Source organism: Oryza brachyantha, chromosome 5, assembly GCF_000231095.2.
Source record: "Oryza brachyantha chromosome 5, ObraRS2, whole genome shotgun sequence".
Lineage (NCBI taxonomy): Eukaryota > Viridiplantae > Streptophyta > Magnoliopsida > Poales > Poaceae > Oryza > Oryza brachyantha.
This window is the reverse complement of record NC_023167.2, coordinates 10,095,047-10,166,725: the sequence shown is the minus strand read 5'-3', so window position 1 is coordinate 10,166,725 and position 71,679 is coordinate 10,095,047. Positions and strand designations below refer to the sequence as shown.

General features: G+C 41.5%; 6 protein-coding genes across 12 annotated transcripts; 2 read left to right on the top strand and 4 right to left on the bottom strand.

The window, feature by feature from the left end:
- Positions 1-3,811: 3,811 nt before the first annotated feature.
- LOC121054543 (transcription factor MYB77-like) lies at positions 3,812-5,087 on the bottom strand. The gene has a single exon (XM_040524578.1). It carries the CDS (start codon positions 4,983-4,985, stop codon positions 4,020-4,022), a length of 966 nt encoding a protein of 321 aa, XP_040380512.1. The 5' UTR covers positions 4,986-5,087; the 3' UTR covers positions 3,812-4,019.
- A 12,826-nt stretch (positions 5,088-17,913) lies between these two features.
- On the bottom strand, positions 17,914-27,825 carry LOC121054433 (ethylene-responsive transcription factor ABI4-like; the record flags this gene model as incomplete). The annotated part of the gene is made up of 2 exons (XM_040523952.1): positions 17,914-18,644; positions 27,780-27,825. Coding segments are annotated over 2 exons (777 nt in total), but the record flags the coding sequence as incomplete, so codon positions are not given.
- A 5,145-nt stretch (positions 27,826-32,970) lies between these two features.
- On the bottom strand, positions 32,971-36,891 carry LOC121054439 (SAGA-associated factor 11). Its single transcript, XM_040524041.1, has 3 exons — positions 36,639-36,891; positions 36,230-36,535; positions 32,971-33,608 (listed from the first exon to the last, which is right to left on the bottom strand). The coding sequence occupies exons 1-3, from the start codon at positions 36,678-36,680 to the stop codon at positions 33,408-33,410; spliced, it is 549 nt and encodes a 182-aa protein (XP_040379975.1). The 5' UTR covers positions 36,681-36,891; the 3' UTR covers positions 32,971-33,407.
- Positions 36,892-37,003: 112 nt separating this feature from the next.
- LOC102706198 (TATA box-binding protein-associated factor RNA polymerase I subunit B) lies at positions 37,004-45,003 on the top strand. 7 transcript variants are annotated; one of them, XR_005811849.1, is made up of 9 exons: positions 37,004-37,703; positions 37,776-38,368; positions 38,453-38,612; positions 40,460-40,584; positions 41,457-41,930; positions 42,971-43,089; positions 44,008-44,100; positions 44,188-44,260; positions 44,543-45,003. XR_005811849.1 is itself a non-coding variant. In XM_040524040.1 (5 exons), exons 1-5 carry the CDS (start codon positions 37,082-37,084, stop codon positions 41,889-41,891), a joined length of 1,935 nt encoding a protein of 644 aa, XP_040379974.1. In that variant the 5' UTR covers positions 37,004-37,081; the 3' UTR covers positions 41,892-41,937. The 7 variants fall into 7 exon arrangements, 1 of the variants encoding a protein (XP_040379974.1); XR_005811848.1 differs by having other exon boundaries at positions 44,460-45,003; XR_005811847.1 differs by having other exon boundaries at positions 44,188-44,364.
- A 2,906-nt stretch (positions 45,004-47,909) lies between these two features.
- On the top strand, positions 47,910-50,293 carry LOC102705915. Its single transcript, XM_015837516.2, has 3 exons — positions 47,910-47,941; positions 48,354-49,748; positions 49,873-50,293. The coding sequence occupies exons 2-3, from the start codon at positions 48,356-48,358 to the stop codon at positions 49,875-49,877; spliced, it is 1,398 nt and encodes a 465-aa protein (XP_015693002.1). The 5' UTR covers positions 47,910-47,941; positions 48,354-48,355; the 3' UTR covers positions 49,878-50,293.
- A 679-nt stretch (positions 50,294-50,972) lies between these two features.
- On the bottom strand, positions 50,973-55,894 carry LOC102716967. Its single transcript, XM_006654219.3, has 4 exons — positions 55,501-55,894; positions 53,423-53,487; positions 52,591-52,704; positions 50,973-51,436 (listed from the first exon to the last, which is right to left on the bottom strand). The coding sequence occupies exons 2-4, from the start codon at positions 53,465-53,467 to the stop codon at positions 51,338-51,340; spliced, it is 258 nt and encodes an 85-aa protein (XP_006654282.1). The 5' UTR covers positions 53,468-53,487; positions 55,501-55,894; the 3' UTR covers positions 50,973-51,337.
- Positions 55,895-71,679: the final 15,785 nt, after the last annotated feature.

The following is a 71,679-nucleotide window of genomic DNA, read 5'->3' as shown; positions in this document are numbered from 1 at the left end:
CACACATATATATATATATATATATATATATATATATATATACAAGTACACTAGAATATATGAATAAAACATTTTAAAACATATAAAATTAGTAGTTAAGTAAAATTTTGATTAAAAAAACATATATGGCTTTCCCACAATAAAATAGAAGCTTAAATGCCTAGAAAAATTTAAAGAATATTACCGTACTATATTTCTTCTTATCAAGTCTATGCCTTCTAAATTCTAATGGCTATAAAAGTATTCATTATATCTTCTGCATCCATTTTAAAAAACATCCCGCTCAATAAAGATAATCATGTTACGTCATTTGCGAGAATACCAATCGATAAAAATTATCATTTTTTGGGTATTAAGGGCTGATTAGCATTTTTTTGGGTGGTCATACATAATGCATTATTTAAATAATTTTCTGTGATTACATGGAAGATATGGATGCATGCACCACAACACATAACCTGTTCAACGTACGTTTCTCAATTCTAGTCCATTGGCTTTGCACAAAATCTTACGATGTACGTAATCCTACATGCACTGATCATTAAGGCTCACTTCCACAACTTCAAACAAGGCCAACAAACTCAACGGGTATGATTGCTAAGTATGGCTAGCCACGCTTTTTTCAGTTCTGGAAGACATGTTAACGAAATATTGGTTTGAAGGAGACAAGCCAGAACGGAGCACACCCACCTAACCTAACTTCCCCTTCCATCTTCAAGTTGTAACGAAAATGGTGGTGAAGTGTGAACTGCCACTGCCACTAACTCAGAATTGACAAAAGGAAATATGATATATATTCCTATATAAACTAGAATAAAATAATTGATCGAGGGAAAAAATTCAGAGGAATGTAACCAGGTCTGTTATGATGAAACTAAAATAGGAGCCAAAAAACTTTGTATTGTACACGTTGGAAAAAAAATATAGCAATATAATATATTCATGAAAACTGATAACTTATTCTGAACACGATAGAGAAAAATAAAAGAAGAGAGAGTTTCATAATATGCCACTAAAGTTTGCTACTAAAGGTTGTGTTCTTTTGTTGATGAAGGATGTCAACCGGAATATTATTTGATTTTTTATAGTTATTTAATGGTGCAAACAATGGAGTTAATTTCTACCAAAGTTGAGAATCTATATTAGAAATGTGAGATAATTTTTATAATTTATTTTTCTAAAAACATATTATTTAGTATTTTGGTAAATGCACGTGTAAAAACCGGTGAAAAATCTGTACTTTTTTAATCCTTTGTAGTTGCATACTAACGCAGCCGAGTATCACCAAATAGGAACCCAACGTGGTTTCCAGTCATACATTTTTGGCTATGCTCTAACAGTTCCCTTGAAGCAAAATACCGACACCCTCCATCTTTTGGTTTTTATTAAGCTTATAACCCAAAATTTGAAATTTTATCCTTATTTAGTGTTGATTTTGAGGTTTTTAATCATAGTTTATTTTCAGCATTAGATTTTAGATCACTATGACCACGTATATAAAAGTTTTATTTGTAAATTATTTTTTATTTATAAATATGTCGCAAAAATGACCCCCTCCCCAAAATCGCCTACTTTCTACCACAAATGGAGTGTGCTAAGTGCGTGTGAGGGGACGAATGGATATTAGAAAAAAAGTTTCGAAACTTATCAACCACTGGGTTGGACTGATTTGCTTTAAAGACATGAAATAAGAAAAAAAAATCCAGAATTTCTTCTTTTCGAGGATAATGGTATTAAAAAAAATCTGAAGTTGGCTCATAATCATTGTTCTTTCTTTACCACCTTTTATTATTGGAACTTAACTTTTAGTTATGTATAAACGGGATATTTTTTTTATTTCTGTTTCTATTGGGATTTTAGGATGGCCCAACTTTTTATTATCGGAGGTAATTTTTAGATATATTTTGGAGGTAGAACGAGGTGAGGCCTATCGCCGTATCCAATATCTAAATTTCTGGTTGAAAACCTAACAAATTAACATGGATGAATGAATTTTATTTCAATTTTTGTTAGGATCGGGGAGAACCTACTTTTTATTATTGGAAGATAATTTTTAGTTACATGTAGGGGTTGTAATTTTTTTTTGAACGAACGACGACAGAAGATCTGTCGGAATTTGATAGAAGAAGATAATTGACCCTGTTTATAGAAAAACCGAACCCGAAAATCATACATAGCATGACTAATTGAGGAGAACTGGCACAACCTGAGCTGCACGGTCAAAAGAGCACCGGTAACACTTAGGACAAAGAGACGAGGAGGCGGAAACACAACTATAGAGAAACCACCACGCCTAAATCATCGTTGCCGAGCTTGACTACAAGTAGCTTCGACTTCCTAGGAGGAGAAAACAAAGATAAACTAGTCGCAAGGTAGGACCTTCAAAGAGAAGCCTTCAACAAGGAAACAACATCAAAGACGTGGACATAGCTCGTCCAAAAATACTGGACTAGGTTTTCACCCGAAGGATAAAGGGAAACCTAGAATACAACGCCTCCAAGAAGGAAAACGGTGCCCATAGGCGTCGTTGTTGTAAGCACTAGGTTAACTGGGCAAGGCTTTTGCCATATATTCCGGTTAACTACCACAAGCGAAAGTCACCAAGGTTTACAACAACATGAATGAGTGTTATCGTTGCCCAGCTAGCCAACTGGCAAGGGGTTGTAAATTTCAAAAAGATAATTTTAGAGATAGATGAACTGATTTTTATTAGGAGTGGCACGTGTAAATAATTTAAATGTATTACAAGTGTAACTAGTACATAACTAGCATGTCTCATATAGATAGAAAAATATACTTATTGGTAGTTACATACTGGTTATATTAGAATAATGTACTAGTTACATTGTAATTATATACTAGTTAAATTATAATTACACATGATTTATAAAAAAACCATTTTTGTTTCGGTTTGCATTGGGTTTTTTTGGTAGACCAACCTTCACTTAATTTTTAATTATTTCTTGGAAAGTTAATTTTTTATTTCTTTTTGCAAAATAACCTATCCCACATATAAGAAGTCCTATTAAATATCCAAAATAAAATTTTTGATATAAAATTGTAGGTTGGCCATGCTGTTAGGACGTACTAATAAACAAGGAACAATCTAACAAATATCATTGACAAATATCAAAATCCACAAAATACCATCAACGGGTACGAGTTAGATACTAATAAACAAAATACAATCTAAGAAATGACATTGAGAATTATCCAAGTCTAAAGAAATATGATTTTGCCTAAGAAATATCGTCACTGTTTGACTTCAGTTCATTTCACGATGTTAATTGCATGCTTCATTCCACGATACTTAAATGGAGGGATGCTAATGAAACCCTACCCGAATGATATTTCTGGAACAAAGAAAGTTTGTACAATGATATTTCATAAAACTTGTACTTGTTGAAACATTTTTTTTAATAAAATTATATGCTTGTTTAGTGATATTTCTTGGAATTTTCTCAATAAGGAGCCTCTACGGATGGTCAGGCGCAACGGCGACATTTTGCGTGGCCATTCAAATTTTGCTGAAAGGAGAATAAACTAGCGCGAGATGTAACGATGGCGGCGAGGCGGGCGAGCGACAGACAAGGTTCGGTTCGGTTGGGTAACGCCAACGCCGCTGCCCCCTTAATGCGTCCACGCACGCACAACGCCTTCTTCCTCAAGGCCGGGATGATACCCTCGCGTCCCCAACCCAACCACACCTAACCTCATTACCCACACCAATCCATCCATCCATCCATGCATGCATCAACCCGTCCTAACTAATTAATTACACGAGAAATTAATTAACAGTAATTAGCCCTTGATAAGTACTGTAATTAGATGAGATTATGCTGGCTAATTTAGTTGATATGAACTACAGATTGATTAACAGAACGGTATTTTGATTAACCAACAGTAGCAAAGTTTTTTGTGCTGGAAATGGAGAGGCTTTGCAATATGCAACTACAAAATCGAGATTATTGCGACTACATGATCAAGATTGGGCTAGATGCATCTATCGGTGGGGGTGATCAATCCTGACGGTTGGATGGGCCGCCGTCGGGGCCTTTCCGGCCGACGCCGCCGCCGGCGTTGCAGCCTGCGTGGGCCGCCACCGCCGCCGAGGATGCCACCAGCGAGTACACCATGCCCACCTGCCGGTGCACCTCCTCCGTGATCATCTGCCGCATCATCGCCATCAGCCACGGGTCCTGCTCCAGCCGCGCTTTCTCGCTCGCCACGGCGGCCGCCTCCGGCGAGCCGGTGGAGGCGGCGGGGGCTGGCGCCGCCGCGGCGCCCGGCGGGCTGAGGGACAGCGACGTGGGCGGGTCGGGCGGCGGAGTCGCTGCCGCGACGGGCACCATGGCGTGCTCGAGCGCTCCCACGACGGGCACCATGGCGCGCTCCATCGTGGCCACGGCGGGCGCCATGCCGGCGGGAGGTGCGGCCACGCACAGCCTCTTGGCCGGCGGCCGTGGCGCAGGGGCGGCAGCGACGACGGCCGCCGGCGCGGACGGCGCGCGGACCGCCACCGAGTCGTCGCTGGTGTCCTCCTCGTCATCGTCGTTGTCCTCCTCCGTGAGATCCATGGACTGGTACGACACGGACGCCACCGAGGCCGCGGCCGCCGCCGCCGCAGCCGCCGCCCTGCGGTTCCGGCGGAGCGAGGAGTTCCAGTGGTTCTTGACGGAGTTGTCGGTGCGGCCGTCGAGGAGGCGCGCGATGGTGGCCCACTTGTTGCCGTAGCGGCCGTGCGCGGCGACGATGAGCGCGTCCTCCTCCGGGGTGAAGGGGCGGCGGTGCACCCCGGGGTTGAGCTGGTTGCACCACCGCAGCCTGCACGACTTGCCGGACCTCCCGGGCACCTCCTCGCTGATCGCCGTCCAGTTCCGCGGCCCGTGCCTCGCCACCGCCGCGCGCAGCAGGTCGTCCTCCTCGGGGCTCCACGACCCCTTGATCTTGGCCCCCGACGCCGACCCCTCCCCCGCCACCACCATTCTCGATCTCCGCTCGCCGCCGGTCGGTCGCCGCTCGCGCGTGGGGATATTAAAAGGCCCGCGCCGCGCGCGTCCGTCGGTTCGGCGTTAGGTGGTGGGGGCTTTACAGTTTGTGGCGCGCGCGCGAGAGGCGTTTTCGAGAGAGGGGAGGGGGGGTCTTTTTCTTTTGGGCGTTTTCGGTGGTTTTCCGCCGTGCGTTGCGTGGCGTGGCGTTGCGTCGCGTGGCTTCGGACGAGGAGACGACGACGACGACGTCGTCGTGGTGGTGGGGGTGGTGGGACGCATGGGCAACGAACCGCCATGGCATGAGCTCCAACGCCTCTCTCTCTGCCCTGCCCTCGTCACGTCCGCTGTTGGCGCATGCGGTTCTCGCCGTTACATGGATGGATCACGCGCGCGCGCGTGCATGCGGTGATCGGTGCGGGGGGTTTGCTGCGCGCGGGCCGTGTCGTCGGGGGTGCGCGACGTGTCGCGGGAGGTGGAGCCGCCCGTGGAACTACTGGAGCGAGGCAGGCGGCTCGGCTGGCTGTTACGATGATTACGTCTTCTTACTCACTCTGTCCCAAAAAAAAACAATTCTTCGGTTTCTATGACTAGCGTTTGACTATTCGTTTTATTTGAAAATTTTTTAATAAATTAGAAAAAAATTAGTCACACGTAAAGTATTATTCATGATTTATCATCTAATAAAAAAATATCAATCGCAAAAAAATTTAAATCAGACGAAGAGTCAAAGATTATAGGTAAAAAGTGAAAGATTGGTTTATTTTGGGACGGAGGGAGTATGCCAAAGGGAGTGCGCCTGGTGTTAGGGGTGTGCCGTCGTTGTGTGCGTGGCTTAATTTTGTGGGGACCGATCTTTTTTTTGCTTGGACTTACTCCATTTCGTATTATATGAATTTCTACTTTTACCTTTATTTATCCATATATCAATAAATATGTGTTATATATATATATTTATATTCATTAACACACATATAAATAAATCAAGAAATTCTTATAAACAGAGGGAATATTTCATAAAGTTGATTTTAATTTCAAAAGGACTCCATGATGTCATCCCGTTCGGGACCGCATTTTGTTTGGAACCGATACCCCCGCATCAGCACATAAACTGACTATTGCCTTGCATCTCCATCTCACTCTCATCATCCCCCGTCCTTCCCCTAGCCTACATAGGCCAACTCCTAGTGGTGCTTCCCCGCGCGCCACCGCCGTTTATCTTTATTGCGCCCGCCGACACCAATCTTCACCCGTGACTTCGATCTCCGCTCACGATGCTGTCGACGCTGATCTCTGTCCACACTGCTCCCCTCTACACTTCTGTTGTGAAGCGAACAAAACTGGCACCGATCAACGGATAGCCATGCTGGATTTTAGGAATATACACTTAATGATATCTCCGGTGTACTTTCTTGGAGAGCGAGTCAAACCCAACACTGATGACATGTTAGCAATGCGGCTTAATTAATAAGAATAACATGCACTGATATGGAAAGATATCATCTCTACCGACTAGTTGTACAAACTGACATAACCACACTGTTATGCACTGATAGGTTGAAGAACCATTGCCATGCATGAATAACCACCATGAGGGTAATCACTCACATCTCTCTCGATAGACATCGATCCTTTTTGCTGTAGACAGACAGGCAGCTAGCTAGAGATATGGAGTCATGGAGATGGAGACATGCATGTATGTGACCTGTGAACTGTCAGGGTTAGTTTAGGGATGGGGGCGATGGATGGCCCAAAGAAAGCATGAGCTTCACTGTCACATCTGGTTCGGTTCGGTTCGGTAACGTACTGCCGGCCGGTAGTTCATGGAAAGCGCAGCATCAAACAAAAAGTTCACGTTGTAACAAACCTGCTGCTGGGTTACTTGGACAACTGGCAAACACTAGTGCTACTGTAGCTGCTGCCCATGCCATATTAATTGCCATGTCATTTTTTTTGGTCATATACCAATAAAGTGACTGTCAGTAGCATGCAGCTACTTGATCGGAAATTGGAACATGCGTTTTTCTTGTTTTAGCAGCCATGTAGTAACCTTTAATTACGTGTGTTTGATTGCAGGAACGTTGGTTGGATTCTTATTTAAGGTTGGGAAAAAATATAGAGAATGATTGTTTGGCTTTTTCATGTCATATTTGTAAAAAAAAATAATTTGTGAATAAAATTTTATATATGTATTCTTAGCGATTTAAAAGGCAAAGCTGGAAAATAAACTTCGGTGAAAATATATGCTTAGTTAAATATAGGAAATTTGATCGGACAACATAGGTATATATGATAAATTTCACAAGTTTGACATAATCTGAGTAAATAATTTATTGTCATGATAATATTTATTTATCACATATCAAAATAAAAGCTAACTATATACTACTTGCTGGAATTAATGGTTAGGCTAAGGACCATGTGTAGAATAATTCTTAGGAAAATCACAAAAATTCATCTCATAAAAGCATGCATGTGAATCTTTAGTACCATCTTGCTTGTTCTATAAGACTGACACCTCCTTGAATATGAGAGTGCTCTTTAGGCCTTTGAGCAAAAAAGAAAAAGAGAAACACACGCACGCTCGCTCGGGCACAGGCCAGGACGAGCCGGGTGGCGCGCGCATGAATGGTCCGTTAAAATTGGTTCCTCGTGCTTGCGCAGACGTGGTTTCCTTTTACAATTTTGTTTTGCTACATGAAATAGAAATTCCGGTGTTAGTTTTGAAAACTTATCAGATTCTTCCTTGCGTGAGATAGCGTAGAGTCCGGATAGGTTACACGCGGTCTATCCGGTTCGGTTACGATATGGTAGGCGTGCTGATCACACGTCCTATAAATACCGAACCGCTACCTCGTTGCAACATACATGAAAAATAATCTAGGGTTTGTCTTTTCCTCTGTGTTGCGCCACCACCGCCGTCTACTCCATCCCCTTCGCAGGCGTGCACTGGCGATCGGGAGAGCAGGTCTTCGGAAACATCGCCCTCGTCTTCCTCGTCGATCGGTTGCGGCTCGCCGTCATCAACATCCTATGTCGTGAGTCATCAGTGCTGCTCCCAATCCTTCAGAACAACCTTCTGTACAGGTTAATTATGTTTAATCTAGTTCTGCATCTGTTTAATCTATTCATGTGTACCTCTTTCGTATACATGTTTAGATTAAATATATCCATGCATGTTGGTTGATCTATGTGTTGCCGTGCTTTTGTTTTACAATATCATGATTTATTTATGCGATAGGTTAAATCATTATGTGCTTATATGTTCAACACTACCTAGACTTCCTGCCAAATACTTCTATAACACCTATTCAAGTATCTAAAATGAAATCAAATGTGCTAAAATTGAAGACTAAACGTGTTGTGATCTAAGAGAGTAAGATCACGAAACAGAAAAATGGGACAAGTGGCGGAAAAGGATTCCCCTCGCTTATCCTGGTATCGTGAATTTGAGCATACGCAAACGATCTATTACTGTTGCGAATGTGGGCATTATGCCACATGATTGTGGGATTTCCGCCAAATAGGAGGAATGGTGGACTGTCCTGCACCAACAAAACAAACTATATATATGATGAGGACGGTTAAGGTCACGCAGATAGGGAGAGGGAAATAACGGCCAAAATAAATAGAAACCTTAATTCAAGCCAAAAGATGAGCTAGCATTTTGAATTATAAGCCTATTTACAATGTTATTATAAATGACACATTTAAGAAATGTTTTGTAAATTATTTGTTCTTATAATAACACTCTAAATTACAGATCAAGATAAATCTCATAGCTACATTCGCAACAAAACATATTGTACGAGCCTTAAAGGTTATATCTGTGTGAATGAGGACTTAACAAACTACTCCTATGTCCATCCCATGTCGTAAGATTCTCCGGTAGTGACTAGATTCACACAAGATCTAATTTTCCTATATGTATATATATAATGAGTAAAAAAATAATTATTTTCTAATAGATGACCTAAAATTGATCTCTAAAAATAAAAGCTGGCCACCTTTAAATTGCTAATAGATAATTTTCTCACATCCGATCTTTCTGTCCCTCACGCGCGCGTCTAATGCATCACTTGATCTCTACCGCACGCGTGAAGATTGTGAGCTAGCACACTTCTCCCTACCAGTAGAGAACAATTTTCAAGGAAAAGTATACTCCAAGACTTAAGTTGATCAGATGGATAGAGCATCTATTGGAGATATATTTTCATCTAATAAATCATGATTCTAGGACTGGGAAGATAGTAGGAGCACAGTTGTTCATGCTCTAAAAATAATCCGGTATATTGGGGCGTAACCAAATTAACGCACCATCTGTTTGCACTGAAGCAACTTTTTCATAGAGAAAAAAAACCTACACTCCATCTATTTCATAATATAAGATGTTTAACTCTTTGTTTGTAATGTTTGATCATTTATTTTATTTAAAAAAATATAAAAGTATCATTTATTTTGCTTGTAACTTACTTTATTATCATAAGAACTTTAAGAACGACTTGTCATTTTTATATTTATACTAAATTTTTGTAAAACAAATTATCAAACGTTGTAACTAAAAAAATCAATCATCTTATATTATGAAACGGATGTAGCAGTACACAAAAGCAAAACACATAAACATACGATGAAACCAAACGAAAAAAAGAAGTGTTTCGCTTTTGTTTTCTTCTCTGGCCCTGGAATGAATCGTGTGCAGCAGCTACTCCGTAGCTAGGTAGCTAGCCCAGTTATTAGCTACTACTACTAGTAGCCAGGAGGACACGTAGGACGCACGCGCGCAGGCCGGCGAGACATCAGCCGGCGGCGCGCCGTCGCAGGCGTGGGAGAATGGAGGACAGGAGACGGGCCGATGCGACGGCTGAGCCGCGCGGCGGTTAGGCCTGCCTGGGACGGACGGGGCACCAAACAACCCGCTCTCCTCTCCTCGCGCTCGTGTGTTCGCCCTGGTGGTTGCCTGGAGTACGTACGGACGGGTTGGTTACGTCGTACGTACGTCCCGTTTGCAGCAGCAGCAGCCGCCCGGTGACGTGCGTCGTGCCGTTGCGGCAGAGAAACGGGCAGGCAGCTGCTAGGTGGGGATCAGTTACTTGGGACGAGGTGGTGGAAGGAGTCGGATCGGAAATGGAACTGATGGATCGCTTGGCCCACCGACGACGACTCTGGTTGGATTTCGTGGGCGGCCCGGTTCCGTCTCCCTCATGTCAGGCGCGGCGCCTGCACCTGCATCACACACACGCTGCTGCACTCGCAACTGGTCAGGAAGATGTCCTACCGTCGTACTGTGCATAACTAATTTAGTGTTGGGTTAAAAGAAAAGATGGAAAATAGATTAACATCATTTGTAAATCAAACATCTTATATAATTTTTTTACGAAAAAGAAATGTTGTTTAGCAGTTGAGGAAACACCATTAATGTTAGTCCTAGCTACTCGTGCACCTTAACACACTCGTATTTTTACTTATTGTTTATAACCCAAAATTTAAATTTCAACTTTAAATTAGAGTTGATTTTAGGATTTTTCATCATAGTTTATTGTTTAATTTCAACTTTACTTATTGTACATTAAAGTATTTAACAAATTGTTTTTTTACAAATATATTGTTTCACATATTCCTATAATAAACCAAAAGATGAGCATGTCAATCACCCTCGAATGGTTTTAATAATAATGACTAGCTCTATCTATGATGTCACTATTCAAAATTCCACGAGTTTATATGTGCATGTATGCGTGTGTTCTCCATGGTCAATCCAGGGTGTTACGAAAATATCACGATATCATTGAAGTATCTCCTTTTTTGTCTCTTGAAATTTTGGCCTTCTTTTTTTGATCGAAAAAGAGAGGGAGGGGAAAAAGAGAGAAAGAGAGAGAACATTTAGGTTGCAGCCCAAATCTGAAAATAAAAAGAAAAAGGGAGAGGAAAAAAAGGAAAAGGGAAAAACGTCACCTTGCCAATTTTTAAATTAACTTTTGGAGCAAGTTTTATACTTTGCAATTCAACTTTAAATTTAGTTAATGATTTACTGTTCCTGAGATATTTTAGAATATTCCGGCAAACATCGATTTAATTTAATTAATTCTTTTTGGAGGAATTTTTTCTAAGTTAATTAAGCCAACTATTATTTAATAATTTTTTTATTGATTTAGGCTTGGGATAGAAACTTGGCTTGTGACAATTTAGTATCTAGTCTAACATTGCTAGGCGTGGCCTTGAAGTGTCTTGGTTTGGTTCGATCTTTTATTCCTAGTAAGCTAGGTTAGATATTTTATAGATCTTGTTTAATCATTAGTCATTGATAGCCGATGATCTTTTCTAACCTACATGCTTGTTATCAATAAAGTAGCTGATTGTTTTACTTTACTACTTATACACCAATCAACTTGATTTATTTAGATCAATAGTTATTTTGTTGTATCGGCTTATAAGTATTATATAGAGTAAAATACATGGGGGTCCTCAAACTTGTAAGCGAGTGTCACTTAGGTCCATGAACTTGAAAATTGCATATCTAGGTCCATGAACTTGGTTTAATGATTCACAGCGGGTCCAAACTGCATTTGACCCAGGCTAGCTGCCGATGTGGCAATCCACGTAGGCAGAATATTTGTAATGTACCCCTTGCTTCACGATGAAGAATGAAGACCCCAAAAAAAAATCTCCCGACCTCTCACCTCCCTCCCATCCTTCCCCACACCCCCCCAGCCGTATCAATCGAGGAAGGGAGAGCAGCGACTGGGCATCGCCGGAGTTCATCGACGGTGGCTGCGAGAAGGGAGTGCTGGGCAGCGGCTTAGTGCGTGGCTGCGACGAGGGAGCGGGCGAAGGCGGCGCGGCTGCGACGAGGTTACGAGCGAAGGCGGCGACGCTGCAGAGGCGGCGATGGACCTTAGCTTGAGGGGAAAAGCTGAGTTGGCACCGGTGTATCGTAAGTACCACCTGCTCTTTTCTCGTGCTGTAGCACTCATACGGATGATTTTGATACAATGCGAGATGATCTTAGTTAAAGTATTTAGGGCTAAACCTAGGGTTTTATTTGGTTGTTGATCGATTTGCTTTATTTGCCATCGATAGGCCCTGGTTCCAAGAATTTTTCAGTTGAGATTCATCATGGTGAATTTTTCTGTGGTATGGGAGTCAATCGTAGTTACATGGATGGCAAAGTTAGTTGGTTTGACAATGTTGATTCTCAGGAGTGGGGTCGTTCTCTGCACTTGCTAGATTTGGTTGCTATGTTGGGTTACAATACAGGTCCAACATTGAAAGTGTATTGGTTGCTGCCTGGGAAGAAATTGGTTGATGGTTTGAGAATTATTGACAGTCAAGTAGAGATCAATGTAATGAATTCAGTTTCCAACAAAGGTAAGAACTTTGTCCTCTATTTAGACCATACTAACCATGCTTTAGGTAGAAACCATGAAGATATCGTAATTAGCCCAGCTTGTCAGTTGCCTAAAGTAATCAGCCCTATTAGAGGTCGTCAGCACACAGAACATGAGAATCAGGGGGATAGTAATCTAGGACAACAACCTTGTGTTGAAGTACTTGATGAAGTTGAAGAAAATGAAGATCATGTTGATGAGAAGTTGACGATTCAGACTTTGTAGACAGTGACTAAGAATTGCAGGATGACGATGATGACCTATTTGAGGATAATGTGGATGGTAATGATGATGAACTCGTCGCAGCCGCGCCGCCTTCGCCCGCTCCCTCGTCGCAGCCGTGCACTAAGCCGCTGCCCAGCACTTCCTTCTCGCAGCCACCGCCGATGAACTCTGGCGATGCCCAGTCGCTGCTCTCCCTTCCTCGATTGCTACAGCTGGGAGGGGGGGGGGGGAGAATGGGAGGGAGGTGAGGGGTCGGGAGATTTTTTTGGGGGGTCTTCATTCTTCATCGTGAAGGAAGGAGTACATTGCAAATATTCTGCCTACGTGGATTGCCACGTCGGCAGCTAGCCTGGGTCAAATGCAGTTTGGACCTGCTGTGAATCATTAAACCAAGTTCATGGACTTAGATATGCAATTTTCAAGTTCATGGACCTAAGTGACACTCGCTCACAAGTTTAAAGACCGCCCATGTATTTTACTCTATTATATACAAGTTGGTCTTACTGTTTATTTAATTATTCAAGTTTATTTCTATCGAGTTTCTAGTCGATCCAAGTCTATTTCTATCAAGTTTCTAGTCGATCCAAAACTCCTACAGCGGTGGTAGGCAATCATGGAAGACCCAACAATCTTGCATCACTTGGACCATGCCTATATTGAGAAAGGTGCAGGCCCATGGGGCATAGGCACACCTCTTTAGTAGCAAGTAAATACGGTACATGATATATGGAGAGTGATTTGTCACACCACCGAAGGCCATGCGCCCAAATCCTTGCCAAGTGGTGGGTTTAGCATGATTTAAATTAGCCCCTTTGTATTTTTATCTAATGCCTGACTTTTGAATCAAAATTTGATCATTTATTTTATTCAAGAAATATATAATTAATAATTATTTTATTATAATTTAATTTATTGCTAAAGTAACTTTAAATATGACTTATAATTTTATATAGTTGCACCAAATATTTGTATAAGACGAATAGTCAAACATAAATACTAAAGTCGACGACATCAAATACAAAATGCCAGAGGGAGTAAGAAGCAATATGTTTTGGAAGAATTAATTTTCTAAATTATATTACACTAATTACTTAGTGCGTTTTATCCTCAGTACATTTTAGAAAGGTTAATAAATAAATGTAGACAAGCGATCTCGCTCTCCAAAAAAGTTCGATTAGTGGTGCAGTTCCACAGTTTCCTGACCCACATATGTGCTAACTTGTCCGTGGCAATGTAACACTAATCCTAGGCATCTGATTCCTCCTTCCTGTTAGTCTAAAGCCGTGCACTCTTTTGTCATATTTTTCACGTGTTTTTCTAAACTAGTGTGTATTTAAATTTATATAAAAGTTCATTATCTTAGCTTTCTACGTAAACTTCTAACTTTGATGTGATTATTATCGTATATATAATAGGTGTAAAACCTCTCATTCATCTCTCTCCTATTGCGGGATTGAGGTTACTTAATGTTTTTCAAAGTGAAACAATTAAAGCCATATTAGTTTCTTCTCCAATGACGTCTTTTGTTTTATTTTTCTTACGAAACATAGTATAAAATACATACATTCATAACAGAATTGGATCACCTACTATTGATATGCTAATGGCATCGGATGAACAGTGCAATATCATCGACATGATCTCGTCCATTCGTTTCTAGATGGACAGCCATAGATTTATCTGCTACACTCCAAAATAGTAGATTTATTATATTTTGTCTACAGTGATTTTACTACAGTATCATGTGTCATGTCATTTATAGTATTTTGCCATTTTTTCTCTCATTATTTCACTGTGTCATCCTGCCATTGCCATGGTAGTCCGAATCCGTTCATAACAAACTCTACAGGTCTACCACAATAAATACACACATGTATGTTCTGTCTCTCCGAGCACCTCTAAAAAGCTAAAAACTAGGTCGGTAATATCCTAAATGATGAGATCATAACTGGCGTGTCTGTATCGATGGGTACACCACTAAAAGAATAATTAGCTATAAAAACGAGTATTCATGTCAGATATAAAATTTGAACCCGAGCAGGCTGGTTCCACTACAAGAAACGTAATTGTTGAGTTAAGCCCGCTTCATGTCTTCTCTTTCTTCCTGATACACCGGTTTATAGCAAATCACCGGTTGGTATGATTGTTTGGTGGTATATTTGCAAATAAAAAATACACCGGTTTATAGTAAATCACTGGCTAGTAATTTATAAATAAGCTTTTATATATATGTTTTTTGCGATCTAAAGTTAATGCTAAAAAATAAAGTTTGATAAAATAACCCTAAAATCAACTCAAAATTTAAGTTTAAAAGTTTTAAATTATAAGCCTGCATAAGCAAAAAAGTTTGGCCTGCAGTTTGATATAAGATAATGACAACCCTTGGGACCCATGTATATAGGCAATAGGCTAGCCGATAAAGCCACATAAATCTCTTATCTCTTTCTTTTCCTTTCTCGTTTGGCAAAAATCGGTGTGGAATTTTATCTCCTTTTTTTTTTCTAATTTCTTATATATGGATTAAGAGGCGATCGATATGATTAAACCAACAGAGTTCAATAAAAATCCAAGCATTGACTCTTAACCGACGTAACCAAGGACGCCAACGGTGTTCTCATATTTGCATTTAAGAATTGGAACGTCCAACTCCTAGCCACCAGCACGTCAGATTATACCAGTCACGCACTTAATCAACTTTCGTTCCCGAGATTAAATGCCTAGTAAATACAAGTCAAAACCGTTCAGCACACTACACAAAAACTAGCACTCCATGATCCAAAACCCGTTCAATTTGCATGCATGACGATGCAAATTAGATCTAGCTATCTATGAAAAACTCAAGGTTGATCATCTATGAAAAACTATACTTGGCCTGGATTTGTGGCTCTCAGGAGACACAAATATTACGACACGATTTATTTCTATGCAGTGGCAGATGCAGGATTTAGATTTATGAGAAAATCTAAAAAATACCATTGATAAACGTCCAAGTCTAAGAAATGCCATTGACGAACACGAGTTCTAAGAAATGACATCGTACAAACAAATTTGTCTAAAAAATATCATCGTCGTTAGGGTTTCGTCCATTTCCGCCGTTAAAAACACTGTTCATACTATAGCACTTAACGGAAAAGTTAACGAAACACTAACGGCGATAACATTTCTTAGACAAATTCATTTGTACGATGATATTTCTTAGAGCTCACACTCGTCGATGGCATTTCTTAGAATTAACTGTTTGTCAATGATATTTGTTAGATTTTCTCTAGATTTATGGGAGCTCATCACCTTGCCCCCTTCTCCCCTCTTATTTTTCTCAATCTCCATAGGGATCCAACGTAGAGAGGCTACACAGCTCCATGCTGGATCTGTTCCTGTTTCTATGCAAACAGCAAAAAAAAAAAATGTATTCGACATGCACATATGCGTACATACGACATTGGCAAAATGCGCGTACACCCATTTAGGGAATTTTGAAAATGAAATATGAGGAATTGCAAGATCCACCGTCGATGTTTGAATCATGTGAAAAGGTACTAAAAAAACTGACGTCCTTTTATCATCTCATGGGAATGCAATTAATTATTTACAGATATCATGTTTGATTGATTATGATTTATGCAGAGGCAGAAAATTAATAAGAAGAAATCAAATAGGAATTAACCATGTTATTCTTTGAAATTCTGAAAGAATGACAATTATTAAATCACATGGAATCTTTACAATCCAAACACACTTCTATGATTTTACTTTACAGTAAATTCCTCAATGTTTATTTTTTTCTAAACCAGTAAGGTGGCTGTGCTTTGCAATGGGATATTATGTTAATAGTCTATTGGCTGTTTAATGTGCTTATTGGGAATGGATGAGGCTTGGGATCTTGAGTAGAAAGCATATGTTGATAGAATTATTCAATGAATTATGAATATAAATTGTCCCTTCATCTATATTAATTGAACACAACAACTTGGAATGTATAAAATTGTAAAAACATCCAATGAAATTCATATGTTCTAAACAGCTATAAGTCAATTTTTTTATCATATTGGGTCAGGAATGCACTGGAGAGATCAGGGAATGCAAGAAATGAATGATAAGAGAATTAGAATTTTCATGAATGAGATCATATGTCGCTGAAATCTAAATATCCATTGATCTTGAAAATAGCAAAAATTCAATACATCCATAATAGATACCACCTCCATCCCAAAATAAGATCATCTTTGGTTATTCTAGTTCATCCCAAAATAAATTTATTTCTAAGTAATCATTGCATTAGATTATATGAAAGCAAATGAATAAAACATGGAATAGATAAAAACAAGGGATACTTATATTGGAATTTGATAAAGCAGAGGATATTCTAGGTTTTTATCTTTTGTATTAGTATATATGTGTGGTGAGCGAAAAATAAATTTATTTTGGGATGGAGGAAGTAACTTTATAAGAGTAAGTTCAATAGTATAGCCACTACTAGTTTCAATTCATTTATAATCAATCTAATAACTAATTCATACAATGGCTATCAACAAAACATATACTTTATGTCCCACCTGTCATACACACATTATGTCTTGGAGTTTGTGCTACAGCTGGCTACAAATTAATCTGTAGCTCACTGCTCTTCTCTCTCCTCTATTATCTCCTTAAAATATGTTTATAGCTGGTTTATAATCTGTTGTACCTGCTCTAATACAAATACAATTAACAAAAAAATTAAAGTGGGGTGCAGCACTAGTTATATATTATTATTAATTAAATGCTGGATGTGCAAATTAGAACACAAAGTGCTGGCCTTCTCGACAAAGTTAAGGAAAATACTAGCCTATGCATAAATATAATATTGACTTCAACAAACAAAATGGTATTACAAAATTGTTCGGATTGTAGGTCCAGATTTAAAAAGTATACAGAAACAAGCTACTCATATATATACAAAGACGGATGAAACAAAAAAAAAATACATATCATATTCATGCCATAAGCATGCACCAATTGATCTTTCATGCAAATGGATTCTCAATAACTAAAATCGAATCTGAATTCTGAAATCAATTCTAAACCCTAAATCTTCACAATACCACCTGATTATCCCGAGCGAAAACCACCAAGAAAATAAGAAGAAGAAAGCGAAAACACGAAGAAGAAGAACAAAAAATCCAAATTAGTAGAATCAATTCGAAACCCTAGGTAGCTAGCCAGTGAAGTGATCAAGCTAGCTAGGTTGCAGGCAGATGCATTCGCCATGGACAACCTCTGAGATGGAACGGCTAGCCGGTCAAGCTCGCCAAGAACTTCCCATGCATGCATGGTCACTTGAGGAAGAGATCGAACCAGGGGTCCGGTTCGCTCCACAGTAGCGCCGCCGCGTAGTCCTCCTCGTCTCCGCCGTGGTACCCCCAACCGGCCTCCGCCGCGGCCGCCGCCGCCGATGCGTCCTCGTCAGGCGCCGGCACGGGTTGTGTTGTTTCAGCTGTAGAAGACACTGCGGCAGCACCAAGAACGGCCGGCGCGGCGGCTGCGTCGTGCTGTGGCTGCGGCGGCGGCGGCGGAGTTGTCGTGGTGGTGACCGTGGACGTAGAGGCCGTGCTGGCGTAGTACAGAGGCGGGTGGGGCGTTTGCTGCTGCTGCAGGAGGTGGTGGAAGTGGTGGTGATGGAAAGCGGCGAGGTGCGGCGGGCGCGGCAGGAGCGGACGGAGCGGCGGGGCCGTGGAGGAGGAGGAGGACGCGGCCGAGGAGGAGGCGGCGGCGTCGGAGGAGGACGATGGCCCGGCAGGCGCAGGCGGCAGGGGCGGCGGCGCGGTGAGGTTGAGGTGGGCGCGGGGCCCGTAGAGGAGGAGCGCGGCGCGGTCGTAGGCCCGGGCGGCGTCCTCGGCGGTGGCGAAGGTGCCGAGCCACTTGCGCGAGCGCTTCCGGGGCTCCCGGATCTCCGCCACCCACTTGCCCCAGCTCCGCTGCCGCACCCCGCGGTACCGGAACTTGGCGTTCTCCGGCCCGCCCTTCCCGGCGGCCTTGACCTTGCCGCTTGCTCCTCCACCCCCGGCTGCCTGCTGCTTCCTCTCTCCCCCTACTCCTCTGCCGCCGCTGCCCAGCGCAGCGTCGTCGTTGCTGCTGGGCTCCATGGAGCGGGAGGAGGCTGCAGCTATAAAAGAAGCTAGCGGAGCACCTCCCGGTGCTCGGTGGCCGGGGAGAGAGGGATGGGCAAGAGAGAGAGAGAGAGAGAGAGGCGGAAGAGGAATGGGTTTAGCGTTGGGAGAGAGAGAGGGGTGGAGGTCGAGGAGGATGTGCTTGGCGGAGAGGGGCGGTGGTCAAATATAAAGCTACAGGAAGAGTTCACCTAGGGTAGCGTTGAAGGGATTCACATCCAGTGCGATAGAGCACGGTCACTAGAAAAGCTAAACTACCCGTTATAAAACATTTTCACGTTATTATAAAAAGCTAAAAGCTTCCAACAGCTAATCTAAATTTAATCATTTATATCTTTATTTGGATGATCATCTAAAACACTTTTATTCTTCATATCCCTTTGTACTCCAGCAGATCATCTATATATGACATCCTCCATATCTATTTGAAGGTGTGGAGAGAGAACATCTAAATATAGAAGTTCTCTCCTAATATGGATGACACCAAAAAATAGATGATGAGATAGGTGTTCTGCGGGAGCTTAACTTTTACTCTTCATCCTCTATTTCTAGGATGGAGTATAGGATGGATGAGCCGGTGGGGATGCTCTAATATTGAGCTAAGAACAAGTTCAATAGTATAGCCAACTACTAGCTCTAATTCATCTATAGTCAATCTAATAGCCAATTCATACAATAGTTATCTATAAAACATAAGTACATGGTCTCACATGTCATACACATACTGTGTTTTGGAGTCCGTGTGCAACTGGCTACAAATTAATAGCTCATCTCTCTTCTCTCTTATCTCTTATCTATTTAAAATATACTTATAGCTGGCTTAGAGTAGGTACAATAGCAGACTATAAGCTAGCTATAAGCATATTTTAAAGAGATAAGAGAGGAGAGAGAAAAGATGTGGCTACTAATTTGTAGCCAGCCGCATACGGGCTCCAAGAAAAATGTGTGTATGACATGTAGGACCATGTATTGATATTTTATAGCTAACTATTGTATGAATTGACTATTAGATTGGTTATAGATAAATTGGAGTTATTAGTTGGCTATACTATTGAACTTGCTCTTATAGCTTACTGTTGTACCTGCTCTAACTGGTACAATAGTTAGAGCAAGTTTAATAGCATAGTTAACTGCTAGCTCTAATTTTTTATAGTCAATCTAATAGCCAATTCATACAATAGTTACCTACACAATATATATATATATATATGTCCTACCTGTCATACGCACATAGAGTCTTGAAGTCAGTGCTATAGCTGGCTATAAATATGTAACCCACTATTATTCTCTTTCCTCTTTTATCTTTTAAAATATTTTTATAGCTAGCTTATAATCTACTATTGTAAATGCTCTTACGGAAAACATTCTACATACAAAAGAAGTCATATCAGTCAGCGTTGTCGCGTTTTGCCATTGCGGTCCGATCGTTTAGCTGCTGCATGCGCTATTGTTAGTCATGAGTACAAGGTCAATAGTTACGCATAAATATATGTTATATCATCAATGTATGATTTATCTCACATATACACATGGTATTTTAGAGCTTATACTGTAGCTGGCTATAAAATCTATAGTCCGCTTTTCTTTTTTATCCTTTCATCTCTTTTCTATGTAAGCATAAACATGATGTTGTATTTTTAAGCCTGCTTATCGTACTCGCGCGCTCTTAGGCCAATCTCAATGAGGTTTCATGGATGTGCTATACACATTAATATGACACATCAGTATAAACGAGAATATTTATATGAAACTGTGAGAGGAGAGAGTAAATTCGTTTCATGGCTATAAAACGTTTGGGCACCATAATCAAGTCCTCGGTAATACAGTGAAACTCGCGTCGAGGGGCTCGGAGTGTTTCATGCTATCAAACAATGTCTCCCTGCTCACCTAGGTTAGTGCATATGATCCTAATTTCTAGTAGTAATTAAATGTTTTATTTAGCTTTAAAAATGGTACAATAAAACGTTACACTGTAAATAATTGTTTTATGTATCGTTTCAGTAAGTTAGTTATCTTAGAAACTATACAGTGAAACTAGACATTGAGACTGATCTTACCGTCACTAGTACACAGAACCGTAAGATTGATATGTCAGTGACTAATGATACTGACGTTGTGGTAAAGAATACAAGTCTGTGCTTCAGCAGAGTGAGAGCGAGAGAGTGGAGTACAGCAAGCTATGCAGGGAGCTGTTTGTTTTCAGCAAAGCAGAGAGAGAGAGTTGAGGTATGGCATGGAAGGTCACTTCAATCCTCTAATTGTGCGCGCATGCTCGACCGATGGACGGATGGATGGATGGATCGTGTTCCTTTGTGATGTGCCTGCGTTTTAAATCTGCAATGCGTGTTCATCGATCGTGTAGCATGAATAGATACTTCAATGGCAGAGTGGACTCAATAACCATTATCAAGCACCGGCCTGTCAATAAATTGAGGGAGACTGCAAAAAAAAATTTCAGAATATCACTTTTAGTTTGGAATTCTCGTTATATGTTGATTTATTTCAAATACACACCTCCTAATAATTAATTCACTCTTTTTTCTTACCGCTTACGCTTAGAAGTTGTGCCCGTAGTTTATGCTAGCTATGCATGATCGAAATCACTAGAGGGTGAAGTATAGTGTTTGTCTTAGAGCAATAGATACCGTCTATCCTATCATCCATCCTGAAAATAAATGATGAGAGAGAACAAAAGGATTCCAGCAGGTTATCTATCACATCATCTAAAAATAGAGCATCATCCATATTGAAAAGAGACACTCTAAATATAAATGTTGTCTCAACATCTATTCGGAAGAGGAGAGAGCAATAACAACATGAATTAAGTAGTTAATTACAAAATATTAATAAATATATAGAAAAGATGTAATATGTATGTTATGTTGAACTGATAATTGATATCAATAGATAATCTATCGGAGATTTGGGCCTAGGGTATCTCATGTAAGTGGTGCATGGTGCCAGGGGCCCATGCAATTGAACCCCTGAAACGGGGTCAGGCTCCAGGAGTCCATGCGCTTCTCAAGGATTGGATCTGAAAGCTCACTTGGAGACTTGAGTACTGGGTGGCCAGGCTGCCCCTGACCACCACAGCCTAGAACGGTGAATTCAGGCCCCACCACATGTGCGGACGCAACGCGTCAGTAGCGCCCAGCCACCACATTTATGGCGATGGGAGAGCGTTCGGCGCATGCCTCGTCACATTCAATGCCGCTGTAGGCACACGCCTCATGCCCACACGTCTACCAGGGAAAACTCAGGCCCTCGGTGACCGCGCGGTGACGGCGCTGTCACCATAGGGATGACCTATTGCTCTCGTGGTCTGTCGCATTTAATGCGTGGGGCAACTGCGTGAGAGGAGGAGTGGCCCTCATTCGGACCGTTAGGTCCAAGAGGTTGTCCTCTCCTCTACCCGTTGACTGGTAGGCCTGGGCGACGAAAGCATGGCAACGTGGAGTAGTATGTTGACTAATGCGACCTCTACAGCAGTTCCGAGGAGAATGAGCCCCTGCACGCCGTAGGTGGGAAACACCGTGACCCCTGTCGTGCCTCCTTACAGTATAAAATGAGGCCCTAACCAACGGAAAGGGATGACAGAAGACAAGTAGAACATTCACACATAAGCTTGTATTTACTCTCACAGTTCACAGGCGACAGGAGTAGCTTATTATGCCTCACGGCGGCCTAGACCTGTATAACTCGTTTGTGTCCACCGAGGGGCCCGACCCCCGTCAATCTCTCTTTGTCATCCGTTCTTCTTGACAGGCCTTCGGGCCCTAGCCCGCACCCCTGGGCCGAACAGACAAAGAGGGTCCCACGGTCCCCTGTTCGATGAGCTCACGCTCCGACATAATGTATTTTAGATGATCATCTAAATTGCAATACGAATGATGTAATTTGGATGAGCCATTGGGAATACTCTTATTGGGTTTTTCTAGCATGTTATACTCCCTTTATTTTCTATGTTGGACATATTTGACTTCTAGATATACGTTTGACCTTTCTTATTCAAAAAATATATAATCATCATTTATTTATAAATTGTTTTATTATTAAATGAACTCTAGACACTACTTATATCTTTGCATGTTTTAAATAATTATATAATATATATGACCAAATGTATGTCCAAGAACTAGTGGCGTCAAATTGGTAGAAACCAAGCGGAGTATATGATGAAAAAAAGGAAACTGGTAGATAAGTCGATCCGTCATGCAAAATTCTTTCAACTATTATGGTATTAATACCATAATATTCTTTTTGTGAATGTTATTATTTCCGTTTCATATTATAAGACTTTCTAGACTTGTCTAAATTTATCAATTATTAAATGTATATAATTTATATATATGTCTAAATTCATTAGCATATCCATATGAATTTGGACAAGATTAGAAAGTCTTGCACTATGAAACTACTAACGGAGGGAGTATATTATAAGATGTCCCAATGGATGTCAATGATAAAACGAGTAGAGAAGTCAGAGGGAGTCTAGCCTGCCAAACCGTGCATGCATATGCTCCACACGCCTATGGAGGATGGACTTGTACGGTGCGTAGCTGATGCTAGAAAACTCCGAAAGGCAGATAGATGCACATTATTAATATGGACCAAAACCGGTCACTTTGGCATCCCACTGACGCACGCCCATCGCGCGAAATACTCCCGGCCGACAAATAGCGCTATGACCACCCGAAATTCCACATATGTAGAAGCTAGCTAGACATGCATCCCACCTTGGAGACTATGGCTAAGAGCGTCCGTATCATCTGCAAATTGAATTGATACACATACGGAGTCTCTGAGGTAATCCCTCATGCATCCTAATCTACTTTTTCATCTCTTCTTGCATGAGAAGTGGCTCATCCTCCCTCTCTTAATTTCATTCCTTCCTCCACCTCATCATATAAGTTTAATTTACATGGTATCATGAGGCAAGCGTCTACAGCTGCAAGAGGACGTGTAGTTAGATCTAAATATCAGGTATAAACCTATATTAGAGCTAATATGTATAAAAGATTAGTTATAAGGTTGACTCTATTATTTTTATTTTTCTTGTATTTATTTCTCTCGCTTTCTATCTTCTCCACGTTTGCTTATAGTTAATTTATAGCTTACTATTGTACTTGACCTAATAGATTAACCCTATTATTTTTCTTCCATCTATTCCTCTCATTGATGCATTTAATGCATCCATCTTGGAACAAATGTAGTCCTATTTGCATCACAGCTAATCATCCTCATTTTCCATCTACTCTCCTCCACATTGCTTATAGATGACTTATAACCTAATATTATACTTGCTCTAGAGTATGTTTTAAAATAGAGGTGGATATTAACTCTAATTTTGTCCTTATAAGTAACCAATTAATTAAGAGGTGGCACAAACAACAGCTACAATCTCTCTAATACACTAATTTTAATTATTGCTTATCCAATCTACACTTTATCTTTTGTGCCGTGTGGTACGTGAATTGAAATCAGAAAATTATATTTCATTAGAAAACATGAATGAAGTAATCACCTGTTATGCTTTGTTGTACCTTACCTCGCACTGTAAAATAGCTTTTAGTTATATATTACATAGCTAGTACTCCATTTGTTTCCTACAATAAGTCATTTTTTATTTACCCTAAATGAAAACCCTCTAACTTTGACCGAGTTTATTTACAATAACAAACAAATAAACTATTAAGATATATCTGTCGAGGGAATTAATAAAACTATTTTGATTTTACAAATATTCATCGATTTTAATTAAACTTGCATAAATTTGAACTAAACATAATCCAGAACATATATATGGAGTATTTGCAATAATACATGCAGGGACTATTTCAATAAAATCGAAAGGGTACAAAATTAGACGTGAAACATCATGCTAAGGCCTTGTTTAGTTCCAATTTTTTTTCAAAAACATCACATCAAATTTTTGGACACCTAAATAAAGCATTAAATATAGATGAACCGAAAAACTAATTGTACAGTTATGGAAGAAATTTTGAGACGAATCTTTTGAGCCTAATTAGCACATGATTAGCCATAAGTGCTACAATAACCAACATGTGCTAATGACGGATTAATTAGGCTCAAAAGATTCGTCTCGCGGTTTCTAGGCTAGCCGTGAAATTCATTTTTTCATTCGTGTCCAAAAACCCTTTCCGACATTCAGTAAGCATTTGACGTGTCACTTCTTCCAAAAATTTTCTCAATTTAAACACCACCTAGACTCAAGCAAGAGTTCGTCTGATGTGACGACCGATGGATCTGTGTGCTAGCTTGCAGGCCAAAACGAACAGGCCCAAATGGTTTGTTTGCAAGGAATGAATGGACTGTTCGAGTTATGTGACTGGTGTTCATGGACATATCAAAAGGCTCGCAGAGACAAATGGACAACGAGACGCAAGAATCGGGAGAGCGAGCAAGAGTACTGTATCTAGGTGAAGATGAACCAGATGCCGGCCGGTCGACCGAGAAATTTCTTTATTAAATAAACCTTTTTAGTTATTAATTTTATTACTAAACCATCGGACAAAATTTTTCCAAAATCTTTTGGCCACGCCAGTGCTGGTGACGTCGCAAGACAACACAGCCACGTAGCCTGATCGGCGTGACATGGCACGTGACAGTCTTGCCACACCAATATTGGTGGCATGGACAATAGGTTCACGCGGTGTAAATATTTTTTCCGAAGGTTTAGTAATAAAATTATTCTTAAAAAGATTTTAAAAATAAAATAAAAAATCATCGACCGACTTGTTTTCCTTTTCCCCTGTGTAGAAACTCATGCACCCTTATTTTTCTCTTATGCTTATATTTATAAGCCAAATTTTGAATTTTTTTTCTTAATTTTAAATTTGAATTTTTCATAAAGTTTATTTTTTCTATCCTGGCTTTTAGTTCGCTAATAGTATGTATATAAAATTTATATTAAAAAATTACTTTTCGTTTGCAAATGAGTCGTTTGACTTTTTCCATAAAAAAATCAAACAATCTTCCCTTTGGCTATTAATCGAAAAATAATTTTGGTTCATATAATAGTGTCACTTGATTATTTTTTTTTCTTCCTATCTATCAATTATTACAGTTTCCAAGCTCTAGAGTAGAATTCAAAATATTACATACGCCCGTTTCTCTTCATGGGGTGAAACAATGCAATGCCCTTATTATATTTTGAAGTGCATATTTGGTACTTTAAAATAAGAAAATTATATTAGTGTCAAACATAGAGGCACACATCTAATTAAGTTCATCTTGAAAAAAGACAGTACAGTAAAAGTCCTAGTATTGATTCTTAACTAAACTCCGATCTTTTTTATATAAAAAAACGCTGGATATATATCGAAGGAGAACCTTTAACACATCGGTATACGTATTAACTGTCAAGGATAAATGGGAGTCTCGGCAACCCAACATTGGTTGTTTTGGCAATTGGGCAATTGGGCGCACGCCGTCTACCCTGCATTCTACTATATTGCATAGTTCTCATTTGCAGCTTCTATATTGCATAAATTAAAGTTCCATATACTTTTTGTGCAAGTCAAGGTATAAGAAAATATAAGGATAGTCGATGCATCTATATTGACGATGAAGTAGTGATATTATATATAAGTTATATTTAATAAAACTCCGACACTCATATCATGGTCATATAGAAATACGTATAGGCTATAATAGCATAAACCAAAATTTTCTACCACGTAAACCATAAACCATACAATTAAAAGTTCATAGATTGTTACCACACGACGGGCTATGCAACGGAAGAAGGTGCTAAAAAGCCGAAGGAATATCGTTCATCTTACGCGCGTCAGTGCAGAGACATGATCATCAATTAATACATGTGATGATCATCTAATCATATTTGTTCTATATATGATATATAATCAGTAATCTTTAAAGATAGTAACTTACAACATAAAGAGTCTCATAAACAAATCACTTATTTATTAATCAATAATAAGTTATTTATCTCAAAAAATAATGTATGATAAATATATAAACATAGTATGTGATATAATTATCTCTATAATTATATCTATGGCATATCACTGATATCTTTGATTGGAGATAGATTTGTCTTAGCTACTTGTAGGCCACTCTACTTCCATAATTTATTTTTCAGAATGCTCGAGTCTAATCCACTTTATTTTTTGGGGCAATTGCAAAGTTGACCCTACTTTAAAGACGAAATACGGATTTGACTCTACTTTTTCAGCTTTGCAGATTTGGCCCTCTTTTTCAAAAACAAAACAGCTGAGTGGCTCTGCTCCGTGAAGGTCATTAATTGTGTTAAATGGAGGACGACTTGACCGATTTGCACTTCATCTTTTGACCCTATTGTACATTAACTTTTAAGAAATAAATGTAAATATTTATTCACGAACATTGGAATAAAGATTGAAATATATTTGATAGGTTTGATGTTATTTGATATATATAATTTCAAATTTGAACTTAAATTAATGTAATTCGGAATTTTTTATTTATTTGATAGACTTGAGGTTAGTTTGATATATATAATTCTAATTTTGATAAATTTGAATGTAAATTAATATACTTCAAAATTTAAATTTTATAGCACGTAATCTTAGATTTTATTGATTTGTAATAGCTGAATGTAATAGGTACAAACATTATAGATCATTTTACAAAATTTTGACAGCATAAAAAAAATCCCAAGCCTCTATCTCCCTTCTCTCTTATTTTCTTTTCTTTTCATTTATTTTTTCCCTTTCTTTTTTCCTCTCCTCTCTTTCTCTTTCTTCTTTCTTTCTTCTCCCTCTCGTTCACGCAGGGGGCGCACGCCAGTGGCGGGAGAGGCCGAGTCCGGTCGTGGGGCGCTGGATCCATGGTCATGGGGTCCTGGCGGCCGGCCCCTTCCCGGCGAGCGGCGGCGGCTGGCGGGGCTGGCACCTGTTGTCAGAGTTGGGCGGCAGAGAGGGCCGCAACGGCGGCGCTCTGGCGACTCCTGGCGCTGGTGGGCGACCGGAGAGGTGGCCAGCGCCAACTCCTCCCCGACAGCCGGCCACCGCCTCCTTTCCCACTGCACGATGCCGCCGTCGACGCCGCCTCCTCCCTCACTGTCGGCCGCTGCCGGCGCCTCCCCAACTACCCAATGCCGCCTTCAGCGCCGCCACTCCCCACTGCCCAATGCCCCCATAGCCGGACGTCGCGGCCTCCTCGCCCACAATCTGACGACACCGCCGGCTCCCCCACAGCGCCACCTCCCCCACAACGTGCCCGTCGGTGCCACCTCCTCCCTTAGCTCGCTCGGCCGCCGCCTCCTCAGATCTGAGACAGTGAGTTGAGAAAGAGAGTGGAAGATATGACTTGGGGGCAGAATAGTCCATTCATAATTCAAATTTATGTTTTTCTTTCATTTACCCTAAACCCTAATGACATGCATCAACCAGGGTTGGACAGCTGGTTTGCTTTTGAAAAAGAGGGTCAAATTTATAAAGTTGAAAAATAAGGTTAGATCTATAATTTGGCTTTAAAGTAGGATCATGTATGCAATTGTCCCTTATTTTTTTTATGGATCTGAACCGTTTGGAAGCACTATAGCTCCATAGCTCCATAGAACCAGGATCTTAGAGAGTAGAAATCTACTAAACGAGACCAGACCACACATAGCTGTCCAACTTGCAACCTCAGCATAAACGGTTGCTGCCTACTGTTGCTCGTCTCACTCATGCATGGGGCTAAATGGCATGCAAGCACAACAAGTTGCATACACTAGATAGCTGTCAATTCCAGTACTATGGACTATGGTGGATTCCCCACGAAGGAAAGTATCCCAAGAAAACGAGCGAAAGGGCCGATTGTTTTGACATTTTTATGGACAAAGCCAAACGACATATTTAGAAACAAAAAATAATTTATGAATAAAACTTTTATAAACATATATTTTAGTGATCTAAAAGTCAAATATAAAAAATAAATTTTAGTGAGAAAAACATCAAAAATTAGCTTTAAATTCATGGTTAGAAATTTAGATTTTGGCCTGTAGTATAACCAGAAGCGATAGAGCTGGGAAAAGCTCACGCCTGAGTGTTGTAGCTTTAGCTAGCTCTCTCAGCTAGGCTCATGTCGGAATATTACACCAGCGATGACGACGACGACGAAGAAGATGATGCATGTAACGGAAGCATGTGGGACTGGTATACCACTGCCTGTTTCCTGGTTTGCAGACCGTAGAGTAGCTAGCTACCACTTTACGGCAGTGTATGTACGAAGGACCTTCTTCCTTTGAGGCCAAGGTATCTCTCGACGGATGATGCATGATGTCATTCTGAAACCGCTATCAAATAGTTTCATATTTGTCATGTCATATAGACACTATATTGGACCCTATTTAGATTCTTTAAAATGGTAAAAGTTTTGATATTTTAAAGTACTTTTTGGTAAAATGGACCTAAACACTAAGGTAAGAAATGACAATTTTGCATTTGGTATTTAGCAGTCTAGAGTAGCAAATTTTACCAAAAAGTACATAGGGACGCGAACCAGCTCTTACTTTTGCCAAAAAATGGCAACTTTTGCATGCCTCTAAACACCAACTTGCAAAAATGTAATGCCAAAACTTTTGACACCAAAACTTTTGCTATTTGCCATTTGTTATTCCAAATGCCTCTAAAGACGGTCTATGTATTTAATAGATGGTGTCTTCAAATTAAATTCTCATCCAACCAACTCTCTTCTATCTTCTTTTATCCACCTATCACCTTATTTTTGTTCTTGGTTTTCTTGCATGAGAAATAGTTTCTTCTTTTTTTTTTCTTCCCATTAACTCTCTTGCCATATAAGATTTTTGTTTATGTGCAATGTATTTAATGCTATAGAAACTAGATAGTATGGAGGGTAGAAGATGGCCTGAGCTGATGAAGCTAGCTAGCTATTGCAATAATTGCTCTAAAGATAATTAAAAACTGCTATTATCTTTTTTTTTCACACGATGCAACGTCTTTGATCCATCAGCCAAACAGCATCCTAACAAATACGAGCACTCCTATCAAGCAACCAAACACACAGTTTCGATCAACACACAGTTTCATACTCATGTCCTAGCCTAGTCTAGCCTGGATGTATTTGGTTAGCTTGGCTACCAGCATTATGTTAACCAAACACATTCTAAATAGTAGCCAACTACAAGCGAGGTTTAGAAAAAATAAAAGATACACCACTAATGCTTGTGATAGGTAATATATGTGAAGAGAGGGTAGGAAAATATAGTAATAATAAATATATTTCTTATCTATTATGTCAATAGCTAGCCAACTTCTATATGCTCTATCCACAAGAGTAAAGTTAGATGATGCGGCATATGCTTATTGCCAACAGTTGACTATACTATTAAACTTACTCTAAAAGAACGTACTATAGACCTCTTAACTCACGTTCTAAGATATCATATAGGATTAAGGCCTGTTCGTTTGTGAGGGTAAGTTATCTAACCATCCTCGTTTTCCGTGCGCACGCTTCCCAAACTGCTAAACGGTGTATTTTTTACAAAAACTTTCTATAGGAAAGTTGTTTTAAAAAATCATATTAATCTATTTTATATTTTTTAATAATTAATAATTAATTAATTATGTACTAATCTATTACCACATTTTTTACGCCAGATAACTTACCCTCCCCACGCCACTCCCGAACGCAGCCTAAATATCATATTAAATGGTTGTGCAGATGAAAGAAGAAAAGAGAAAGAGGAGAGGAGCTACCCAAATACAAAGGTTAACCTCTACACTGGCATGGTAAGACAACGCTGAGACAGGCTTGCCACGTCACCAACACCAACACTGGTGTGGCCAAAAGGTTCATCCGGTGAAAATATTTTCTTCTGAGGTTTAGTCATAAAAGTATTTATTAAAAAATTTTAAAAAATAAAAAAAAGTTTACGCTAAGATTACGTGATTGATAGGACGGAGATACAGAACTAAGGACAGCGTGCATGCCATTGGAACATTGCTACTTTTCAAACACATTCATCGTAATCCCTCTTCGTTAAAAGCTACTATCTTGATTTTTTAGTCTCGTCTAAATTTATCAATTAATATATATATATATATATATATATATATATATATATATATATATATATATATTAGCATCTAATAGGGCTAGAAGGTCCTGTATTATGAAATAGAGGGATATGCTCGTTGAATACTTTGCAGCCGGCAGGGAGCCATGGGCGTGACTTGCTCGTCCACATGCCTCACGTGAAGCTACAATCGCAAGGGTGGGTACCATATATATTACTATACCTCTGTTCCTAAATGTTTGAGGCCGTTGATTTTTTTATACACGTTTAACTATTCGTTTTATTTAATTTTTTTTATCAAATATGTAAATCTATATATGTGTATAAAAGTATATATAACAATAAATACAATGATATAAAAATAATTAATAATTATGTAAATTTTTTGAAAAAGACGAAGAGTCAAATGTGTATAGAAAAGTCAACGACGTCAAACATTTTAGGATGGAGTGGGATGGAGGGAGTATTAATTATTATACTTTACGTCATGCTGTGCTACCTAAGTTTTACGTTAGATTACTCTTAAATATATCTATTTTTCATTTTAGATTGGATAATTTGCTAATGTTGTGATTTGAATTACCTCGAACTAGTTTTTTTCCAGTACCCAAATAACATGACAACCTTAAACACATCGACTCTGATACACTCTCATCTACGTTTACCAAAATAGAGGTTAGAAATATCGAGAAAAGTTGGTTAGGATGGTCTAAGATATGACAATGGTAAATTTACTCGGTTAAAATAAAAGGATAGGTTTAAGGAGGATCCAAATTAAAACTTTTGTAAAAAAATGTGGTCTAAAATACAATTTAATATATATATAGGCGCGCACACACTCTTGTTCGTACAATAACCAGGTTGGGGAAGCAGCTATATTCCTGCATTAATTCTTCATACGTGTACAGTTATTATTAACCTATTAATAGAGGATTTAGTATGACAGAATGATATTGATAGACATATAATTAAAAGGTACTTTCGCATAAATATACTTCTAAAACATATTCTATATATATGATGAAAATAATGCGTACTAAAGACTGTATCACCATGTAAATTATACAAGTATGAGAAAAACTAAAAAATGTCATTGACAATCGTCTAAATCTAAAAAATACATTGACGAGTGTGATTTCTACGAAATGGGCATCATATTAATGATTTTGACTGAGAAATGTAATGGATATTAGGGTTCTGTCCATCTCTGCCGTCAAATACATGGTTCATGTTATAGCACTTAATGGAGAAATTTCTTAGACAAATTCGTTTGTACGATGACATTTTATAAAACTCACACTTGTTGATTATATTTTTTAGAATTAAGTGCTTATCAATAGCATTTGTTAGATTTTTTTCATTATATAATCAATTGAGTGAAAAGGAAGAGAGGTAGGAATTGTTTACTGTTACCTATTGATGATACTTTTCATACATCAGCTACCTGCCTCATAAAAAAAAAACAACCGTGCATCGGTGCATATACATAATATTTCTTTTTAGAACAAAACAAGAACACACATGACACATGCATCACATGGTATAGGAGAACTGTTCACTTTGAGTGATGCTGATGTCCGGCCACTGCCATTTTCTGTTGGAATTCTTTTATATTTCGGAGTATTACTCGGTTGGGGATTTGCAGACAACTCGAGAGGACAATGACAAATATGGCCACTTTAAAATAGCAAAAAGACGAAACTACTTCCTGTGCTTTTAAATTAAGACTGTCATTGATTTTTCATATTATGTTTGACCACCGGACTTATTTTAACAAATATGTGGTACCATCTATTTTGTTGTGACTTGTTTAACCATTGAAACATTAAACATGGCTTAAATTTTTTGCATGTTTCATCCCTTTTTTGAATATGACGCAAGGTCAAATTTGTTTCAAAATAAAAGGCTTCATCTTAATTAAAAAAAGTATGTAATATAGTTGTGCACCTATGACCTATCGTATCAAAATACAAAGCATATAATTTTTAATGTAGTTCTATGGTTGTCCATCAATTTTAAGAGTATAACCGTGCATACCTAGCGGATCGATATGGTTGGTTCATGAGTGAATCGCTTATATGATCTACTTCAAAGATATAGCAACATCGTATTTGATTATGATATGTTCCAATACTACAAATATAAGCAGAGAGGAAGTATATCAAAAGACTTGAAATTTAATCATACGAGAGTCACCGGTCTTGCTTAGCCGTAGTCCACATCGTGTCAAAATCTTGCCAAATTGCAACAATAACGTAGGTGCAATGCTGTTATTTTACCCGTTTAAAAAACAAGCATACATGAAAAAAAAAAGACGATACGGACTAAGTAAAACTGTGACAGAGAAGGCAGGCAATAGACCACAGGGACTAAGTAAAACTGTGTTGCCAATTTGCTCATGGTCATTGTTGCCAGTCACCGGAACGAGGAGTCTGCCGGCAGTGGTAGAAGCTGTACAAAATGGCCAAAACTCCATTGATCAAGAGAGAGAAAAACAGCAGGTTTTCTGACCCTGATTTACACAGGACTCTTGCTACAAAGGTGCTGCAGGTCGGCCATGGTGTTCAGCCACTTGTAGAGGTGGCTGAAACAGGGTACAACAGTCAGGGGCTCATCAGGGCTCCGGCAATATATGATTGCTGTGATCCTCTCCTGTGGCACTGCCACCACCATCAGCTACGCCGTTGGGAAGGCTCACCCTGTTAGCGCTTGCCGCATTGGCGTACGGGGAGTATGAAGAAGCTGCTGTGCCATTGTTGCTTCTACTTCTTCCAGCAGTACTGCTTCTTGTTGTTTTTGTACGAGCTTTGCGGCCCTGAAAGTGCAATGGTTAGAAAAAGCTAAAGGCAAATCGCTTGATCGCTGAAGACACATTGGGTAGAAAAGGTACTCCATATGTTTCACAAGGTAAAACTTTTCAAGGTTTGCCTAGATTCATTAGTTCAATATAGATGCTAATAAATATAGACCATATATATAAATTATGCATATTGATCAATGGATGAATCTAGACAATGCTAGAAAGTCATATAATATGAAACGGGGGAGTAGATATAAGTGGGGTGAACACACATGATAACCCATGAGTGTAACAAAAGATAACTATGCACATGGCTTCATGAATCTATTTTATAGAATACCAGATAGGGTGGAAACAGAATGAAGGCAATTTATGGTAAAGAGAGAGATGGAAAAGGAAGAGATCCCACTTCATTTGCATCCAATCAATGTAAAGAATTACACAAACACCACCTTTAGCACCTTTAGATCGGTTGGGACAGAAACCCATAATAAGATATGACTTCACAGCAAAGTGTTTCAATAGCTACTTCAGAAGCTGAAGAGAACTGCATCCTCACATTAACAGGTTAACATTTAGAATACATGAGAACTTTGTTGAGTGTTAATGGTATCATATTTGACCTGTTCTGTACAGGTGTCACTATGGACCTGTCTAGGCATATGTGTTCCTCTGAATTTGATTTAAGACAGCCATATCTCATAATCATACCAACTGCTTGCATATTTGAATTATTCCATAAACTCCAAAATCGTGGATGCAATTAATCTAACAAGATCATGGGTTCAGTTAGCTTGTCTGTTTAATCAAAACTTCAAGATGTGCACCGAACTTAAAACTCAAATGCCTCATCAAACAGCAAAAATAAAAAACAAACATCGGTAAACAATCAATTTTATATCAGGATAACATGATAAAACCCTTGAACATTGAAACAAATACCCAGACTTCAAATTGATGGAACAAGCTTCTCAGTACCCATGAAGAATTGGCTGGAGTGAAAAAAACTAAAGATAGCTTACGAATTTCCCAAAATGTGGTGCTGGATAAAACCTATCAGTTTTTAGTGACGCAAGTGTGTCTTTTGCATATCAATGGGGATGTTATGGGCATTGGGTCAGCAGGGCAAGACCACAATCTGGCCCAGAGGGAGGCACGCTGGAATTACTGTTCACACACATCAACTCCTTGAGCGCAAGTTAGGTTTCTACTTTGGTAGGATTAGATTTACTGCATTATCTATTTCCTCTATTTTAGAGAGAGGCTTCTTAAGGGTCAAGTCATCCCATGATCACATCCATATAAGTATGGGGTTGCATCTCTATTCAAGCAAACAATGAATCAGAATTAATCAAGTTCTCCTTCGACTCTATAGTCTCTTCTCACCCAAACTAAGCCGATGCCACCCAGCTATCTTCCCCAGCAGTGTTTATCCTCGATAGTTGAGAGTAACTCCTCTCATATCCAGCACTTATCCTCAATGAATCATGGACCATAACAGCAAACTTCCAGAAATATGCTAATAAAAACAAATGTAAATAGTTGCAAGAAGTCAACCCACAGTCATGCATTCTACATTTGGACACCTAATATTCTGATGTACAGCTGCAGGAATGTGAATGAGTTGAGATTAATGAATTTTCTGATATGGCAAATGGCTAGGCCTGTAAATTGTGTATGGATGCTCACAAAGAGTAATGATGCCAGGTTAAAACTACTTAGCGGTGCAATCAAATCATTTTAGTGTGACACATAGCTTTAAATTATAAATTAAATGGTTTGAGACACCATCATTAATGAGTGTCTTATTCTAGTGAAGTATCACTGAAGTTACTGAATTCATACAGAAGAAAGCTATTTAGAATTATGTTTCCACTGAGAAACGCCTAGGGGTCTTCTGGCTAGCACCGCAAGGTGGTGGGCTAGCCGGCTTGGTTTTTTGAAGCCTCACTCCTCTTAATAAATACTGATATGAGAGCCCTTCCTCTCATATCCAGTGTTAAAATTCGTTTCCACTTAGCAGTAAGTCTCCAACTAACACAAAATAGTTATATATATGGAAGTACTAGTTAATTATACTTGGCTGCATCAGCCATACCAACAGAGAATAGATGATTTAACTGAGAAATGGGCCTCAATCAACATTGTCATTTAAGGGTTCCACTGGAGACTATAGAGGTCACAAAGCTTATTTTTGTGAATAATTCAAAAGCCATGTTTAAACATGTCAATCTGCTTGTTTAGCAAATCCCTTTTTTTATGTGCATGCAAGCATTGTTAAGGCTATCCCATCTTTTTTCTGCACCTTTGTCTTGATTTCTCTAGGTAATCACCAATTCCAGTTAACAGATGCAGCAATCATTTTGATTAGTTGTCCTCTCAATCACAAAACTGTATGAATGAGTGGTTTGCTATGCACTTCAGTGAGGAAACAACACTGCCATCCCGAGTTCCTTTATTTTGGGAATTCAATCCCAGTTAATCAGGAAACCAACTAAAGAGGTGGCTTATCACAACAATCAGATTCGAACTAAACGACGGCACTGAGATCTAGCACACGGCATCAAGCGCGGCAGCTGCCCACAGAATGGCGGGCTGTTCGTCGGGGGGGGGGGGGGGGGGGGGGGGGAGTTTACCTTGCCCATGCACTTCTCGAGGTGCGGCGCGAAGCGGCCGGCGGCGACGGGGCGTCCGCAGTTCATGCAGTCGACAAGGTCGGCGGCGACGGCGGGGAGCGCCTGCCCGAAGACGTCGACGGCCCCCTTGTTCCCCCCACCCCCACCCTCCTCGGCCACGGGATGGTCGCGGGCGGCCCAGGCGCGGAGCTCCTCCTCCTCGGCGTCGACCCCGCGGTCGAGCCCCAGGCGCGCGATGCGGTGGCACTCGGAGGCCACGTCCGCCACCGCCGTCTCGAGAAGCTCCTCGAAGCAAGCCAGCGCGAGCTGCCACCACCGCGTCCCTCGGTCATATCGAAATGGGGGTGGGTTCGCCGAGCGGCAGCGGAGACGGAGAGAGAGAAGAAGACGGCAAAGGTCGGGGTGTTACCTGGGAGCGAGGGCTGACGGCCGCGTCCGCGGAAGACGACATGGTCTCCGGTCCCCGTCTCCCCGCGCCCGCCCGGCCGCCGCCCGGGGGGGGGGGTGTCAAAGCGCACGCAGGGCCCGCTGCAGCAGGCGAGGGTGGCTGCGGTGCGTGGCCGCCGTGGAGTCGACGCCGCCGGCGGTCGGAGGAGAGGGCGGTGGAGAAGGCCGGCGGCGAGGCCTGATTTTTTTTCTCTCTTGTATCCTATCGCGATCGGTCAGTTCTTGGATGGCTTGGATTACTTTGAGATTCGTGCACAGTCTGTACACGACCAAAGCTAGCTCTCTCCGCCTCCCGCACGATCGATCCATCCCCATCGCTAGCGCCGCCGCTCTGCTCTGCTCTCCCCCCACGCGCGCGCACCGGCGCCGCCGCCGCCGCTCCCTGCCGGGCCTGCGCCTCACCCCATGGAAGAATACGGCGGCGGTGGCGGGGGCGACTCGCCGGGCCACTATGGGGGCGACGGCAGCCGCATCCGCCTTGTCTGCGAGTACTGCGGCCACGGCGACGAGTACGGCCCGGACGACGCCGAGGACGGGTTCTTCGCGTGCCGGCAGTGCTCCGCCATCCACACCTCCACCCAGGACACCGCCACCAACATCTTCGACTTCCCCATCACACCCGGCCACGTCCAGACCCAGCCCACCCCGACCCCCAAGCTTTTCACCCCCAAATCCATCCCAGCCCCTCACGGCGCCCCGGCCGCCGCCCTGGGCTTCGACGAGATGGACGAGTTGGGCGAGCCGAGCGAGCCGCGGGACTTCGCGCCTGGTGCCGACACGTGGGGCCAGCCGGATGGTCTGGCGGCGCAGGTCCGGTGGCGCTACGTGCGGGGGCTGCAGGTGATCCTGCAGAGGCAGCTGGAGGCGCTGGTGGAGCGGCACCGGGTGGGATCGCTCGTGGCTGGCCTCGCGGGCACCATCTGGCTGCGTTGGGTGGCTGCGTCCAAGGTATTCGATGAAATGTGGGCGCAGAATGTGCTTGCCAATGCCGCGGCCACGGAGAGTCAGATGCCTACTGCCTGTGAAGGTGACAATTGTTTTAGTAGTTGCCATCAGAAAAACAGAACAAACTTGACATGAATGCATCTTTTGTGTGCAGACGACCACAACACCCTAGACTTGAAGTTTGTGTTGAAGACCAATGCCCGAAAAAATCAGTGCAGAGTTGAGTTCTTGTTTCTGCGCTCATTGAGGACGATGTTACCTGTGTACTCAACACTGGCTGTTTGTTTCCTTGCCTGTCATATTGCCCGGGAAACCATCCTACCAACTGACATTTACCGGTGGGTAATGGAGGCAAAGCTTCCTTATATGGCAGTGTTTACCGAAGTGGACAGGCTTCTTGGAAGTTCTGTAAACCACTGTTCTTTAGATTCAAGGCAGCTGTTCAGGCCAACTCGAGTGATTGGAGCATGGCAACTGGAAGCTGCAGCTGGCTCCATAGCAGAGAGGATAGGCCTGTTGCTGCCTTCTGTTAATTTCTACTCGATTGCCCAGCGCTTCTTAAAGGTGCTGTCTCTACCAATTGAAAAAATCCTCCCTCACGCATGTCGCATTTATGAGTGGGCAATGCCTGCAGAACTTTGGTTGTCCAGTAATCCTGCTAGAGTCCCCACCCGGATTTGTGTAATGGCTATACTAATAGTGTCTCTAAGAGTCTTGTATGGCATCAATGGACAAGGGATATGGGAGGTGAGTTTTCCATATAGGCAGCACTCTTTAAGTTGTCTAGAGCTTATGGTAAATACTGATTAATTGAACTCCATTCCTTTCTAGAGTATTGCACAGACAGAAACTGCAGATGGGTCTGATTCTGAAGGTAGTCCGCCACATTCTTTAAAGCCTGACAACAGCAGCAATGAGCACAAGGAGTTTGATGCAAGAGAATTGTTGTGCACTCTTGCAACTTCTCATGATAAAATTGATGTTGGACATGGTAACTTTTCATTATCATTGCCTAATATCTACATTATCCTTTCCTTGCTATGTTCACATCAGGTTTAGTCATGTGTATGCTGATCATTGCTAGTTAAAACTTATTTCCTAAACTCTATGCATTACTAAATACATGTAATTCTAGCTCCTAGCACCATAACTATGTTAACTTTTGATGGTCATTGCCTAATATCTGCATCATCCTTTCATTGCTATGTTCACATCAGGTTTAGTCATGCATATGCTGCTCATTGCTAGTTAAAACTATTTTCCTATACTCTATGCATTACTGGATACATGTAATTCTAGCTCCTAGCACCATAACTATGTCATGATGCATGATATCATTATGTAAAATTACTTTCTTGTGATTATAGCCACTAATTTCCTCTTGTAAAAGGTATACTTGAATTGTTGTAGTAGGGGTGTGTACGGGAACAAGTGCTAATGTATCTCAGAATGTAGAATGGCTTTTTCTTAGTAGTAAAGGGTGATAGCTCGCATGACATCAAGTAATTAATCGACATATGCCTGTCATTTGTGGATTTATGCCTAGGCAATAAATAAATTTGCATATTTTCTAGATGTTATGCATAATACTTCATTACTTCCCCACTTGGACCTGTGCATTAGTCACCACCATTATGAAATTTCAAAAATAATGCATCAATCAGTAATCACCCATTGGTGGACTTGACTCTTCTTCTTCATTACCTTTAGGTAGTCTTATAAAAGGATACCGTATCAGAATATGTACAGCATTAGAGAAAAAATTCAACCTTATGCAGAATCTTGGAGCACCTTTAATAGCGTTTCAATTAAGATAATTCTTTGTGCATATAACAATGTTTAAATTTCACTTTAGTATGGAGAAATGGAATCACTAGTTTCCTAACTTCTTTCATTCGTGCAAATCAATATGATGTGAGTTTGGCCATAGATTTTTTCCCTAATATATTTTCAAACATTAGACAAGTACAATATAGGAAAGCATATCGGTCCACAAATTTATTCATGTCACTTTCATCTAGCCACATCGAATTTGTACCCATAGTTTTGGTCTACATTATAATTTGTTTGACTACACACATTCTTGGATGGCACTATTTTGGGACTCCGCAAGATACTTGTCTTTATATGTAGATATGTGTTTGTTGGTACTCACTCTGGTTCATATTATAAGTCACTTTTGGTTTGTCTTAAGTCAAACTTCTTCAAGTTTGACTAATTTTATAGAAAAATATAGCAACATTCCCAATAGAAAATAAATATATTAACAAAAATATGTTCAATGGTGGATTTAATAAAATTAATTTAGTGATGTAGATGGTAGTACATTTTTCTATAATCAATGGTCAAATTTGAAAATGTTTAACTTAGAACAAACTCAAAATGACTTATAAGCTGAAACAGAGGGAGTACGTTTTTATTTTGATAAAAAAATGTATTGTTTTGACATGCACATATGAGGTGGTTGATTGATCTCCTGTGGTCATATATGTTACATGTGTTTGTGTTTGTTTGACACTTTCAACTAAGGGAAGCTTGTTTTAGGCAGTCATTCCTTTTTATATCATATGACCAAAACACCATCTATAACTAATGTGGCAAATTAATGAGAACATAAGTAGAAGGTGCGCTTTGGGAATTGTGAAGTGCCAAGTATTTGCAAACAACGTAAAATGGTCAAAAATGCCAGGTAATGGAAATCGGGTTTGAGTATAATTGTTTTGTTGCATCTCTAACTTTGGATCCTATATCATATTTGTTTGGGGCCCATCGCAATGCATGAGCACAGTGCTAGTTATGGTGCAAAATTAACTCAATGTTTCTTTCTTAATTCTACAGACTATTCAAAGGAACTTCATTCTTATCTCAAATACTGCAAAGAGGTTATTTTTACCGGGATTACATTTTCACTTGAAGAGGAGCACATAGTAGATATCTTTTGGGATATGTACAAAGGGAAAGAGGTAATGATCTTGGTTTGGTAATATTGTCAGAACTTATTTTCATTAAGCCATTAACTGGATAGAGACAATAATGGCTACTGTTTATCCTCCTTTTATTCTCTAGATAATGAGCAGTACTTCTACCTCACTGTAACCTCTTAAATGCCCGACATTTTCTTACTGCTTAGTTTTAATGTTTTCCTTCTCACATGCTAGATCACTATATTTGAGTGACCTCTATTTAGGACTTTAATATCTGTTGCAAACCACTAATAAGGTTCTATTATGCTTGTTATTTCGCGACAAGTTGTTCAAAAGAATATCTGAGGGAGCTTCTATGTAGACAAAATTTTCAGTAGTTAACTATCTAATGAACTCTTCTTAACTTCGATCATACAAACTTTCAGTGAAAAGTTTCCAGTTATATTATTCCAGTTTGCAGCTCCAAAATGTCAATCTTGCAACCTTTACCTGGGAATTCCATGTTAACTGGTGAAGTCATAAATTCACACTTGAAGCCTGAAATTTGAATTTTCAACCTGCAAATACTAAACAGTGACTGTTCCCTGGTTAGCTAGATGTGGCATATCCAATCCACTGTATAGTAGCAGATGTGGATATTTGTAGAATTAATTTGGTGCTAAAAGGGAAAATTTAGGAATCCCAGTCAAACAATAAATGTTAGGAGGGCCAATTGGTTTTGAGCCTGAAATTCATAGTGATGTTAATCGCCTTGAGGACTACTCGTCTTTTTCAAGAAAACTAACTGTGATTTCAATGGCTAAACTGATGGGAGTTACATGATAGCATCATAGCTATTTTTAATTATGTATTTTGCACTACATTGGTTTCCATCTCTGGCTTATGTAACTGCCTATGATGTTGATTTGCAGGATGAGAATGCAAAACTAAGTCAGGAAGAAATGAGAACTACAAATGGAGTGAACAAACGCTGTCGAGATGGAACTTTTGCTGACGCAAAGTGCTTTTCTGCACCACCACGGAATTCTGCATTACAAAGCATTAAGTCAGAAATGGAAGAAAATGGATTTTGTTATATGCCTCCAAGGAAACGGCTGTTTTCAGATGGTTATCTTCATTATAGAAGGAAGGTGTTATATGGTAGTCTGAACTATGTTGTACATGCTGATTATTACATATTGCTACGCTCTTTTGCAAAGCTTGCAGAAGTTGATGTTAGAATTTTGCATAATGGTGTTTTAAAACTTGAGAGGAGACTTGCTTTGATAGAAGAAAGAATAGGGAGAAGCTTGAACACCTTACAGAACCTCCATGGTGAAGCAAGTGATGAGCTTGTATCAGATTGAAGCTTTGATCTATTGTTATACCGTGCCAATATGTTAACTGTGAGTACCACTTTTTTTGTTTCCTCGAGTAATTTGGTCAGCTAGCAGGCTAGCACTACTGTTACTTCCACAAGGATTTGCCCCCTCCTCAGCAATTCAATAAAGTACTCATTTGTTGTTACCTGTTAGGATTCAAGAGAATCAATCCATACCAACATTGGGTGGGGAACAATTTTGTAGTAGTTGTCTCATGATCAATGCTAACTTATGTATCTACTGCTAAAAGGGTTTGTTGTTAGCCCATATTTACTGTCCATGCATTTATCTCCTCTTCTAAGAAACCGCAGTGCTGTTAATTGAGATGTATCTCTACCTTTTAAACTTTTCTCAAGGTTTGAGGACCAGATTAACAAAGAACATAGCATTCCTATAGCTGGTCCAAAGTGAAATATTGACTAAGAGATGGTTTAGAGTAAAATTTTGGTAGTATGCCTGGCCTGATGGCAATTCTCTTGCTTTTTTTTCTCCTTAAATCATTTGGTACCCGACATACTTGCAGAAGTAAATGGCCACTTTTACACTTCTATAGTTGAAGTTGCTATATGACCAATAACACGGTGCAAGGTACACTTGTAAGGGTCCCAAAATGTTAGGTGCAGCCCTATTTGACCATGTAGTTGAAGACATCTAGAGCTTTCTATTTGAATGATTTTACCTAATGGTGTGCAACTAGTCATCAAGAACTGATAATGATGTGTTATTTATAAGTGGTATTCTTTTCTGGCATTGCTGGTAAATTAAATGATTTTTCTTTGGCAGTTAATTATTTATTGCCTACTAGTTAAATGCCGTGCTTTGCCAGATAAAAGAAAATATATCCATTATTTTACTGTAGGGAATATTTACCTTGATTTGTTTTTATATGAGGCTATCCATTTAGATTTGATCATTTTTTAATATTAAGAAGCTCAAGGGGTAATTTGCAAAATTTAGAATGGGTTTATGTTTTCACTACCACTACCACTACCTTCTTTAAAGTGGTATAGATATAGTTCACCTTGTTGTTTTCTTTCTAACTCGTGCACATGATTCTTAATTAGATCTTCCTTTAAACATGGAATGTCACCCCAACTCCCTGAAACCATGTACATGAGGAAAGTGATTTGGATGGAGTGGCCCATGGAGCTGTTCTTAATTCAGAGCAGGCTGGTAGTACAGAGTAAGGCTTCTCTCATTCCTACATGCATCGTACTATTATGCTACCTCTATCCCAAAATATAAGGGATTTTAACTATGCCTTCTATTTGCCAAAATCACTTATGTTTTGGGATGAAGGTAGTACCTAGTTTTGTCTTAAAACTTAATGCCTTTATGTTACTACATTTGTTCTCATTACATCTAGACATGGACCAATTGTTGTTCTTATGTAATAATCAATATACAACCCCTTAAGGAAGATGAGCTACTTTGAAGTATCAAAGGAGTACTCCGGAAGGAGCTTTTGCATATATTTGGCTGTTTTCTAACAGGAAACATTTGTAGATGATCAGTATGTGACTATCAGTATGCTATTCAGTAGAAAGCAGAATTAGTGTGAGGATTATTTTAAAAATCTCAAAGCAGTAAGGTAGCCCAAGGGCATCTCTTAACTATTAATTCAACACACAACAAAATTGTCTGCACACGTTAGAATCATAGGTTTACTTTGTGCCCACTAGCTGACGGGAGTGGGCTGTTTCTTCCAGTCGTTCTCTCTTGCTCCTGTTATCCTGCCCCATCTGTTTCCAGCTAATGGAAAGGCACGGATTTCTGATTATTTTAAATTTTGTTTTCTTATTGTAGATTTTCTTTGATCTTTGTCTCCTAACTTTTTGGACGTGATGCTAACATAGGCAAGAATGTGATGATGTACCACTCCTCACTAGTGGCAAAATCATCAATTGCTAGTATTGGGAGTGGCAAATCCTAAATCAGTTTTTATCTCTTCTTCGGGAACCTGCACGGTTGTTACCGTTTTATTTACACATATGGGAAGGAAATCCATATTCAGCAACACATTGCATATGATGTGTTCAAAAATGTTTATCAGCTATTTTGATTATATTTACTGTTGTGCTCTTGATCGACTGTTTTGCAGGTACAGGTAAATTGACGACCTAGATAATTCCAGTCGTTCCTGCTCATCTTCGCATGCCAATATTCCATCGATCAAGCAACTCACCAAAGTGTGGTCAGTGGTTTCCATCAACATCCTTTGGTCCAACTTCTAGCAGCTATGCCATTAAACTCATCATCAACATGATTTGTTGCAATGCAGAAAGCCAGAATGCCAGCCGAACTTTGCATTAGAGCATGCGCTTAGCTCAGTTTCTGGGGCATCTATGTGCATTGTCAGTTCCACTACCCAAGTTTCTGTTACCATGAGTGATTTTTTCCTGCTCTACCAAGAGATGCGTCTGGTTCCTCCTGCATGTGATATTCATTTCAAACTAATGTAACCCGTTTTGTTATTTGTTTTCTTACATTTACCGGCGGTGTTAAGAGTTGGATGGAGCTATTTTCCCTAAGTGCTCCTGTCTTTATTTCCAGGCACCAGTGTGCATGATACCTTCTTGCAACCGTGGTACAACTGTAAGCTATCAATCAGCTGTGTTTTGCGTGTGGGATTTCAGGTGCACTCATGGGCAGCTACCCCTCGAACAAGACTCCACCCAGCACCTTTCAGCTCATTCCAGGGAAGTCACATGAACACACTACTTGCACTAGGAGCGTGGAAGCATCTCTCTTGAGTCGTCGATGCTGGAATTGCCTCCAAAAGAAATTTGTTGGCTTGCTTTCAGATTTTTCAGGTGTTAACAGCTTAGGTTTGTGCTAGTGTTTCAAATCGTATCAGGGGCAGACTTGTTGCTCTTATGAAATGAAGTTTCTGGAAGCAGCTAATAAGCTACATTGCCTGTTTCAGAAGGGTCCTTAATTTCCTGGTGAGGCTTTTCTTATTTGAAAAATAAATCATCTAACTGCAGTTTTCAGTAGGTAGATTGCCTGTTTGAGAAGGCAAGTGATAGCTAAGCTACGCTAGTTGATCTGGGTCAATTATCACTCTTGCTTACGGATTTGAAATCGGTTCGATAGTTTTCGGGATATGGACGGTATTTCAAAAACAAAGTGTCGGATGGATTTTTTTTGGACAGTCTTGAAAACGGATTTGGATTCAGATTTTCTTTTCTCGAAAATGAAAATGAATACTGTAAGGCTAATATACGCTGGAATTTGTATTCAGCTAGAAACTACACGTATATTTGTCCGATAGTTAATTGGACAATTCCAGAAAAAGGCTAGCTCATTCCAAACTATTCCTTTCGTTTTTTTTATTTAATATCGTTGACTTTTGATTCTATATTTGACCATTTGTTTTGTTTAAAAGTTATATATAATTATTAAATATTTTATGATGATTTAGTTTATTACTGAATGAACTTTAAACATAACTTATAATTTTGCATAATATGAATGGTCAACCTACATTAAAAGTCAACGGCGTCGAATAAAAAATGACGTGAGTAACTTATAGTTTAGGCCCATAGATTTAGCCGAATTCATTTGAAAATTTTTTTAGTTTTAAAATATGGGATCTTACTACAAAACTGCAAGACTAGTATTATCTTCTTGTTTTACTTTACAACTAAATTATAAAATACTAATTTGTGATTTTAAGATGAAGACAACTTCATATTTGCTAATTCTAAATTTAAAATTGTTTATTTTGAAAAAAACTAAAATCCATGGTAGTAAAAACTAAAGAATCATGTTATTTATTGTGAGCTATGCTATTTAATACAAATTCTAAAATATGATCTTCTGTCAGAATAATATAATATATTTATTATAGTAGTTCTTTGTAACGAGCTAATTAATATTGTTAGTTTATATTGTGACTATATGATATTTTCATATGTATATTGCTAAATATTAAACAATTTGTTCTATTCTTTGATATACAATAAGTTTATAACCCTTCATTGATTTGAGGAATCCATTATAACAGTATTTTATATTCCAATAAATATTCATCACATTATTCGCTTCTTAACTGTATTTGATAATATTCAACTCCCTTTTTGTATATAGAGATTTTCAATTATGATTCCGAAAAAATATATAAAAGAAACTTGGTAGAGCTCCTTTCTAAAGGAAAAAATCTACCTAAGCTCCTTCAACTTAAAGACGAGTCTATTTTTCGTCCTTTAATCAGAATACCATAAATATGTACCTTTAAACTTATATAACCCATTCACAAAAGGTCTTTTGACTAAATTTTTCACTGATTTGGCTAAGATGATGTTCGGTGGGTCCCATTTGTCCGGATTTTCTTTTTTTTCCTCCCCTTCGCTCCCTTCCTCTCCTCTGTCTCTCTTCTTACTCTCCTGTCGCTCCAACCTGATAGGGCTCCGATTCTGCCTCCATATCCAGCGATGAGCGAAGCAGCATCATCGGAGGCCGCCGCGCCCGTGCTCCGCCCCCTCGTCGCACGCCCTCGCCGGCTCCCACCTCCCCGCGCACCTTGTCGGCGGCGGAGGTGGAACTTGACGAGGCCGGCCCTCCACGGTTGTCGAGCAGGTCTGGTCGGAGTGGAGCACCACCTTGTGCGCCAGCAAGTTCTTGTAGTACTGGTTGTCGAAGGTAGTCGGCGTCACCGGGTCGAGCAGCACGGTGGTGGGGTCGTTCTGGTCGGCGGCGGGCAGCGGTACTTGAGCTGCTCGGCGTACGCCGGGTCGATGGCCGGGTCTGTCCTGCCGGCCTCGCCGCTGAAGTTGTAGAGGCGGTGAGGCCCTTGCGCGCGAAGCTCTCGACGAGGTCGCTGACGTTAAAGGTCGGGCCGGGGACGTTGTTGACGAGCACCTCGTCGAGAGAGACGCGGGCGTCGCGGCGGCCCGAGAGGACCGGGTACTCGACGCAGCCGGCGAGGTCGGCGCAGGAGACGCAATTAGCAACTAATTAATTTATGATTAGCTAGAGAAACCTAGCTCCTTAATCATACTTAATTTTTTTAAAGGATATTTTTACCCGGCCTCTATATCCACTCGGAAAACTCAGAAACTTAGTCCAAGTAGAGAATTTAGCCACTCAAATACCCAATTTAAAATTCATGCTCCTATGAAGATTTGAACCCAGGATCTTAGGTGTTACTCAGGTCATTGTAACCATTTTCTGGTATTTTGGTTAAGAGACGAAAAACAGACTTCCTTCTAAGTTGAAGGACCTTTGATGGACTTTTTCCCGTTTCTGAACCATTGTTATCCCTGCCCATGCTTTCAGGCCTTGTTTGTATGGATTCAGATTCAGTGACATTATCCGTGACATTCTCGATGATATTCTGTCACTGACATGTGAATCCTATATGTGTCTGGACCCATATGAGACTCGCATGTCAGTGACAGAATGTCATCGAGAATGTCACTGAATCCGCATCATGTTTGGATGGGACGGAATTGCAGCCCATCAACTTGCAGGCCGTAATTTCCAGTCCAGCCTCATACACGTGGATGGGCCGTAGCTGAGGCCTATGCAGACGACGCCTATAAAAATCCCACCCCTTCTGTCCACGGACACTGACCTGCGGGCCCCCGATAAACCTCCCGCGCAGGTCGCCATTCCAAACCCCCCCCCCCCCCCCCCCCCCCCCCCCACCCCACCTCCGCTACCGCCACCGCCTTCGTCTCGGCTCTCTCCGCGGAATCCACCGGACGCGGCTACCGGAGCAGCCACCCGCTTCCCTCCCCTTCTCCCGTCCGCCGCCGCCTCCGCCTCGACCTTCACCTTCACGGAGGTACGGACTGCTACGCGCGATCGATGCCAGGCCCGGCCTCCTCCCCCTCCTCCTCCTCGATCGATGACGGTGCCTCCGGCCACCTCTCCGTGCAGCCTCGTCGCTCCGGAACCCTAGCACTAACCTCCTCTTCCTCCCCCTTCTACTTCAGGTCCGTGCGGCGAAGCGCCCCCACGCCGATCAGTTGCGTTGCTACGGGTCCTCGACGTCGATCCTCCTCCACGCCGCCGCGCCGATGCGTCAGGTTGGTACTTGCTGCCGTTGCTCGTGTCGTCTCCTCGTCTCCTAGGGGGATAGGGATTCGAGATTGTAGTTTCCAGCAGTTGAGCTTCGGGTTGGTGCGATGTGTTCGGGAATGGAATTGGAGTGGATCATCTGATCGAATTACGTGTGTAATTGGGTTGCCGCTCGCTACCGATGTGGAATTTTTCAGGAAATTTTTAGCTGGAAGGTGGGATTGGGGTATCAGGTTGCTTCAATCAGTTCGAAATTTGTGTTCCGCTCGTGCGATTAGTTTAAAATTTCAAATGTTTTGTCATTTTATTTTCACAAAACTTTCACCGTGATCCGTCGTTCTACCTCTGATCTCTATTCAGTCAATTTTGTGAATTAGCATCAGATTTGGGAATAATTATGATTTGGTTTCTCTGCTCCAGGTATGCTACCTGGTCCCCTTCTCCCACCTCCGCCGCCGGAGCTTGTAGTGTATCCCTCTGTGCCGAGCCTGCCGCCTTCAGCCACGCCGTCGTCGCCGTCCATAGGCTCCAGCATTGCCATTGTCGTCCTCGTCGTCATCAGCACGGCCGTCGTGACCATTGCAATTGTGGTCTTTCGACGCAGTTACCACCGCCGTCGCCGCCTGTCCTTCTCATCATTCTCCCCCCGCTGTAGCTTGTCCCCGAGGGCCTCGTCGTCGTCTTCATCATCAACGATGTCTCAGATGTGGCGCGCGGCAGTTGCGGCTGTTGGTTCGTCGCCGAGGGCCAGTGCTTCCAGCGTCAGAGCCTGGCCGGAGATGGCCGTGGCCTCTTCAGCTCCAGGCGATGCCGGCAAAGCCCCTGCTATGGCATTGACTAACTCTGCACAAGGGGCAGTGCAGGGAGCGGCTGGATTGATGACACCCTCGGCTACCCCAGCTGCTGCCATGGTGCCGCCGATGCTGGTGCCATCTGCTCCGTCTCTGCCGGAGGTCGAGCAGGTGATCATGGACCTGATCTCACTGCAACCTTCACCGTCGAAGACAATGATGAACAACAGCACGGCGGCCTGCTTCTTCTGCAAACAAGTGCTTCTCCCTACTGAGGTGCTCCTCACCCTCCCGGTTTGCTCCCACATGTTCCATCAGCGCTGCATCGTCGGCTGGCTCCGCAGCCGTGTCGTCATGCCGCTGCTACGCTGCCCACTGTGCCATGATTCCATGAGCATCCGCTGCAGTAACCCTGCTCCAACCTTCTGCCTGGATGAGTACGACATCGAGTCGCAGACGCTGGTGGCGCCTGCGCCGCCTGGCGAGGAGGTGGCGGAGGCAGTGGGGGGTTCTCGTGGGTGGCTCCGCTCCTCGCTAGACAGGCTCTCCGATAGCTGGAGGGCGTGCTCCGGCAGCCGCGCCACCGCAGCGGTGGCGCCGGGGTCGAGGTCGTCCTCCTCGCGCCGCACCACCGGAAGCTGGAGCCTGGGCTCGAGCGGCCACCTCGGTGCTGACGTCTCGCATGGCGTTCTTCTTCAGACACAGGTGAAGCTGCCACTGCCAGTCCTGCCTGCTGATGAAGAGGTGGCAGCCGATGCTGGGGGCTCTCGCGGGTGGCTCCGCTCTTCTTTGGCCACACTCTCTGGGAGATGCACCGTCTTCCCCACCAGCTGTTCCGCTGCAATGGAATTGCCAGTGTCGTCCTACTCCTCACGGCGCACAACTACTGGGAGCTTGGAACTGAGCTCCAGGGGCGACGGTGGCACTGGCTCGTGGTCCAGGTGGGATCCTGAGGCGGCTGTGTCGGAGCCACAGGAGAGACCATCAGTCCTCGGCTATGCCAGATGGTTGTTCAGAAACTCAGGCAAGTGAAAATATCACCTCTGACGCCAACAAATATTTGCTCTGAAATCTTGCTTCATTAGAAATGGTGTGCTTTGTCTCGTTTAGTTTCTCATTAAGCTCCACCTGTTTTTCTCCTTTTGTAGGATGAACGATCGTCTTCATGTCTCAAAAAATGAAAGGAAATAAGAAGAGATGAAGTGTACATAGGAGCTAGTACAAAATATAGCATAAAAGTAACAGTTGAGAAGTTGAGAGATGGATGCCCAGGGCTTCTTTCTGTATAGTGTCTGATGTTGATCTTTCGAATCGTCTGCTGCACTTGGCTATTTCTTCAATCCAAGCTGAACAGCTCTGCAAGACAACACGAAAAACCAGAGGTATATAGGTTTGCTGCTAAGAACTTTAGCATGTTTCAGTTCCTGAAAGAGTTTGCCCGCTGCAGGCAGTACATAGTAAATTGAGCGATAGGTTTGGAGAAAATTCTTTGGTTTGTCAATTACTTTGACGAAAAACATATATAGGTATGTTTTGTTTTTACTGTAATACATGTTGATCCAAACAAGCTTTGTGATGATGATATATACTTTGCTGTGGATTTTCATTTCGTTTTAAAAAAAAATCTGAAATGTGAGCAGATGCTCAGTTCTGTGAATATCTTGTTTTTGCAATCTTTGAGGAGAAAAATAGGAATGGTAAAATCCAGAGATATAGCCAAAGGAAAATAGATGCAGGTGAGTAATCTGTTTCTTTTTCCCTTTTTTGGTCATTGTTGGCCATGAACATTCTATGAGGTACGATCAAAAGGCGTTTTTTTCCAATTGTCTACTTTTGCCTCGATTACCTGGAAATCCTGTTATTGTTCACTCCCTCTTATGGTTTTATATTTACTTGAGCTTGAATTTTTGGCATATGCAGAGCAGTCTTAAAGTACTTGGAGTGTACAAATAGTGTCAGAATGTATAAACATAAACCACACGCCGTGTAGTTATTGATCATGGTTTAGACAAGTAAATAAAATTTTCATGCTAATGCAGATGTTCTCCACCTAATATTTGACCGGTGCCTAGTTTCTCAACAGTGGATGCAACTTCTGGCACAGCTCTTTTTGTTCCTAGAATTGGCAGCTCCGTCTCATGTCATCTTCTGAGCAAACCTCTTCCCAGCCATGGTATATCTACCACTACCAGCGTTCTCTTTGTAAAATGAGAAATTGCAATTTCTGCTCGTTCTTTAAACCAAGCAAATTACTGTGAGATGTTTACACGACAGAGAATAGTTTCACATGGACTCCTGATTGCTTAACATTGCAGCATATAACCCTGCTATCTATCTCATCAACAGTATTAACACCTGTGGATATTATGCATCTTATGCATTACAGATTTACAGTATAGCACGACACTTGCAATAGAAACTAAGCATGAAAGGGCGCTAGACAAATCAAGAACTCTATCAGAAAAAAACATCATGATCCATGTTCCTTCGTTACAGATTATGGGGTAAACATACTAAACATATTTACATTTATATTTATTACAAATCAAGTGCTCATCAGAAGCATCACCCTTAGTTCCTATCTTTCATTGTGCTTAGGATATCTTATTCGTCTTATTTCGTTGTCCCTGAAGAAGATGGTTCACTCGAGTCCGGAGAGGCAGCTGCCTGTTGTGGCTCTTTCTTTAGAGAAGTTGGCATTCCTGAAACTTCCTGAAAAGCGAAAAAGAGGGCCAGAGTTAGCATGTTACGAGCCTTATGGACTATAGCGAGCATTTTAAACCCTATTACACAAAAGGGGGAAAAGAGAATAAAACAGCTGAGAATCTGTTTTCACAATAGTTACTAGCATGAACTGTTAAAATAATGCAGCTGAAAACCTCAATGTGTATCAGTTGTGCTAGCTGAGACATGTGCTTAAAGCTAGCAAAAACCATCTACTAATTTACAGACTGGCTAATGCGGTGACCAGTAATGACATGTGCATTACTAAGACAATAGTTCGCTTAAGTACTGCATAAGACTTTGGACCACTTTAAATCTAAGTCTACTGGGCTCAAACACTACCAAACAGCATGCAACTAGAATGGTCTCTTAGGCCTTGAATAGCCTCCTTTGTGTTGTGTACCTAGAAGGCCAGTCATAAATTCAGAGCTTTTTTAGTTGAATTGTCTTGCATGAAAATGGAGATGATATTTTCAAGCCAAATAGCACTCAGGGCATAAACTGCAATCTATGTACACCCAACAATTTCATCATTGGAAGTAAATATAAATTGGAACGAAATTAAATATAGCAAACCAAATAGGAAATGAATAATTCTACGGTTCCATCCCAGGCCTACAGAACTGACATAAAAAATCTATTGACAAACACAAATCATTTGTGATTGTTAAACAGCGTGACAGCAGATAAAGGTCGTACACAATCAATAACCAAATTCGGAAAAGCATTAAATTACAAAGAAACTGTATTAAAGCCAGAAAATCAATAACATGGACAGTACCCACTAATTCTGTTGAAAACATTCATTTGAGGTAGGTTGGACAACAACAATTTTAGGTAGAATGAACTAGACAAAATAGGGCATTCGGCAGGGAGATAGAAATCAGTAGGAGCAGCTGAAAAACTCTAGCTGAGGCCTATATGCTTGCATTGTCACTGAGGCACTGACTGATGCCACATGAGTGCCCAGCTTCTGCTGCAGTGCTGCTGCCTTGTTGGCATGTGCATTGCCATTGCAACCTTGCCAAGCAGGCAGCAGCCACAGCCCACCATATCAAAATCGTACAACAAATTAACTATCAAAATTATACATCTCGATTCTTAAAACGACAAAGTCACATCATTGAGATCACATAAAATACCTTCATAAGATGCAACCTCAAATCAGTTGGGCGAACACCCTCACCAATGCAAACCATAACAAATTGTGAATAGTGGAAAAGGACATCTGCAGCGGCTTGCTTCTTCTGCTCAGTCTGCAAAACACATTATTTTCAGTCTGCAAAACACATCGTAATGACGAATATGAAACGCAATGCTGACAAAATTTAGATCTAGATGGGAAGGTGATTTTAAAAATAAAGCTTATGTGGATGGGATCACAACCTGCCAACCACATTATTTCCCAAGAAATATTTCCACATCGTTATTAAATCCCGATTTACTTATTCATCAACAGCCTAACAGTACTACGACTGATTCCAGTTTGCTACAGGACCTTTATCAAGCTTTTAGACTCAGCTACTCACCCAAAAACAGAAAAAATTCAGACTCACCAACACACTATATTCTCAAATCAAATTAACTCAGGTTAAAAGCTGCCCAGACTTTACAAAAAAACAAAACTATACTTTGAAGATTACAAAAAATTGAAGATGTCATAATTAACAAATCTGACCTCAAATTTAAGTATAAATTCAAGATGATCAGCAAATCTAACCAAAGTATAAGCATTAATTCAAGGAAACCAACTCAACCATCGATTAAAAGCTAATCATAACCTACCCAACAGTATCTACCAAATGAAGATTACGTTAGTTAAAATTTTGTGTTTCCCCTTACCAAGAAGGGCGCCATATATGCATGAATTGGTAAACAACGCAATAACCCCACAATGTGTCCAAACTAGTGCAAATTGAATTCTGGTAGAAAAGCAGGGACACAAAAGATAACTGGGAATATATTCTTTATTACCTCATAGTCACCTTCACAGGTCATAGGTGTGTTGTGCGCAGCCATCCTTTACGTTTCAGCTTATTCTGTTAAAAGAAGAGAACAGATCAACTGCAAATGGCTGTCTGGATAGTGCTTATACGATACTTGCAGCCATAATTTCCAGGTTCCAAAATAAATGTAAACAAAAGCTGTGGATAATTATATTGCATACAGTTTGGATATGCTTTGCAAATTGCAATGCAGTAACTTTGACAAATATAATTTAGCTATTATCATCACAGTTAATAGACCCAAGACATATATAGAAATAAAAATATGACTGCCGATTGAAATCTCCCAACATATTAATTTGTCAAGTAATTTTTGCAAAACCAAAGATATTATAGTCCAAGTTGCAAAAAACCACAGGAGTTTTGGCATGTGGCACATAACCCCGGCAATTATGGTCCAAAAGTTTTGCAAAACAACATCGTTAATCAATTTGACTTGTCATCATAGCAAAATAAAAATGCTTAAACTTATATGGCTAAAACTTATATACAGTATGATGGAATAAATAACTTATGAATTTAATATGTACTTTTTTTAGAATTCATAATAATAGTTACCAAAGAATAATTGGTCAAATGTGTAGTTTTATGAAACTCTATGACCAAACTACCTGGGTATGTACCATGGTGCCAAAAACTATGTCGTTTTGTGCAACTTGGACCATAACACCCTATGGTTTTGTGAAATTTACTCAAATCAAATGCCAAGAATAAGCACAAAATAAAGAGAAACCACAAACCACTCATCAAACGATTAGATATATTCATAGCTTTCGGGTTTTTCTTCACCACCTAAAGAACAGAGAAACAACAAGAATGGAGCAACAGTAAGTTCTGTTCTTATTGCAATCACAGAACCTGCAGGATTAATACGTAAGCAGGTGTGGACTTAAAGGTGGACCTGGAGGTTGATGAACAGAACGACTAAATAATTGGGGAAAGACCTACTGCTAGAACAATCAAATCAAATCACATTCACAACCTTAATTAATGGACCAGAGCATCTCGAAAGGGGACGAAATTGATGGGAGCGTGTCGAAAAGGAGTTGATTTAGTTCCTATAGCAGATAAGATAATACAAACAACATCCGAATGGAAATTGAGGGCAAAATTTTGCAAACCTCTCGATCTGCTCCGCCACTCGTGTTTTGGTGACTTTCCAGGAGGTGGCGGTGACACCCAAGACCGGTTGAGATGGGGGTGGGGGTGGAGGAGGATTCCACTAGTTTAGACACACCAGGACAGTGGCGGCCCAGGGGTAGGGCTCGCCTATGGGGGCAACGAGCAGTGGTGACACCGACGGAGGAGCAGCTAGGGTCGGTTGGGGGGGGGGGGGAGATAAAGAGGAAGAAAGGATTAGGTGGCCATGGGTGGTTGTAGTGTGGAGAAGGCCGCACGGGAGAACGGCAGCGGCAGTGCGTGGGTCAATTTCTCATGCTCCATTTCTATTGGGTCAATTTGATGTCTTAAACTTTGATAAAAGACCATCAGATAATTATTTTAGGACAAAATAAATCAATACTTCATTAATATATTACTTAGTAATTAGTATAATTATAATAAAGTACTTTCAAATACAAATCTACTATGCATTAGTAGAGCAATCTCTGATCAATTTTATGTAATCCTTCGTTCTAACATAAAATGATTTCTGCCACTCAGGCTTGGTTCTAAAATAAAGTTATTTTTTTATTAATTTCATCATCTCATATAATCACAATCATTCTCTATTTAATTTTTACACCTACAATCTTTTTAACCAATCATAAATTTCCTTCTATCATTCTTAGATACTTTCTCAATTATTATATTTTTTTTAATCCATGTATCTAGCTTTAGAATTGGTTACATTTCAGTATGTATAGAGTATCTGGTCAGTACCTACCTTCACGCCAAGCTCTGCACTTGTAATTACATGATTTTATATGTGCTTGCATAGTTGCATATATGCAAATCATATGGGATATGTGCAAATTTTAATTAAGCATAATGACTCCAGCAGCTTGGTACAAATAGAGGTAGAGTTCCTTTTTTTTTTTCTTTTACCTCCTGTGCGTGATGCTTAGGGGCGGTGGCGACCCAGGAACGGCGGCGGCGAGGCTGGGGGGAAGGTCGGGCCGGCAGGCGACGATGTGCTGGAGGCCGGCCGACAAACTCGTCTGCTTGGTGGCGGCGGCGATGCTGAGAGGCCGGAGGAGGCGCCCGGGGCGTCGGCGAACCAGGGGCGGCGGGCGGCAGCGGCCCTTGGGAGTGGCGACGGCGCTGGGGAGCGGAGGAGGCGCCCGGGGCGTCGGCGAACCAGGGGCAGCGGGCGGCGGCGACCCTTGGGAGTGGCGACGGCGCTGGGGAGCGGAGGAGGCGCTCGGGAGACGGCGTCGATCCAGGGGAGGCGGCGGTCGGGGACGGCAGCGGGAGGGCGGCGTGGGCCCTAAATAAATTTCGCGTGTTCTGTTCGGAGCAAGGGAAGGGACGAGGAAAGAGATTTTTGCTATTTTGTCACTGTCAAAAGGGTTTCGTTTATTATACCATTTTAAAATTTGGCTTTTCTAAAATATATCTTTAAACAACCTCTCTTATTTATTACACCATTTGTATATCCCCCGATAATTTCAATAAGTTTTCTTCCCTTTTATTTGTATATCAGACGATTTTGCCCTTGTGGGAAAGGGAAAAGGGGATCAGATGAAAATTCAGCTTAACTTCAAATTTTTCACAAATTTCACCAAAATCTCGCATGTTAGAAAATGCAAAATTCAAGTCGATCTGCATCACACACCATACAGTAAATCGGCAATTTAGGTGCGATTCAGTTATCATAGAGACGACATCGACGAGTGAACCAATGAAAGCCAAAATACAGTAGTAGATGCTAACAGAACATTTTATTAAAAAAGAAACAAGAAAACATTCGCAAAGAGTAAACCGACTTTATAGTTTATTGCCTCGATAGAATCAGGATTAGCAGCAGTAGTTATCCCTCACGACATAAACAAACAGATCACTGGCCAGACTGGCCTTCATTGTGCTACTAGTCTACTACCAACATCAAGCAAAGCAACAGCTTCCTGGGGGCAAACTTCATCACGTCTACAGGGAAAGCAAAATTTGGTGCTTGATGCTTTCAGTCACCACTGCAGCCCCAAGCCAAGCATCATCCAAGTGAGATAAGTCAGCAACTTCCAAGATTGATGCCATGTTTCCATAGCGATAACAATAATTAGGTGCACTAAATATGGTAACAACTTTTTGCTCCTGTCCAGTGTTAGGAAAATATTAGTCAAAGAAGAGTTCAAGAAATAGTTACATGAGCGCAATTAAATCCCTCCATGACCAACTTGTGAGCTCTAGCAATAAGTCTTAAATTATTGCTATGGTTGAACTGATCTGATATATCCTGAAACATTAGAATTGACAATTTTGATGATCAAGAAGTTCACAGCTATATACAGATAGAATTATCACAACATACATTTAAAACATCTCAGAAAATTAATTTGTAGACAGCATATGACAACATAACAACTAGTATAGTACTGATCATGGTTTATCACATAAGAGGCTCACAAAACAGGTACATAAGAAGTCACATGGATCACAAACAAGTCACATGGTTCACAACAAGTCACAACATACAGTCATGGTTTATCACATAACAGGTTCACAAAACATAGTGCACGGAAGGCAACAACTTTAACAGGACATCAATCACACTCCAAGCCTCTTCTTTGGTGTAAGCTTCCTAGGTGATCTTCTTAGAGGTTGTGTGTGTGATTTATCTTTCATGCCCGGCTGCTGCGAGGTAGAAGGTAGTACACATGGTGGTTGTGAGCTCGAATCAGGCGTTTTTGGAGCATTCCCAACATCTCATCTAAATTTGGTCATCCATATCTTCATTTGGATGATTATTTAAAATACTTTCACCCTTCATATCCTTTTGTACTCCAGCAGATCATCTATATATGACATCCTCTATATCTATTTGTAGGATTAGAGAGAGAACATCTAAATATAGAGGTTCTTGTCACACCCGGAGTTTAATCCCAAGCCTAAATTCGTAAATAATAATTGGCTTAATTAACTCAGAAAAAATCTCCCTAAAGAATAATTTAATTAAATCGAGGTTCCGAATCAATTAACAGAATTTAAACTCAAATTGCAGAAGTATAAAATTTTGCCCAAAAAATAATTTAAAACTCGGCAAAAGTGGGGCTTTCCTTTTCCCCTCTTTTTCTTTCTTTTTCCCTTCTTTTCCAAATTGGGCCGAAGTCCAATTTTCCTCCTATCTCTTTTTCTTCTTTCTTTCTCTCTTTCTCTTTCTTTTTCCTCCCCTCCCTCCCTTCCTTCCTCTCGGGCCGGCCCACGGCCGAGACGCCCCATCCCCTATCCTCTCCACGCGCCGCGCGCCCTCCCCTCCTCCCGGCCGGGCCGCCTCAGCCCAGCTACGCTCCGCCTTGGCCCACCGCTCCGCGGCCCAGCGCGCCCGCGCCGCGCGAGGTCCGCGCCGCCTCCCTGCGCTGGCCAAGTCCGCGCCGCCGCCAAGTCCGCCAGCCACCGCAACCTCCGCCGCGTCCTTCGCCCGTGACCGCCTTTCTCCACTCGCCCGAACCACCGCCACGCCCAAGCTCGCTGCCGTCACTCGATCTCGCTGCTGGACGCTCGTTGCCGCCGTCCAGCCGCGTCGCCGACTTCGCCTCGACCTCGCGAACCTTCCGCCGGCCTTCGCCACCGTCGGTGGGCACCCCAGCGCCCTCGCCTCCTTTTCCTCCCCTTCACCGTCGCGCTCGACCTCGTCATCCGCGCGCCGTCATCCGCACCCCGGTCGTCGCCGCCTCCGCTCCACTCGTCGTCGCCCGTCCCTCCTCCTCGCCGACTCGCCGCCACCTCCGTCGCCGTCGGTGAGCCCTCCCCTCTCCTCTCCCTCTCTTTTCTGCCGCCTCCGCTGGGTCTCCTCCCACCCGCGCAGTCGTCGGGCGAGTGCGCCGCCTCCCCGTCATCGCCGCGCCTCCCCCGATCGTCGCCGTCGCCATGCCGCCACTGCCAGCGCCCGTCGTCACCTACCGCTCTCATCCCCGTTGTGTCGCCGCAGTGAGCCGCATTCGTCGCCGTCCTGGCCGTGCACCGTGCGCCGTCGCCTTCACCGGTCGCCGGTCGTCGCCGTCACGCCGTCACCGCCGTGTCTTGCGTCGTCACCGTGCGTCGTCGCCCGAGCCGGGCGAGCGCCTCACTCCCCTTCCCCTGCTCTCCCTCTCTACCAGGCGGGCCCACTGGTCAGCCCGCCGACCGCCCTCTCACCCCTCTCTCCTCCCGCGGGGCCCACGTGTCAGCCGCCGCCCCCCTTCCTCTCTCTTCCGGGTCCCACCTGGCATCCACCCGTCACCCCTCTCTCTCACCGACCGGTGGACCCCACCTATCGGCGTCGCCCTCCTCTCTCCTCCACTGACGTCAGCGCCCTATTTAATTGTGCAATAATTGATTTAGGACTTTTCTGTTTAGCTAAAAAAAACCCAGAAAACTTCTAAAATTCATATCTAATTCATCTAGTCTTCGTTTAGGTCCATTCAAATTTCATTAAATTCATAAAATTGTCAAGAATCCATTAAAAATACTTTCTTTTACTGTTTCAGTAGAGTTTGTGCCTGTTTTATTTATTTTTGTGGTTTATCGCTTAGATTCAAACCCCGTCGAAGAGCCGGTTTACTTCGAGATCGTCGCTAAAGTTCCCCAAGGACCAGAGCAAGGCAAGTGGCACTCATCTTTGATCATATTGAACCTATTATTGTAAATTCCCCGCTTTATTTATTCAAATATGCATTGTTTTAATTAAAGTATTTACTGTATTTATTTTCCGGGTAATCCTTATTATTATGTCGTTGTTCATCCAACTTTATTCATGCTAGACTAGGGGTAACTTGATTAGTGTTAGGCCTAGGTTAAAGCTTAGCCGTGCTTAGATCAAGTAGCCCATGAGATCACTTATTAATCATGATTAGCTCTGAATAGCTGTAATAATAAATCATTACCCGGTTCGGGTTAATACCAACTAAAATATTGCTATTGGTGGGCCGTGGGTGCATGGTTTTGAGAGTCGCACCCATGGTAAGTAAGGACCGGTTCGCAGAAAACCTTGGAAGTTATTTCCATGCTAACCACAAGCCAGAATGGGCAACGGTGGGATTTGGAGTGTAATTGCGAACTATTTGACGTACCCAGGCAAGGGTGAGCGTGATGAAGTATGGATGGGAGTCATGGTGTAACGATGGCCTATGCTGCTTCCGAATTCACCTAGGCACAAGAGGGGGCTGCTCGACTTGGTTTAAAGGAGGGGGCGAAACCTAAAGTGTGGTGCGATTGAATAGGAAGGGTTATGCGACGGGTCCTATCATAGTTCCCTGTCCGGTATGCCATGGTGGTATGTCGGCGCACGTTCAAGTGTAGTAGGACTATGTCTTGTGGGTACAGTAGTACACCTCTGATCAGAGTAAATCTATTCGAATAGCCGTGCCCACGGTTAAGTGCAAGCTGCCAGCTTCACTGTGATTAGTGAACCTTTAATGACTTGGTTAAACTGGCTTTCACTCGGGACTACTGCAATGTGGTGTAACGTTGAGTAGTGGTTGGGCCTGTCGCAACGTGGTGTAACGTTAGACAGTGTTGTGGTTTTTTACAACTGTTATTTACTTATTCTTTAATTTATTTAATCACATTTATTCAATTTAATCTCTTTTATTTATTTAATTGCTGCTTTATTGCAACTAACCCTAGCCTGTCCTTGATGACCCTTATACATCATTTATTACCCTCTTTTCCGTGCTGCTTGTTGAGTACGGTGGTTTGTACTTAGCCTTGCTCATTTTCCCCCTCCAGAGCTAGAAGTTGAGTCCGATGGAGGTGACTCAGGGGTGAGCTGGTCTACCGTCGAAGTTTGCCTTTGGACTGGAGCCATACCCCTGGAGCTAGTCTACCCTATCTTTCAGATGCATTTTTGTTACAATAAGTGTTATTTTCAGTTGTTTCTAAGAACGATGGTTATGTAATCAACACTGTCTATTTGTGTACCGTGGCTGGTCCTGGACAGAGATTTTATTACACAATTAAGTTCAGAAATTCATGTGAGGAATTTTTGGGCATGACAAGTTGGTATCAGAGCCACCTTTGACCGTAGGATCAGCCCAATGGAAACCCTAAGAGCCCTTTGTTTTTCATGTTTGTGCATAGTTTATAAAAGTTAGAGTTGCTTTGAAAATGTGTTAGTGCTTTTCAAAGGCGTGAGTTATTTAAAAGCTAAATCTCTCTGGTTGAAAAGCGTGAGTAAATTGATTTATGGGTAAAACTTCATTTACTTTCTTTCTTTTATGATTTATTTACGTTGAAAACAAAATTTTGCATCCATTGATTCTAAATCCTTGTTGTTCTTTAGATGGTCAACCACCCCTTGTTCCACCGTGGACTTGGAATGGATGGGTTCGTGACAGAGTTGGCAAGAGTGTCCTTCACGGCAGGATACCCTTACGAATCGGAATATACCACAATCCACCCTCTCGAAGGCGAGTTTCTCCACCGCGTCAGACTAGAGCTACACGGGATCCCCGGTTACCTTCCTAACATGGAAGCAGAAGGAGCCGGAGGCTCGCATGAGCATGCCTGCCAAGAAGCCACCTACAGTCTGATGACAACGCTCAGGGCCAGGCACGACCTGACATTCCGTCATTCGGCATACCGTTATCACCCTAGTCGTGGACCCAATTTCATGGTCAGTAGGTTTCGGTCTGCCCAGAGTGAGCAAGACCCTACCTTCGGTAGGATGTGCATGGTGCTGCAAGGCCTTGACCGGATGCATCACGACCTACATGAAGCGTCCAAGGCCCTGAACGACACCAAGCTCACGCAGATCGTCCGTCTGTAGGATGAGATCAATCGCCTAAAGAAGGAAAATGTCAGACTCAAGGGAATTCCAGAGTCCGTGGTGCGAGGCTTCGTCTCACAGCAAGGAAGCGAACCCACGGGCCACTAAGAGTTCAGTCCTACCCCGGTGCCCCGGATGAACCAAGACCGCTGATGCAGATGGTACCAACGTCTTCGACCCCGATCCCGAGGATGGCGTCTCCCCCTTCAACATTGCAAGAAACCGCAACGGCACCGTCACAGTCTCTAGCAGCAGCGAGTCCGTCTCTGGTGAAGACGAAGATGGTCTCCCCAACAACTCTAGGAGCCATTCCGAAGACGAGGAAGAAGATCCGTCTCCTACCGTCAACCGTCGCTCTCCTTCCGCGCACTAGACGTTGCCTTAGTTTCGTTCTTTAGTCGTTGTGTGCTAGTTTTGGTGTGTTAGGTTTGCTTCGCTTGGGGCTAGTGGTGAACCATAGCAGTAGTGGAGTTATGGTTGTATCACCAGGAGTTGTGTTATTTTTAAGCGTGTTTCTTAAGCAAGACAATTACAGTTCATTAATTAAATAAAGCCCCTATTTGCTCAGTTGTTTCTTTTTCTTCTTTCTCTTTCTGTTTCCCCCCGCTCCTACAGATGGTGAACACCCGCAACGGCAACCGCGACACCGACAACTCCAGCACCGAAGGACCTCACCCACCTCCTCCACCAGAGAACCCGTCACTCGCTCAGATCCTCGCCAGTCATACACAGATGCTCACTCTCATGATGCAGCAGATGCAGCAGCAGCAACAACAGCACCAACATGTGCTACAACAGCTTGTGAACCAGCACTAGAACAACCAACAGCAGCATGGACCACCTCCTGTGTAGTCAAAGTTGTCGGAGTTCCTTCACGTTCGTCCCCTAACCTTCTCAAGCACCACCAACCCCATGGAGGCAAATGATTGGCTTCATGCCATTGAGAAGAAGCTCAACTTACTGTAGTGCACTGATCAGGAGAAGGTCTCCTTCGCTACACATCAACTGATGGGTCCCGCCTCTGCCTGGTGGGATAATTTCCTGGTTACTCGCACTGCTACCACGAAAGTGACTTGGGCGGAGTTCTGTCTCAACTTCCGCAAAGCTCACATCCCTGACGGAATAGTCACACAGAAGAAGCATGAGTTCTGCGCTTTGCAACAAGGTACCAAGACGGTGACAGAGTACCTGCATGAATTCAATCCCCTAGCACGATATGCCCCCGAGGATGTCCGCACTGATGCTGAAAGACAAGAGAAGTTCCTCGGAGGTTTGGAGGATGAGTTAAAGAAGCAGTTGCTTTTGGGCGACTACGTCGATTTTGAGAAGCTGGTCAACAAGGCCATCCGTCAGGAGGACCAGCATCTCCAGATGGACAGAAAGAGGAAAGCCTCTCAGTTTAGGTCCAACCAGCCGCACCCGTAGAAGCCCCAATTCCACACAGCCCTCACCCTCCAAGTCAGCGGCACGGGCAATCGACCTTTATTGTCCGCCAACACCGTCCCTTCAACCTAAATAATTTCAACAACAGTGGCTCGTCCCAACGCGCGCCCGCTCCACGTGCTCTCCCAGCACCAGCTCCCCGACAACAGAATGCACCTTCACCGACAGCTCAGCCCCCTCCAGCCAGGAAGGATACAGGTGCTAAACCTGGGGTGTGCTATAACTATGGCGACCCAGGTCACTTCGCTGACAAGTGCCCAAAGCCGAAGCGCAGCGGGTAGAGGTTTGTGCAAGCTCGAGTCAACCACGCCACTTCAGAAGAAGCACAGACCGTGCCAGAAGTAATACTGGGTATATTTTCTGTCAACTCCGTACCTGCTACAGTACTTTTTGATTCTAGTGCTACGCATTCCTTTGTTTCAAAGAAATTTGTGGGATTGCATGGGTTAAGAAAGGAAGAACTTAAAACCCCAATGCAGGTTAGTACCCCAGGAAATAGCATGACCTCGGTCAGCTATAGTCCAAACGTGCCCATAGAAATTGAAAGAGCATAGTTTCTAGCCAATCTTATCATTCTTGAGTCTAAAGACCTAGACGTCATTTTGGAAATGGACTAGCTTACCAAACAGCAGAGAGTGATTGATTGTGCCAAGCGCACCATCACCTTGGTCAGTGTGGAAGGTGAAGTCGTGACTTATCAGTCACCAGAGTCTATAAAGATCGACACAAGTCTAAACCAGATGGAAGTGGAAGAGCAACTAGCAGAAGCAGTTAAAGATCGGAAGAAGTTGGAAGACATACCAGTGGTTTGTGAGTATCCAGAGGTTTTTCCAGATGATCTCACGACGATGCCACCTGAAAGAGAGATCGAGTTTCGTATCGACTTGGTACCTGGAACTGCACCGATCTATAAGAGACCCTACAGAATGGCAGCCAATGAGATGTCAGAAGTGAATAAGCAAGTGGATGAACAGCTTCAGAAAGGTTACATCCGACCGAGTACCTCGCCTTGGGGTGCCCCGGTTATCTTTGTTGAGAAGAAGGACAAAATTAAGAGAATGTGTGTAGACTATTGTGCTTTGAACGATGTCACCAAAAAGAATAAGTATCCTCTGCCAAGGATTGATGATCTGTTTGACCAGTTGAAGGGAGGCAAAGTCTTCTCCGAGATCGATTTGAGATTAGGGTATCACCAGTTGAGAATTCAAGAAGAAGATATTCCCAAGACGGCATTTACTACTCGCTATAGCTTGTATGAATGTACAGTAATGTCGTTTGGACTTACTAATGCCCCAGCATTCTTCATGAATCTCATGAATAAGGTGTTCATGGAATACTTGAATAAGTTTGTGGTGGTCTTCATTGATGACATACTTATCTACTCCAAGTCAGAAGAAGAGTACGAGCAACATTTGAGGATAGTGCTACGGAAGCTAAGAGAGCATCAGTTGTATGCCAAGTTCAGTAAGTGTGATTTCTGGCTTCGTGAAGTGAAGTTCCTAGGTCACGTGATCAATGCTCAAGGAGTAGCAGTGGACCCCAGTAATGTGGAGTCAGTAACAAAGTGGACCCCACCAAAGACGGTCTCACAAATCAGAAGTTTCTTAGGACTTGCGGGTTATTACCGTCAGTTCATTGAGAATTTCTCGAAGATAGCCAAGCCAATGACGCAGCTGTTGAAAAAGGAAGAGAAGTTCAAGTGGTCTGCCATCGAAGTTTGCCTGTGGTCTGGAGCCGTACCCGTTGGAGCTAGTCTACCCTATCTGTCCGCTGTATTTTCGTTAGAATAAGTGTTAGTTTTAGTTGTTTCTAAGAACGATGGTTATGTAATCAACATTGTCTATTTGTGTACCATGGTTGGTCCTGGACAGAGATTTTATTACACAATTAAGTTCAGAAATTCGTGTGAAGAATTTCTGGGCATGACAGTTCTCTCTCCTAATATGGATGACATCCAAAAGTTGGAGCTCAACTTTTACTCTTCATCCTCTATTTCTAAAATGGAGGATGAAATGGATGAGCTGTTGGGGATGCTCTTAGGGCCTAAGAGTTTGATACTACTCCGCTTGGTGGTTGGGAGCTTGTTCCTGCTCCATGTGGCTGCTGGGATTGTGATCCTTCTCCATACAATAGCCATGCAAGCCTACTACAGAAATGACAAGACAAGAATGTCAAAGGTGACATCCATAGATTTGCAATTTCAAACTAAAAAATTACAATTATATTACCTCCTAGTTACTCTTCTAGGTCTATTTTGTAAGATGATGTCTACTATTGGTCTTTTTGGGCTAGGGATGTTTGAATCCTTCCCATACTTAGTTGTGTTTTTCCTTGGCTTTCTCTTCCTGCAAAATCAAAAACTAGAAGTATGAGGGTGAAACAAATATGGAATAAAGTAATAAAGAAGCACATAAAGATATAGACATGACTTGGCTTACCCCATTCAAGGGGCACTTGTAGCTAGTTTGTGAATGCCCCAGCTCTCCACATCCTTTGCATTTTTGTCTGCCCCTAATCATTTGTCTTTTGCCCTTTCCAGTCTCACTGGAAGATGACTTGAGTTTACTTTTGGTACCACCACCTTCAAGGCGGTCCTTGATCCTTAACTTTCTATACTTGCCAGCTGATTTCTTTGGTAAAGGTGCTCCAATCACCCAAGGGAGATCAACATCTGGCCAATATGATTTGTCACCCAATGGCTCTATGACCCTTTTGCATTCTTGAAGTTTTGCACAGAATAGTAAGGGTGAATAAAATCCTCAATGTTTACATCTCTACTCTACTGTGCGGCAATGAGAGCTAGGGCATGCTGGCATGACTTCCCTGTATGCTGCCATTCAAGGTAGGAACAATATTGATTGCATGCCTTAACAACATGATTGTTGTTCGTAGTGCTATTGTCACATATCTCTGCAATATTGCCTAAAAAACATATCTCTGCAATAAAACAATCAGCCTTGAGTACTGTTAAGTGGCCTAGCCCCCTGGTCCTTGCCTTCAGCTATTGTGTTACAGCAGGCGGGATCCTTCCACTCAACCTTTCACCAATCCTCCTCCTTTTGTTCCATAGTACCATCACCAACTCTCTGAACTTATCAGCTAGCTCACAAACAGGGAGTCCCTTGTAGTCTTTAATCCAATTGTTGAACACCTTTGCTATATTGTTGGTGGCATAATCACATTTAATCTCAGGATTAAAACCACTTCTCATCCACTTCAATATATGATATGTCTCAAGCCAAGGCAACACTTTAGGGCAAGAACCCAGTACTGCCTTCATGTGCTCCTGCCACACCTCTACCCTGTATGCCAGGGCTGCTCGGTACATTTGTGAGTGGGTATCACTTCCAAACTTCTTCACGGTTTTTCATTAAATTCCAAAAACACTCCCTCTGCTCAGCATGGGGACACACACGATGTATTGTTGTCTCTAGACCCTTACATGCATAAGTGCATATGGCAATTGGAGTAATGCCTCCTATAGCCTTATGAAGTTGTGCCATGAACCACTCCCAATTATCCTCAGTCTCAAACTATATGAACCCAAAAGCTATTGGATACATCCAATTGTGGCCATCAATGCTTGTAGCTGTAGATACACTAAAAAAATAGAGGCATAGATAAGGAGTGAATGATGACGACTTACCCAACAACGTGCTCCAGCCAAGTGCACTCCATCCGCTCCCCTAGAACTCCTTCAATACATCCGGATGTGCTGCACATGCTCGACAGTGGCGAGCTGGTGCGACCTGGCTATCAGGGATGAGCACGGCCAATGACGAGCTACGGTGCGACACGGAACGAGTGAAGAACGGCCGACGACTAGCTACCTCTGTGCCAGCCATGAACTCCCAACGACGGACCAACAAGAGGGTGACAACCTATGGAGCAGAGCCACAGCGAGGAAGGGAGCAGAAGCCACGAGAGCAAGGGAGTGGGGTGGTGAGCTTTGGCGTGGGTGGAGGGGGAGCGAGGGGGGTCGGCGGCGAGCTCCAGCGGTGGCAGCGCGAGGAGGGGAGGGCGGGGCGAGTGAGGGGGCGTCGTGAGGAGGGGGCAACGACACGATGGAGGAGGCGACGCGACCGTCGAGAGTTGGCCGGCCGCCAGTGGGCCGACAGCCAGGGCTGGCTCTAGGCATGGGCGACAGGGGCGACGGCCTAGGGCCCACTGCCTCTAGATTACACCCCTCATCTTTTCCTTTCCGTTTATGTTTATAAGCCAATATTTGAAGTTTGAGCCTTAAATTTGGAGTTGATTTGGAGTTTTTTTCGAAGTTTATTTTTCAGCATTGGTTATCAACAAAGTATTTTTCATTTGCAAATATGTCATTTGTTTTTTCATGAAAAAGCCAAACAATCACCCCCTATGTTTCGCATATTATCCCCCCTTATCCTATCGATTTTGGTCCAGAGCCAGGTGCGAAGCACCAATACATACAATACATGAATTTTTTTTAGTATTTGAGTTGTGGTTCAATTACCGATTTATTTCACAAAATATTAATGATGATTTTGCTTCAGCAAATGCTCATAGAAGTTCATTTTTATAAAAGACAATAGTTTTTTCTCATCAATAATTTAAGGTATCATACTATGTTAATACTTTAATTTCACAGTTTTATAATACATTGGTAATGTTTATTTGTGTAATTGTGTCTTATGACTTATATAATTATATATTATAAATAAAAAATAGTTTCAAGGGTCTACAATGGCAAGTTCGCCTAGGGCCCCGAAAACATAGAGACAGCCCTGTGGGCGGCTAGCACTGGATCAGTCGGCCGCCGGCAAGGAACAAGGGTTCCTAAAGACTCGTGAGAGAGAGAGGGGGGACTCGAGAGAGATGGTCTGTTTGCTGTGGCATGCTATTTTGCTCGATCCCCTTTAGTCCTCAGAGGGGCAAAAGCATCCGATATTGAATTATAAAGGAGAAAATCATATTGAAATTTGAAGTAGATATTGAAATGGCAAACAAAATGAGAAGAGTAGTTTGAGAATGGCATTTTAGAGAAGCCAAATTTTGGAGTGGCATAAGAGACGAAGCCCACTTTTGACAGTGGCAAAATAACAAAAATCTACGAGGGAAAGGGTATAGCCCAGTGGCATACATGGGTAATTTTGGTTGTATGGTATAAATATTTTTATATTTTGTCGATTGGATTTAGGTGAGAAACTCAATTTTAGTGAAGGTTAGGAGAATTAAGAAGAGAATACCTACTAAACAGGCCCTCAATCTCTACCCGTGTGCATCATCCATAGTTTAAACTTGCGCACATATAAATATACGATGCACAGTCTGATCAAATCCGTCCAAGAGTCGCTTGCAGAGAGTTTCGAGTATGACTCTAAACCAGATTCCTATAGACCCCAGAGTACCCTATCCGTGTTGGGAGAATATTTGAAAATATACTATTTTTCTTCATTTATATAAATATACACGAAGAAATTTTAATTACAAAAATATAAATATATAGTTTAAACCCACGTTGGTGTGTATTAGAACTATGGCACCGAAGCGGTGCCACATCACAGAACTGTGGTACCAGTCTTTATGAGCAATATAACGGGCTAATGCTGCAACCCAATTTAATAATATAAATAAAATATTGTAAATTCTTTTTAATGCAATTATGTAAAAACTAAACGTTCAAATTTGTTGTTCTATTAACCAAGTTAATTAAACTCTGACAAAATAGCAGCAAAGCATCAGTTAATGTGAGCATTATAGATTCGCATAATTAGTTATGGATTGGACCACATTGTAATAAATTAAGAGTTTCTTAGTTTGAATAATAATTATGGAACTCGTAAGGCCATGTTTATATGCTAATTTTATAAACATTGCAACAACAAATTGATACATTAATTCAGAATCACTGCAATATCAAGTTCACATTATCACATACTGCAAGGATAATTTTAATTAGATAATTTATTCACATTATCTGATATGAACATAAAATTCAAACTCTATAAAGCTAAATTTAATAAAAAACAATTTTATACAAACATGAGTTGCATCACATACAATTTTCTGTCTTCTTATAATAAATAAAATTTCGTTAACGTTGTATATATCAAAAGTACAAAATAACTATGCAACTCTCAAGTCTAAATTTATTATGAGTTAAAAAAACAAATCTCTTCATGTCTTGTTATATTATATAAAAATATATTTAAATTGAATATTAAATGATCATATAACTCATAGTAAATATTTATTGTGTGAGTTCTTTATAGTTTAAAAAACATATGATAGTTTTTAAAGTACTAATGATATTTTTTATTAGTTGTATTTTCAGTTCATTATTATTATTATTTGACATATCAATAAATTTACTTATTTCACATAAGACCATAGTGCTAACAAAATATTTCTAAAACACCATATATTCATTCATATTTTATCAGATATTTATATCTAATATTATTGTTAGTGATTGGACTATTTGGTTGTCCAATAATATTGGTCTAAAGCCTTGATCTATTTTATGTTTAGCGTAATTGTGGTATAGCGTTGATCACGAACTTCGTTGTATAGGTATCACTATCGGTGTTCTAACGGTACGATTAAAATTATGATTGAACTTTGATTCTAAAGATATATATTGCATATCTATAGATATTTATGATTAAAAATTTTATATATTTATCTTAATATAAAGTCTAATATATAGAAAGTATTTCTAATCGAAAAGATATTTGCTAACCAATGGAAATTTTATAATTGGTAAGATAACTTCTAATTTCCAAAATAACTAATATATGAAAGGTCTATGTAAAGAGAGGTAGAGTCCGTCTTAGCCGTCCGATCTAAAAAATAATCTGAGCCATTATATTTGAAAAATGATGAATGTGGTGTAAGATAAGTAAAAGTAGAAGTCATGACAACAATCTGCCATGTAGAAAGCCGGTGCCGTAGCACCACAAACGTGGGGCGAGCGCTGCATATGTGCACTCCTGCCATATGTAGGCAAGGAGTGAGTGTCACTCTGTCCCCCTCTCCTGTAGAAACAAAAATCAGTTATGACTCACCGCTCTTTTCGAAAAATTATTTCTTGGTTTTTATACATATGTTTCACAAACTAGTATATTTTTATAAAATGGTCATATATAAAAATGATCATTTCGTATTTTTAAAGTAGTTTCTTAACTTTATAAGAGTTAATTTCATTATTTATGCTATGAAATAGTTGCCAAAAATTCAGATAATGTTTTATCTTTCATTTTTATTTAATAGAACACGACCTATTTCTACCTACCAACTGATGTGGTCCCTACATGTCACGGAGATATTGATAGTGTTTTTCCAACAAAAATCTGTTAGCCAGAAATCTAGCAAGTTTCTTTGAAGCATTGCTAACTTCTATGTGTGACAAAAATCTGTTAGCCAGAAATCTAGCAAGTTTTTGTACAATCTTTGAGTAATAACCCCGATGCCCACCAACGCATTATAAAAGACATATTACATGGATGCTTCTAGGTTTCATGACTTCCCCAAAAACCCTACACTGTTTTCAATCATCTAAGCACTGAAATAGTTTCGTGAGGCGATTCTTGACGAATGTCGATGGCAACCTAAAGAGCATGGACACCAAGTCAGCGGCGGAGGTGGCATGGGGGCTGGGGGATCTTCAGTCCCCACTACCGGCGCCGATCCCATGGAGACCCCACTAAGCCCCCTCTTAAGACCCCCTACAAATTTTCTCTATGGTTTCATGGGATAGGGGATGGAGTTCTTCAGTTCGTGGTTAGAGGTAGAAGATGAAGTTAGTTGGACAGTTATGAAAAGAAGTCTAGTAAATTTGTTTCCTTGGCCTAGCCCACTTAGAACACAATCATCAACATTCCGCCATCCATTTTTATCTTTTCCATCCAAACCGTCCATTCTCATCCCAATTCACACCCCCTCCCCACCATAATACCCTAATCCTCACTCACACCCACCCAATCTCAGGTGGCTGACGGTCGTCAGCTGGCAGCCGACGGCGAGCGCATAGGAGCGGGCCGAGCAGCGAGTGGCCTACGCACGCGGTAGGGGTCGGCAGCGGCGTGTGGCATGGCAGGGAGCCCGGCACACACAGCACGGCGGAGGGCGACAGGGGCGCACCCGCATAGGGCAGCCGATTTGTTCAGCCCCCTACGATTTTTTCCTAGATCCGCCCCTGCACCAAGTAAAACACATGCAACCAGATCCCTGATCAAGCCAAGTGGAGCTGCTATCTCGTTTTTGGTAACACAAGCAAATGGAGGTAAATCTAAAGAAAGGGAGAAGGGGAGACCGGTGGCTTCATCGGTAGGTTTGTAATTATTCTTCCGCACAAATTTAATATAGGATCATGTTTATGCTAAGGTTTAATCCACCATTATTTCTCCAATATATGCGAGATACCCAGCAGAATCTCCATCCTCGAGCTAAAAGCCTATCTTGGCTTGGCTCTCGGCTTGACTCATTAAATTTAAATCATCTTTATAATTAATAAATTTAACATTTTATTACATCAAGTAATAGAGTTCACTAAGTATATAAATATAAATAGTTAAGATGCAATTATAAGACTAAGTGCGATTTAAGTAGTCCTAATTATATGAAAATATAGTAATCTCACGAGTTGGTTCGTTAAGCTTATGAAGGTACTTACAAAGTTAGATATGATTTTTTAATCGATATATAATCTCGGACTCCGGGCATATATAAAGATAGAGTTATGTATGGTATTTTAATTAATACATTAAATGTTTTTATTATACTCATTTCTTTATTATCCACCCTCGCACAACATGATTTATTCGATAAATACTAATAGCCGACTCTGATTCAGCGGCATACATGGCAATTTTTTCTCTTTCGTCCTACCTCTCCAATATCATCATATTTGT

Bases quoted from the DNA above. Each gene is read 5' to 3' on its own strand.
- LOC102716967 (XM_006654219.3), bottom strand. From the start codon at position 53,467: ATGGCTGCGCACAACACACCTATGACCTGTGAAGGTGACTATGAG. The intron at 52,705-53,422 runs GTAATAAAGAAT...TGTGTTTTGCAG, and splicing joins CCTGTGAAGGTGACTATGAG to ACTGAGCAGAAGAAGCAAGC. The intron at 51,437-52,590 runs GTATTTTATGTG...TTCGCTTTTCAG, and splicing joins TGAGGTTGCATCTTATGAAG to GAAGTTTCAGGAATGCCAAC.
- LOC102706198 (XM_040524040.1), top strand. From the start codon at position 37,082: ATGGAAGAATACGGCGGCGGTGGCGGGGGCGACTCGCCGGGCCACTAT. The intron at 38,613-40,459 runs GTAACTTTTCAT...TTAATTCTACAG, and splicing joins TAAAATTGATGTTGGACATG to ACTATTCAAAGGAACTTCAT. The intron at 40,585-41,456 runs GTAATGATCTTG...GTTGATTTGCAG, and splicing joins ATATGTACAAAGGGAAAGAG to GATGAGAATGCAAAACTAAG.
- LOC121054543 (XM_040524578.1), bottom strand. From the start codon at position 4,985: ATGGTGGTGGCGGGGGAGGGGTCGGCGTCGGGGGCCAAGATCAAGGGG.
- LOC121054439 (XM_040524041.1), bottom strand. From the start codon at position 36,680: ATGTCGTCTTCCGCGGACGCGGCCGTCAGCCCTCGCTCCCAG. The intron at 36,536-36,638 runs GTAACACCCCGA...CGGTGGTGGCAG, and splicing joins CCGTCAGCCCTCGCTCCCAG to CTCGCGCTGGCTTGCTTCGA. The intron at 33,609-36,229 runs GTAAACTCCCCC...TTGCACTTTCAG, and splicing joins TCGAGAAGTGCATGGGCAAG to GGCCGCAAAGCTCGTACAAA.
- LOC102705915 (XM_015837516.2), top strand. From the start codon at position 48,356: ATGCTACCTGGTCCCCTTCTCCCACCTCCGCCGCCGGAGCTTGTAGTG.